Raw genomic sequence first — 60,948 nt, 5'->3', positions numbered from 1 at the left:
CAAAGAAACTCCAAGGGATCATTTCTGACTGATGGAGCTCCAGGAAAGTAGTGTGACTCCACAGCTCTGTGAGAAACAAAGGAGTTTAAATAAGTGATGTTACTAAAGAAGCATTTAAAACTTAAAGTAAAACTAACTACATGTATTATAGGAAAACAACCTGAAAAGGAAGAGAAAGCTCTGTGTATATAATCCAACCTGCTGTCAACAGCACTGTTGGCACTGTTGCTGTTATTAGAGGTTATTACCAGTGACAATTCCTTTGGAATTTAACTCAAGAAGAAATCAACTGCAAGAGGAGCAAAATACTCACCCCCAGACCTCATTCCATTGTTCCTTTTGAATGGCCCCTTCTAATGTGTTCACAGCTCTGTTAAAGATATGAAGGGCTCTGGTTATAATCTTGTTTTAATGTAGGCTTGTACTTTCAGATACACATTAATTAAACATTAGCCCTTAGGATAACAAATGCATGATGCAATTACATATTACATATTTCACACTTGTAGATTATCAGCAATGAAAAAAGAGATATTCTGTCAAAATAGTGGATTCTGAACTTTCAATCAAAATAAGAACTTTTTTTGATTTTGTGTGTAGGTTAAATTTGATTTGATTGTCCTGTTTTATAGTGGTGCTTAACATTCTCACTTTGACCAGTGCCACAGCCTCTGCACAGATGAGAGATATTGGTTATGAACTTAAAATAGTGAGAATTTTTTTCTGTTAATTTGCTTTTAAACAGTCCACTTTTATTAATAAACTATGTTGCCACTTCACTGCAAAGTTAACTTATTGGCTTTTGTAGCTGAAAGTCTCTGTTCCTGTTCGGTAAACCAGAGATCCTGGGTGTAGTTGGTGGTGTAGTGGGTAACAACTCTGTCCTCCATGCTGCAGACTGGAGTTCTATCCCCTGCTTGGGCGAGAACCTTACTCTATACTGTCCATGTGCAAGATATCTAACTTTGACTACTTCTGCTTAAAAATAGTTCAGTTAAATTTCGGTCCACTGAAAAACCTCTAGATTGCTGATTAATGCCAAGTCATTATCTCAATTTACTATTTTAATATTTACTATGGCTAATAAAGCACAGGAAATCATCATTTTTTCATCATTTCAAATACATTTTAGAATAGATTTGTGAATGTATATTTCTTTGCTCTCTTTGCATACCTGTGTTAGGAACACTCAAAAGCATTTAGAGAACCAAGTTTAAAGTTAATTTCCTTACAAACTTCACAAGACCTACTCCTGTATTTACCACATATTGTTAGGAGCAACAAACTGATGAAGATGTTCACAGATGTGAGGCTCTGTCTGAACCAGTTTTGCCAGTTAGCTAAAGAATTGTTTCTTATGAATGTGTAGCTAAGAATGTGTTTCTGTGAGTCCACAGTTGCAGCTACTGTTGCTCTCACTGAATGTCTGCAATGACATTTGGAAACTGCGTTGACCTCATGGAAATTCTGGAAATGGAAAAAAAAAAACTTATACACATTATAAAACCACGATTAAATATTTCAATCATTTGACAGCCCTAATATAAACTGATATGTAGTTGAAGTAAAACAAAGTTTCAGATTTCAGAGTAACTGAACAATGAGGAAGAGATCTTACAGTAGATACTGTTGAACACCCTTCTCTGTTGCTAGAGAACGGATCATCTTTTGTAGGTCATCTTTGTAGAACAGAAGTAGTCTTCGGATGGTGCTGTGAAATAGAAACATCCATCATGAAGCATAAAGCTCAGATTTACACTATGCTGCGCTGTACCACTGTTGGAATAACCATTTTTACAGGATAAATACTTTCTTAACTTTCAATATAAGTTACTGGAATGATTTTATTCCAAGTCTTTTTGGACCATTTCAGTTGATCCATTTATCATGAAATTTTTCACACAGTACAAAGGACAGCTGATGTTTTCAAATTAATTTAAAAAATGTAAATCGACAAAAATTGAGATACAAAATTTATTCAGACAGTGGTAATATACTAGTACAATTCTATTCTACTAGAACTAAATTTAGAATAGAATTATGGATGCATTCAAATTCCACTTTTCAAAACTAAATGCACCAGTTGCATTTTAAATTGCATTAATTTTTCAATTCCAGTCAGTAGTTAATGTTTAATGTTTAAGTGGCTAACTGGAGTACGCTTAGCAAAAATTAGCATGTGAAGCTGTCATGACATCGATCAATATCTATCATGATAATAACCTGTATTAGTAACATGACACTGTTATATTACTGAACAAAATCTGTTATCTGATATCCTTCATGCCATTTTTAAGGAATGGTTATGTCAAGGCTATATCGCAGGGTTCAAGTAAAACATCACCATGGTTTCTTTGGGAGAGTTTGTGAAATGTTTAGCATAAACTCATGTTATAAGTAACGTGCTATGTCTCTTTTCACATTTTGTGAATGGAACTGGGAGGTTGGGGGAGGTGAAGGCAGAACATTTAAACAGAGCTAAACTGTCTACAGCTGTAACGAGCTAGTATCCCTGGAAGCGTTGTTGACGGCTATTGAGACCAGTCAGAAGGGAGCGACAAGCATGGCAGAGCTCATGTTCAGTACTTTGAGCTACACTGAAAAAGTGAAAAACTATACTATAAAACAATTTTATCATTTTCTTAGTATTAATTGCAATGAATTATCTATCATCAATTGGTCTTTAAGTTTGGGTTGTAACACAGTTATTTTTTAAAATGTTCCTCTTCATCTAAATTCAGCAGGTTGGACTTACCGTGCTGCTACAATCATATCATCCTGCACTCTACTCCCTCACTTTACCTTGTTCCTCTACACTGATTCTGTTTGCTGTCTCTTTGAAAGAATTCCAGTGACCTTGGATTGCAATTCTGTAAAAAAAAATAAATAAATAAAAATCAATGGAACGATTAATCATTAATATTCTGCTTTAATTCAAGCAGTTTAACAAAATTGGGTCAACTATTTAGTTTTTACCTGGTTGTTCTCAGCTGGTTTTCTCTCACCATTCTTTCAGTTACATCTCTGACTTTGTCCAACCAGTTCAAAAACACTTGGGCCCCAAATTCCAACATTTTTTCAACATTTTCATAATCTTTCTCTGACATCTTAAAACTCTCCCCTCCTTCAAAAAACAGCATAAATCATGCATCTTTAACTTATATAATGTAATAACACATTTAATTAAGAAATGTAAGAAACAGTAAACAGTCTTTCTCGCCATGAATAATGTCATGTTGCCCAGTCCTTCTGATATCATTCTATCACCTTCTTGCAATGCACATTAATAGGTGTGAGAGAGAGAAAGAGAGAGGAAGAGAGAGAGACAGAGAGAGAGGGGAAGAGAGAAAGGAAGAGAGAGAGAGGAAGAGAAAGAGAGAGAGGAAGAGGAAGAGGAAGAGAGATGGGGTGGGCAGAGAGAGGAAGAGAGAGACAGAGAAAGAGAGAGAGAGACAGAGAGAGGGGAAGAGAGAAAGGTAGAGAGAAAGAGGAAGAGAGAGAGAGACAGAGAGAGAGAGGAAGAGGAAGAGAGATGGGTGGGCAGAGAGAGGAAGAGAGAGACAGAAGAAGAGAGAGAAAGAGAGAGAGAGAGCGAGAGAGAGACAGAGAGACAGAGGAAGAGAGAGACAGAGAGAGAGGGGAAGAGAGAAAGGTAGAGAGAGGAAGATAAAGAGAGAGGAAGAGTGAGAGAGAGAGGGAGAGAGAGGGGGCGGGGGGAGAGAGAGAGAGAGGGCGGGAGGTGGGGAGGGATCAGATCAGGCCTGTCAGCTTAAACAACGACAGCGCGACATAATCACTGCTCAGAGTTGAAGATCCTGTATTAGACTAGATTTCTTGTATCACAGCCGTAAATGACCGTTTATCTCCAAACAGCAGCTAAACTAGGGTGTATAAACAGTAAGCTGTGGGCTGTGGGCGACCCCTGTTAACTAAAGTAGCCGAAAGGCACTTAATAAATAAACACAACAGATTTCAAGTCTAATAAACAGAAGCATTATAAAAAAAGATAACCGTAAACACGCTACCTGTTTAGCTCAGATCAGCTAGCTCAGCTAACGCTGCCTCAGGCTGAAGTCGAGTTGTGAGAGCAGATCTCAGCAGTTTTGTGTTTGGTCGCTGATAATAATGCTGTTTTCTTCAGTTCATGTGAAAATTAATACAGATGACTCTTTGGACAAGGTCTGTTCCTCGTGTGAGCTGGTTAAGTCCTCCTCTGTCTTTCTCCACAAAACTGGGCATCTCTGTAGTGTTTTTCCTGGCAGAGCTGCTGTTTTTTGATTGGTGAATCTTTTAAATTTAACCGCGCTTCGTTCATATTGGTTTCTGAGCAGATACACTTATAATTTATTTTTACTCTGTAACGTTATACAGTAATGAAGCAAAAGTATTTCATTAAAAATTTACTCAAGTAAAAGTACTATAATTTAATTCTACTCAAAAAAGTACCGTTACAGGAAAAACTGTACTCAATTACAGTAATGAGAGTAAATCTAATTTGTTACTTGCACCTCTGGTCCTGACCACTGAAGAACAGGGTAAAAGGTAACAAAGCATTCAGAGAAACAGATGGACCTCAGTCTGTAATTGTAGAACTACATCTGCATCTATATAGTAAGTGGAACTGATAAAATAGACAATGAGTGTAGAAACAAGTAGGTGGTCATAATGTTATGCCTGATCGGTGTATATATAATGCAGCTCTGGTCTGCCTCAGGGTAGGGCTGTATAAAATTGAGTTGGTCCTTCAAAGCCTGTAACTGTAACTCTGCCCAAGATTCTTCTGAAAAACTTTACAATATGCCTCAGTATGTTTATAAATCTGAAAACGTGTCCAATTTCCCAAGAGACTGGTGGAAAGAGTGAATTCTTACTCATTTCTCAAACCTAAGACACTCAGGAGATATGGAAGATCTCAGTTAATGGAGAAGAAGGACATTACCAAACTAGGAAATAGCACTTTCAAAAAAAGAACTGATAACTAAACATTTTGTTGCCTAAGAAGTTGGCATCAGTGCTGCTATGGTGGCTGAATTAGCACCCACCCAACGCTGGAGTAGCCAGCCATTTTGGGACACCTTGAATACCAGGGAGAGTTTTGCACACTGCTTAAGTGTCAATTTACGTTACCCAGGTGGCACTTTCTGTAAACATACCTCATTTTATGCCTCTTTAAAAATGTATATTTTTCTTTGGTGTATTCATCAAAGTGCTTAACCTTCAAAAATTTTTATTTTCCCACCTCAGGCTGTCAAAAGAGATACTATATGAGAAGGCAAAGTTAAGCATGTCCATTAATCATGTTAATCATGTCCATTTCATATATATATACACACACATACATACCCACACACATATGATGCAAGTGAAATTAAAATTTTTAACACATAGGTACCAGGAATAATGGGTAAAAATCTCTCCCAAACAGTGTGAAAAGCTGGTAAAACCTACACCTACAGAATTAAAGCTGTTGAGCGGATCCACCAAGTAATGGTCTAAATGTGTTCACTACTTTTACAAGCAGCATTTTACAGTTTATCCAGTTTTTTTAAGATATACTGAGAAATAATGAATTTTAACTTTGAAAATGTACTTCAAGGACATACTGGTTTCCAATAAAAATCCTGGCTGAAACAAACTGTATTAGTGTCATTTGTAATCCAGATGAATCTACTATACACACATTGTTGATATTTCTATATACAAATACATACACATAAGTATATGCCTGAGACTAATAACAATTTATCTGAAGTAGGATGTACATAAAATTAGCTTCTCTATATATCTTCTTGTACAAATTGACTGCCAGAGAAAATAAATGAATAGTGCTATACAAATTTGTGATTTTCTTTCGATTAGAACAAAGAAATTAGGTGAAACAAAGGCAATTGGTTGTCATATGTAGCTGATTTGCGTACTACAATGCCACATAACAATCAGATATCAGTGTGACTAACTAGAGACGCATTTGACTACCAAGTGTAAATGCATGTAATTAACACCTTAAAATCCCAGGCATATTATTCAGTAACCACAGGGACTTCAATGCAAACTGGCTGAGCTACATTCTGAGCAGTAATACACGGCAGTTCATAATGAAAGCTGTGAAACTTTGGTCTTAAACCTTGGTCTTAAATCTTAAAAATACTGCCTTTAAAGCATCATCGCTGCCCAAACCTATTCCTGTTTCCCCAACTAGAGCTTTGTACTCTAACACGTAAGTCTCAAACTAAAATCTTTTGTCATTTACACACTTACTGTAGCATGCTCAGCCTATATCTTCTTTCTCATGGAAAATTATAAGAATAATTCTAGATTATTATTGAACACAAGTTCTAAATTAACTAAGAACCAAACAGTTACTGAATCCCAGATGCCATCAGCCTATAGCAGCAATGATTTCACGAATTTCTTTAGTGCTAAAAAAAAAAAAAAAATTTGGCAGAAAATTCTGAACGCACAGTTAAACTCTACAAACTTACTGCCTTATAATGCCAATCTAGATCTTGAGAATATTGTTACTACTACAGAGAGGCGAGAATCGTTTACCTTATTTCAACAAAATGAAGTAGTTAAATTTATTTCCTCCGCAAAACCTTCTACTTGTATATTAGATCAGATTCCTACAGGTTTACTCAAATAAATTTTGCCAGAAATAACCTAAAAATAAGCATATGCTGTCAATAGTAAACTCCTGTCTTAGGCTTGGCTATATCCCAAAAGCTCTTAATCTAGCAGTAATTAGACCTCTGATTAAGAAAGCTAACCTTGATCCCTTTGAACTATCAAATTATAGATCTATCTTGAATCTTCCCTTTATATCAAAGATCTTGGAAAACGTTGTGGCAAAACAATTAAGTTCCTATTAACAATTAAGTTCCTATCAATATACAGAGACAGCACTAGTGAAAATTGTAAATTATCTTTCATTATTCCCTGACCAAGGAAATGTATCTTTGCTAGTCCTCGTTGATCTTAGTGCAGCATTTCACACGATAGACCACTCTATCTTACTAGATAGAATAGAAAACCTTGTAGGGGTAACAAGAATAGCTGGCTCAAATCATTCCTGACTGATCGCTGTCAGTTTGTAAATGTAAATGGTGAATCATCTGTTCTTGCAAAAGTAAAGTATGGTGTTCCACAAGGCTCTGTTTTAGGACCTACATTGTTCACATTATATATGCTAAAACTGGGTACCATTATCAGTAAACACAGCATGAATTTCTACTGCTATGCCGATGACACACAGTTATACAGTATATATCAAGCTAACCAGATGACAACCTTCAACTTAGCAAGATGGAGGACTGTATAAAAGACATAAAAGACTGGATATTAAGTAACTTTCACCTACTTAACTCAGATAAAACAGAGGTTCTGCTTTGAACCTCCAATCAGAAGTTCTCTAGTCAGAAGGACGAGTGTCATTACTGCCATAAAACTGGTCATTTTGCAAGAGATTGTCGTAAGAAACAGGCAGATATTCACAAAAGGAGTACAAAGATGAGGGACAGCATTGTAGTCAGTTCTTCTGAGGGGTTTTCACAGGAGAATACAACAGGGAAGTCTGTCCAGGGTATTTCACCAGACCAGTTGTCTATGCTTATCAAGGCAGTGCAAGGATTTACAGAGGTGTCAACAGCTCCGCCTGCCCCAGCTTTGAACTAATTTGCCCAGCCGCTTCTGCCCACCTGTGTGCTATCAGTAAGGTTTTTGAAAACCATCTTTTTTGTTGATGTTCAAATCAGGAAACAGGATTTTTCATTTCTTGTAGACACAGGGGCTCAGGTTACCACTCTTTCTGAAACAGTCTGTATATCTTTAGGAGTACCTTTGACAGATAGACACATCACAGCTGAGGGACTAGGTAATGCTGGTATTTTCTTGACTCTATCTGCACCCATAGATGTTAGTCTAGGACCGAAAAATTGAACTGTTCTTTATCTATTAATGCTGATTCTTGTATTTGGAACATTGCCTCTTTAATGCAGTCTGATTTGGCTGATCAGCCCATTTGGTCTAATGATAAGGATGATTGTGGTCTTCTAGATATGGAACCAGTTGTACTTACAGGTTGTCAGCCTCCTTGTACTAAGCAATATCCCATTAATAAAGAAGTTTTGCAGGGTGTTAGGCCTATAATAGATCAGCTTGAGAAAAGAGGTATCTTGGTCAAAACATAGTGTATCCAACAGTCCTGTGTGGCCAGTTCCTAAAGCTAATGGAACTTGCCAGCAAATGGTAGACTACAGTGTAGCCAATCAGCATATTGACAAGCTGACTCCATTGGTTGCTGACCCATCCACCATCTTTGATGGCATTCCCACAGCACAGTGTTTTTTCTGTTGTTGATATGGCCAAAGGTTTTTGGTCAATTCCATTAGCATCACAAAGCCAGCCATGGCTTGCTTTCACTGTGCGGGATGTTCAGTGCAGTGGACTCGTTTGCTGCAAGGGTTTCACAATAGCCCCAGTATTTACTATCAGGCTCTCGGAAATCATCTCTCCCAGGCAGAACACATTTTGCAGTCCCCTGTTATTATTCAGTATGTTGATGATGTATTGTTGAGTAGTAAGAATGAGGAAACACATGACAAAGACGTGAAGGCACTTCTTGATTTTTTGGCTGGCAAGGGACACAAGGCCAGTCGAGACAAAGCTCAGTTGTGTTGTTCTGGTGTGCAATATTTGGGACAATGGGTCAGACAGGGTTCTTGAGGAATTTTGCCTGCCAGAAGCTCTGCAATTAATGTAATGTCATTGCCAACCACAGTGCACAAATTGCAAGCTTTCTTAAGTGTATGCATCTACTGTAGACCTTGGATGGATTCTTATGCTGCGATTTCACAACCACTATAAGATCTGCTCAAAGATAACCCTGGGCAACATGACCCTGTTGCACACACAGATGATACAACTGCTGCTTTGTTGAAATCAGCCTTGATATCTACACCGGCTCTTGGCCTTTGTGATCCAAACAAGCCCTTCACTGTCTTTGTACATGAAGATTGTGGTTTTATGACGTCCTGTCTGACTCAGGAACATGGTGGTTTCCTGCGTCCAGTAGCTTATCATTCAGCTAAATTAGATGCTGTGGCATGTGGAATGGGTCCATGCTTAAGGGCAGTACAGGCTACCTATCTGGCACTGTTAGCATTTGCGCCATGAACGCTAAAACAAATAGTCACAGTCAAATGTCCTCATTCTGTGTTAGCACTACTCAATAATGGCCACGTGTTGACAGTAACAGCCTCCAAATGGGGCAACTTGCTTGCACTTTTGTCAGCTCCTAATGTTGGAATTCAGAATGCACCCATGAACAACCCTTCCTCTTTTATGATGTCCTCTCTGACTGATGCTAATGAGGAGGGGGACGATCATGATTGCATTGAATTATCCAACTCTCATCCTGTTTTTAAGGATGCCCCTCTTGATAATCCTGATTGGATTCTTTTTAGCTTTCAAACTTCAGCTGGTTTACTACTACTATTGACCTGATTCTGAGCTGCCTGTACTGCTTGTGTTAGTGTTTGACAGTAGTTAAGAAAAGTGCATCTGACAATAAATGCACATCTGCTTTATAGAGATCAATCACACCTGGAACCAGCATTGGTCTACCTGCCACAACTTAATAAGGACTAAGCCCAACGGTTTTGTTGCTAGTTGCCCTTATGCTACAAAGCACCACAGGCAAAGCTGCAGTCCATTTTACTCCCTGACAATGGAGTCAGCCGTTCTTTGATGACATGGTTTGCACGCTCTACCTGTCCTGAAGCTTGTGGTCTGTATGGACAGTGAAGTTTCCAGTTCACGTTCAGAAGTTTACAGACTGCCTGCACTACCTGTCCAGTAAAGTCAGTACCTTCATCAGACTCAATTTGCTCAGGAAGTCCCCATCTAGGAATAAAATCCTGCACCAGCATTTTAGCAATGTGTGCCCTTGGAAGTTGGGTAACCTTCAATCCAGTGAGAAAATGTATACACTATGATCAAAACATCTTGTTTTCCTTTGAATTTGGCAGTGTGATGTTGTCTACCTGTAAATGGCAAAATGGACCTGGAGGTGACACTGTGTTGAAAGCAGGAGTTTGCATCTGATGTGCAACATTGACTTGATTACAAGCATTTCTGCAGAAGTAAAGACTCAGAAGCAGTAGAACCTAGCTCACTAATGGCGAGTTTTTGGTAGAAGTGAAACAACGAACATACGTTCAATTTTTCATACAATGGAATGGGACTATTTTTCATCAAGACAAAATATGAAAATGAAGTCTTATGCAGATGTAGATGCGGTGATCATGTTCAGTATCACCAACTTTATGCAGATATTGCATGGAGAACAAGCCAAGGGGGAAGTCATGTACCAAGCATTTCCTCAGATAACCCAAGAGATAATGTTTTTTTCCCATCTCTTTTCACTTACTAGAATGCAGCTTTTTTGGAACTAGTCTATGTGTTTCCCTCAACCTGTGAGTGTAACTGGAGGAATCTCAGGGGCAGCACATCTGATCTCCAATTGTGACACATGCTCTGTCTTACAAGCTCATACCAGTAAACCGGTCAATATTTCCCTCTTGTCATAATGTTACTGTTCCAATGATCAGTAGCTGTTGTGTTCCTGATGAGAAGATATGTGACACCACTTCACTTCCGATAACAAACATTTCTGAACTTACTACCCGCAATAGCCTTCCTGCATCTTTGCAATATTGCTAAATTAAGAAATACACTGTCTCTACAGGATGCAGAAAAGCTAGTTCATGCATTTATTACCTCAAGTCTAGATTACTGTAATGTCCTGCTGTCTGGATATTCCAGCAAAAGCCTTATCAAGCTTCAGTTAGTCCAGAACGCTGCAGCCAGTGTCCTCACAAGAACCAGAAAGTTTGACCATATCAGCTCAGTTTTATCAAACCTACACTGGTTGCCTATTTAATTTCGTATTGATTACAAAATTCTTTTACTGACATATAAAGCTGTAAACAAACTTGCCCCACAGTACTTGAGTGAACTTCTCTCATACATGAATGAAGGGTAAAATAATTTTTGAAAAACATACGTTACCAAACGGTCGAATTGTCTCTTTAGGGTAAAAGTGTCTATGCTAAGCTAATGTAACTAGAACTGACTTCTTGCTTTGAAATAAAAATCTCTGATCATTCATTTTTGTTAATGTGATACATTTATTGTTATTCCATTGAATATATTTAATCAGAATCAAATTTATTGGCCAAGTATTTTAACACACACAAGGGATTTGGTTCTGGCTGTTGGTGTCTCTCTAACAAACTGATGTGTGGTATACTAACATATTACTAGACATATTACGTATAACTAATAACAGTACACGGTTTGTAACTTTTTTGTGTTTACAAATAATAGATGGACACTAAAATATTTTGTGTTGCAAGACCACGGACTGTCCTAGCCCTCATACCAGAAAATCCTCAAGAGTCTGATGTTGCTCTGAGTGATGATGATGACCAAATAGAGGATCCTGATTATTTGCCCACACAAGCAGAAGAGTCTGTAGAAACATCTTTTGAATCCATGGATGACAAGGACATTGCCTCAATAAGTTCATCTTCTAAACCACCACCCCATAAGAAGAAGACAAAAGGGAAAAACTCCCTAAAAACAGTTTCCTTAGAGGGGCCACAGGACACCAGTGACCCTTTACCCCCAGGCCTAAACAAATCTGGAAACATGAACACATTGAAACATTCCAGGTTCCTGATTCAAGATTTGAGCCCCCTGATGCTGTAAAGTCACCCTTCCAGTACTTCGAAACACTCTTCACTGACAAGATGATTGAACATATTGCTCAACAGACCAATCTATACTCTGCCCAAGAGTTGGGGGATCCAATCAGGACTAGTCCACAAGAGATTGAAGATTTCTTGGCAATACTACTCTTCATGGGTGTTTTCAGCTTCCCATCTATTGAAGACTACTGGCACCATGAGTCACGATTCAGTGTGATATCATGCTGATATCATGCTGAGGAAAAGATTCAGGCTGTTACGTCGGTTCATTCATTTCAATGATAATCAATAGTGGAATGACAGTCCAGACCGATTTTTTAAAAATCCGCCCCCTGTTTGAGATGCTTCGTGAGCAGTGCCTCCTCATCCCATCTACTTACAAGCACAGTATTGATGAGGTCATAGTGGCATATAAAGGCACAAGGGCTGGCACTCTTTGCCAGTATATTGCCAACAAACCAGACAAGTAGGGCTTTAAATTGTTCTGCCGGGCCAGTTCATCTGGAATCATCCATGACCTACTGCTCTATCACGGGGCATCCACATTTTTCAATATTGCCCTAAGTGAGCAGGAGCAAGAGCTGACTCTAGGGGCCAAACTGGTGACAGTGTTGTGCAAAACCATGACGCAACCACAGCTGTCAGTTGTCTTCTGTGACAACTACTTCACTAGCTTCAAGTTGATCCAGAACCCCTGCATGCAAACTTGGGTGTCAAATGCATCGGCACTGTCCAATCAAGCTGCAACAGTGGTATACCCTTGATTACAGACCAACAGCTGAGGAAGAAAGGACGTGGAGCTTTCGATTACAGGTCTTCTGATGGGGTGATTGCAGTGAAATGGTTTGACAACAAATGCGTCAACCTTCTGAGCAAAGCTTATGGGATCACACCTCTTTCCACTGTCAAACGGTGGAGCAAAGTTGACAATACAAAGATTGCTGTCCTTTGCCCATCACTTATTCATACCTACAATGAGCATATGGGAGGCATTGATCTTTCTGACATGCTGGTGCACATGTGCAAGACCCCTGCCAAGTCAAGGCTTTCCACTGTTTGGATACATCCTTGACCTGTGTGTCTCAAACTCCTGGCTGGTCTACAAGAGAGATTGTGACCTACTGAAGGAGAAACCAATGCCTCTCAAAAGGTTCCGCCTGGCAGTTGCCCACACTTTGAAGCAAGTCAACAAAACAGCATCCAAGGTTGGCCAACCAGCATCCTCCTCTCCACCACCGATGTCTCAGAAGAAACACTACATCCCACAACCCACACAACCACAACCAGATGTGCGTTATGACAACTGTGGACACATGCCACTTCATAATGTCAAGCGGGGGCGGTGCAACTTCTGTCCAAAGGGTGTGTCAAGATGGAAGTGTGAGAAATGCAACATTTTCTTGTGTCTGATTGCAAACCAGCAATGCTTCATAGCATACCACAAAAAATAAACTGGATCCAATGCTGAAAAACCATTAGTGCTGTTGCACCACCACGCAGATGAGTAAATATGTCTAAAAAGTCACAAAAGTTAACAAAGTTAGCATGTAATTGCAATTTATTATTATTATTATTATTATTATTATTATTATTATTATTATGTTCTGATTGTACTACAAAGATGTCTCAGAAGAAACACTACATACCATGACCCTCACAACCACAACCAGATGTGCTTTATGACAACCATGGACACATGCCACTTCACAGTGTTTTCTTGATGTGTAAATCTGTTTAAAAAGTCACAAAAGTTAACAAAGCTAACAAAGTTAGCATGTTATTGCACTTTAATGTATTTCTGGTTCATGTTCTGATTTTGCCACAGAGTGCCATCTCAACCATTTGGTAGAGGTGTATATTTTAAAAACTGTGGGGTCTTAAAAAAAAACAAAAACACCAGTTGTTTTTATTATTGCCCCAAACAAATAAAAAATACAAAAACAAAAAAAATTCCTTTGCTTTTTTCTTGGTGAGGACATTAAAGGGTTAAATCACAAGGTGCTGGCTTAGTACCTAGAATTAATAAAGTTACATCGGGGGGAGAGCCTTCTCATATAATAACAATCTTCCTGTCATTGTTCGGGACTCAGACACAGCCTCAGTCTTTAAGTCTAGGCTAAAAACTTAGTTTTCCCTGTTAGATAAAAGGTGCAGATCTGGGGGTTCATGGACATAGAATACCCACCATGGAGCTTCACGCTGTATAACGCTGTGCAAACCTCACCTGCATGAACTGACCCTCCTGATAATGATGATGCTGCTGCATAAACTCACATTATTTAATTTACCACTGCTCCACTTCCACCTGGATGCTATATATATATATATATATATTTTTATATATGTGTGCGTGTGTGTGTGTACGTGTGTGTGTATGTGTGTATGTGTGTGTGTATGTGTGTGTGTATATACTATAACTAATGTTCACTATCATGTTAGTAAAATACTCTTTACAGTAGAGCAAATGTGTGTTTGAAGATGCAGGATAGATTTTCATCAGAGGTGAATCCAGTGCTGAGTTCCTGCTAATGCTACAGTAGGTTATTGTGTTACCCAGCTAAATATTATTCTCTCATAATGTTACCTTACACTTTATCCTAGCAGTTTGCAACCCCAATGAAGTCACACCCCATTGAAAACCTACTGGCTAGGCCTCTGCAAGGCTGTGGTCCATACAAATGTGCATCACAATGGTGGCACAGCAGCTCTTGCTTGTAGCAGAGCACAAAAGTTCATACAACAATCAACACACTGACTACAAAAATGCCGAGGCTGAAGAAAGTATCTGATGAATCATTTTTTTTATTATTTATTCAATACATTTCAAAAGTGTGCAGTTGAGATCAACTATCAACTGCTGTCCAAAAGCACTCTGGCCTTTCAGAGTGAGATTTCACACAGATATGAAGTTCCAGGTGTCAAGCAGAGGAGCATATATCAAATTAAGGAACACCAGAGAAGCTTTATACAAGGTCCTATAAGAAACAAAAATGTGTAATGAATATGACATTATCCATTTTATTATAATTAATATCACATTATCATCTTTTTCACATATTAAATGCAGAAAAATGGCATCACTCTTTTTAAAAAACATTCTCACCTACACCTCTCCACTGTGCAGTTTGTGTTTGTTGCAAAAGATATGAGAAGCAGATCTGTCACATGACTCTAAATAAATGTGTACCTATGTTATTTTTCCTGAAAGACTGTTTTCGCAGTATTTCAGGTTTCACTAAACACTTTTTCTGCTAAAAAATTGTCAACATCCATAAAACATTACTGATACTTTCAGTTTACATAATGTACATGGATAAACTCTTAGAAGCATTAAAATGTTTTTTGGATGGAAATGGCTATGGAAACTCAAATGCACAGTGCTTGTGCTAATGATGCAGCTAGAGGCAGTTTAGAACTCTGTAGAAAGTGAGGTGACAGAGAACTTCAGCACTCGGTGACCTCGCTCTCTTACACTCCCCGAAAAAAAGGTATGAAACTGTCACTCTAGCAGTACTCCTCTTTTCTCTGGGGTGGGACTATGAAGGGTACATCTCAGTACCTTTAGTCAGGGAACATAATTGAACCATAATCTATTGAAATTGACTTTTTAAGTTGTATTGACTCCACACACCATGTCTCATCTCATCAGGCTTTTTATTTTAGTCTTCTGTTTTAAAACATTAGGTTATAAAAAGGTACAAATATGTTCTTTTCACCAGTGAAAAACGTATTTAAGGTACACAACTGGACCTTAAAACCACTGTTTTACCTTTAAGGTACATTTACATCGTTTGTGCCTTGGTGAACAAAAATGTACCTGCACAGAACCTTTATTTCTAACAGTGTAGGTGCTTCCATTTCATAATAATAGCATTTACAGTTGACTAGGGCAACTCACACGCGATCACTCAGGTTTGTGGACGGCGGAGCGGAGGAATGCCAGATTGTCTCAGGGTGCTCCCGTGTCTGTGTGCCCTTTTGGTTCTCTCCTTTTAGTTAAGCTGTTATAGTCAGATCTGCCGGAGTCGTTAGCCACACTCTGGAAATGTTTTACATACTACTATACATACACCCATACAGAAATAAACTAACTCCATTTCCCTACCTTTCTTCCGAGAAAACGACTGCTCACCTGTCCGGCCGGACACTGCTGGATGATTGTTTGTAGAGCTCTCCGGCTACCCGCTTCAGACCAGTTACCCACAACCCAGTCACCGCCACCTGCCTTGGACTGGCTGCCCACTCTACGCTGAAGTCTCCTAACTATTACTACTATTACTATTAATATTAGTAGAATAATAATTTTGTACGTAGTTTGACCAGAGGAGGATGGGTCCCCCCATGTGAGCCTTGGTTCCTCCCAAGGTTTCTTCCTCAACTGAGGGAGTTTTTCCTTGCCACTGTCGCCCCTGGCTTGCTCACCTGGAGGATTTACATTTCATGTTGAAACTTTGTTCTAAACGGATTTCTGTGAAGCTGCTTTGTGACAACATCAGTTGTAAAAAGCGCTATACAAATAAATTTGATTTGATTTGATTTGATCTAGCTGGGCAGAATTTCACAAACTAACTTGTGGCAAATGTGGTATCATATGACAGTGCCATGTTTAAAGTCACTGAGCTCTTCAGTACTTTAGATGACCCTTTCTACTGCCAGTGTTTTTCTATGGATATTGCATGGCTATAATAACTAGGAGGGCTGTCCACAAACTAAAGCCATATAGTGCAGTTTAACTGAATAAAAAAGCTGCAGTTTTTTATACAGGCTGTGTGCTTTTTCCTGTAGTGCTTTAAATGCCTAAAAAAAATGCTCAAAAAAAAAAATGCTCAAAATGTATGTATATATATGTGTATATATATATATATATATATATATATATGTGTGTGTATATATGTATATATCAGCCAATACTGACATATACAAGGTCTCTTCATCAGTACGAGAAAAGAAAAACTGATATAGTGCCACCCCTAAACAATGAAACAAACAAATATATAAAGTGTTTCGACCTACCATAATGAGTCACGCATCTCTTGTTCATCCATGAAATTCAAAAACCCAAAAAATGCTTCTACAAACACTCTATAGGTTGGAACAGAAAAGAATAAAGGTTAAATGAAGAGGTACTTTGTCACTGAAGAGAAATCATGACATTTTAACACATTTCTGATCTGTATCACCTTTAATAGACTTTGCACATTAAGACACATCACAAATCTTAGGCTATAGCTTCATGGCAGAAAAGGCTGACTAGGATAATATATTTGGAGCATGTTGTGATGTAACACAGTAAATAAACCCAGGCCAGAGGAAATGAGTATTTAATCAGCTGGTTCAGAACACCTGTTCCTCATTCCCGTAAAGAATTTGTTTTTTTTTCACCATCTACAGTCCATAATACTATTAAAACATTCAGAGAATCTGGAGAAATCTCTCCACATAAAGGGCAAGACCAAAAACCAATATTAAATGCAAGTGATTTTAAATCCCTCAGATGGCACTGCACCAACTAACCTGCTTCTGTAAGGGGTATAACTACGAGTGTTCTGGAATACTTTCGAAAACCCTTGTCAGTAAACACAGTTCATCGCTGCATCTACAAATGCAAGTTAAGACTCTTCCATGCAAAGTCGAAGCCATCTATCAACAAGTAGACTGAATCGCGTAGACTGATGCAAAGTGGAAAAAGCCAGGGTCTATCATAGTATGGGAGTGTGTTAGTGCCAATGCCATGGTTAACTTGTAGATCTGTGAAGGCACCATGATTGCTGAGGGGTACATACATATTTTGGAACAATACCATATGCTGCCATCCAGATAATTTTTTTCAGAGACATTTCTGCTTGTTTCAGCAAGACAATGCCAAGCCACATTCTGCACGTGTTACAACAGTGTGGGTTCATAGTAAGTCCAGGTGGTAAACTGGCATGCCTGCAGTCCTGACTGTTCTCTCATTGCAAACATGAGGCACATTATGAAGCACAATATACGACAACAGAGATTCTGGACTGCTGAGCAGCTGAAGTGTTATATTAAGCAAAAATAGGAAAAAAATCCACTTTTACAAGTACAACAGCTGGTGTCCTCACTTACCAAATTATTACTAAACCTTGTTAAAAGAAAATGAAATGTAACACCATTGTAAACATGTCCCTGTCCCAACTTTTTAGAACATGTTGCAGGCATCAAATTTAGATTAGGTGTATATTTACAAAAAACAATATTTATTTGAGGTAAATTAGCCAAAATATTACATAGCTTGTCCTTGTACTGTTTTCAATTGAATAGAACAGTTCTATTATTTAGAACTATTACTCAATAATTCTCTCTTTCTTTCCATACCTTTCAGATTCTTTCAGTTCCTCCTGAGTAATCAGTCCACTGGCCAGCAGTTTTTCAGTGCACATCTTTCTCATTCGTTCCAAGTTCCTGTGAAATATACAGAGCAAAGACAGAGAGATGTTTGTCATTGACACTCAAAAGAAATTTGCATTATTTACATTTTTTGATCAGTACAGATTACAAATTACAGATTACAAAACTGACTTTTTTGTGGTTTTATTAAATTTGCTTGACCTGGGATTGTTGCAAAAAGAAATTATTAAACGGTTTTTAAAGTTGTGTGTTTGTGTTGAAAGCTTACTTATGTGCAGCGTTCTATGCGCTATATTGTTTTAAATGATTTTAAATTAATAGTCATGATTTCTTCTATTACTATTAAGCTTTTTCACCTGTCTGTAAAGCATTTTGGGCTTCCACCAGCATGAAAAGTGTTATATAAATAAAGATTATTTTTATTACTATTATTATTATTCAGTATGACTTAGAAAATATTGCAGATATATGCAGACATATGCAAGTGAGGGTGCCACAAATCCTCTAAGGGGATATATATATATATATATATATATATATATGTATGTATATATATATATATATATATATATGGCTTCATTTCATAATTTAATGTAAAATTTACTCCAATTTACACAGAGGAGAAGGCCTAATTTTTCTGGGAACGAAAAAAAAAAAAGGATTACTGTACTACTGTGGTTTCATTGCTTAGTTTAGGATGGAAACAAAAGGGTTCAATTCTTGAAGCATCTGTAAGAAAATTGGCCAATGAGGAACTGTTTTTCTCAGCAGTATTCAGGTAGTTTTAGCTAAGTAAGTTCTGCTATTAGACTCCACGACAGTGAGAGCTATTATCCACAAACAGAGAAAGCGTGGAACAGTGGTAAACCTTCTCAGGAGTGGCTGGCCTACCACAATTTCACCAAGATCGCATTGATGACTCATCCACTAGGTCACAAAAGAACCCAGACAAACATCTAAAGAACTCCAGGCCTCACTTGCCTCAGTTTAGGTGAATGTACATGATTCCACAATAAGATAGACACTGAGCAAAAATACCATTGGTAGGAGAGTTGCAAGGCACAAATCTCTACTGACCAAAGGCTCGTCTCGCATTTGCCAAAAAAACATCTAGATGACCTTCAAGACTTTTGGGACAATATTCTGTGGACTGAAGAGTCAAAGGTTGAACTTTTTGGAAGATGTGGGTCCTGTTACATCTGGCGTAAAACTAACACTGCATTCCACCATAAGAGCATTATACCTACAGTCAAACATGGCGGTGGTAGTGTGATGGTCTGGGGCTGATTTGCTTCTGCAGGATTTGGACGACTTGTCAATAGATGGAACCATGAATTCTGCTCTCTATCAGAAAATCCTAAAGGAAAATGTCTGCCTATCAGCTCCTGACCTAAAGCTCAAGCACATTTAGATTATGCAGCAGAACTAAGATCTAAAGCACACAGATAAGTCCACCTCTGAACGGCTCAAAAGAAACAAAATTACAGTTTTGGAGTGGCTGAGTCAAAGTCCTGACTTGAATCCCATCTCAGAACCGTTAACAGTCAGTTCATGCTTGAAAAACCCTCCAATGTAGCCAAATTAAAACAGTTCTGCAAGAAAGAGTGGGGCAGAATTCCTCCACAATGATGTAAAAGACTCATTGCAAGTTATCGCAATCATTTGACTGCAGTTGTTACAGCCAAGGGTGGCACAACCAGTTATTAGGTTTAGGGGGGCAATTTTTTTTCACCTGGGTGATATAGGTTTTGAATAAATCTTTATCTTCAATAAATGGAATAATCAGTTAAAAGCTGCATTTTGTGTTTACTTGCATTGTTAATCTTATAATAAAATTTGTTGAATATCTGAAACATTTAGAGAGAGAGAGAGAGAGAGAGAGAGAGAGAGAGAGAGAGAGATTTTTTTCCCCACACTATCATTTTCACCCTGTAGCTTTTTATTCTGTTTTCTGGTACTGAAGAAATTGTTATTTGGTATTGATAACAATATGTAACAAAAATGAAATAAAATGTAAAGTTTGTTATTTCTTACACTGTATTGTGTAAATTTTGTCCAAGATGTTTATTACAGTACTTACTTAGCAAGTTCTTCTCTGTCACTGTCATCAACAATTTCATTGATTAGTTGTTTTGAGTAGTTTGAAAACAATCGTGCACAAGCCCTTTAAAAAAAAACAAAACAGTTTAGTCCATGTTAAAGTTGATTAATCCATGGTAATGAAAAAATACAGTAATCATGCTACATTTGTACCTCACTTGTGGAAGCAGGAACACTGTTGTATTTGCTCTCTCTTCCTGTATGACTCTATAAGCCTCTTCTCTGAAAGGTTTCCAGCGTTCCATGACTTCACCTCTGTGAGACAATCAAAAAGACCAGGAATTTGTGTTTGAAGCACCATGAGATAAATAAACTAAAACTAACTTAACATTGCGAACAACCAAAGACACTGAAAAAGACTGGCAACAGATTAGTGGATTTCTGCACAATTTTCTCTTATGCTAAGCTTGCCACTATTTTGTGGCCAGTAGTTTGAAACAAATGTTTTGTTTTTTTGTTTTTTTTTGCTTGAGAGTGCATGTGTTGGTTTTTACCCTCTTCACTCCCAGATTAGAGATGCATTTGTGCAATAAATTTGTCTATAACAAAAGGTTGTAACAAAATATAAAAAATACCTTTCAAATAACTGTAAACATACTTTTTAAAAATTCTGTTGCTTTTAACTTCTGTGCTTTTAAAATGCTTTCATAAATACAGCATGGAATGTGTTGTATATATTAAACCATTATTAGGACAGAATTACTGGTTATTTTTTTCTAACCAAATGTTTGTAATTATAGAGAATATTCTAGATAAAGAAGCAGAAGAAAACATAATGAACTTTCAGTATAACTCGATTAGGGCTGAAATACTAGTAGGAAGAGTTTCATTTAAATGTTTTTAAACCAGAAAATTAGCCTAAATATAACATTGTACATTGTACATAATCAAATGAAGGTGCAGCTCCATGTGAAAATCACCTAATGTAAGATATCTCATTCATTCATTTAGGTCATGCAGTGAAAATCAATTCTTGTTGCACTTACTTGAAAGTCTCAAACTCTTCCTCTCCTATAAGAGCAAAGCATATATTCGAAGCTCTGTAGTACAGGGTTTCAATCACAGGAAACACATCCATTTCATCCAGCTTTACACAAATGGGAGCAAACACAAGAATACCTACATTGTTTAAGGCCCTGAAAGTATTAGGAGATGGAAATATATGGTTAGTGTATGCAGTGCATGCTACAACATGCCTTAATAATATAAAAATCCACAAAAACTTTCTCCTACAGTTGTTCAATCAACACTTAAGATTCAGGGGCTATATTACAGAAACGTCTTAAGTCTGAAATATTATCTGCTTAGTCACCATGACAACCTTAGTTAGGACTGAATTTAGGACAGAAGCTATTACAGAACAACAGTTCATAAGTTCATAATCTTATCGATTAACTCCAGATAAGAAACCACTATTACAGAAACATCCTAACTAGACAAAATTTCCTAAATACTGTCCTGACTTAAAGACAACCCCAGAGGTGTCTTAACGTCTGTTTTAATCGTCTGTTTCTATTGTTTTATTCAGTGACAGGCAGCATAGTTCACTATAAATAGCATAATGATGCTACATTTATCTACATTGAAATCTGTGCTTTGACTTGTGTTTGTTTTTTCTAACAGCGTTTTAAAAACCCCCAGACACTGCAGACACAATCTCCACCATCCCGTTATTACCTTTGTGTGTTAATCTTGATGAAAACGTATCAAAATATTACAGATGGTGGTGAATAATGAGGAGACAGAGCTGAATGTATGTCTGTTTATTAGGAGGAATAATGTTAGTGCACTCAGCTGAAGTGACTGGCAAATGAAACTGAAACTGTGGAGCGGCGACGCTCTGATAAACAGCAAAAAGCGCTGTGACAATATTCTTAACTTTCCGTTTATTGTGCTTTAGTTTTGTTTGACCTTTTATTTTTTACCTCATACAATTTTCATGCAACTTTTGTTGCTTGAATCTGACATGAAATTAAATTGCATTTGAGATGCAAAATGTAAGGCGTCCTGCAACTTACTTAAAACTCTGCTGCAACAGTTGCAAGCAGCTTATCTTTGTGGAACATGAAACAGCCAATCAAAACACTGATAATGCGTGATGCGATGCAACCGAACAGCACATTTTCAAACCATTTATTTCAGCAAAGGACCAATGGCCAAGGAAAGATGGAAGATGAGGGATTTTCATTTTGTCAGTTTAAGAAAAACTAGCCAGCTGATACTAACAACTGTTTAAACAGCTGCTTGACAGCAGCTAATATGTGTTATCTACATAGCTAGATTTATTTTCTCCTCTCTAGATGCCTCCTAATTTTACACAGAGACCAGATTCATTGGTATGCAAAGGATGAAAATTATTACACAAGTAGAGACTGCGATGTGGTACTCAATGATCTTAACAAATAAAAATTGAATTAAATGAAATAACATTAAGTTAAGCCATGATGGAAATTATCAATTAGATCCTCAACTAGCAGTGAACAGATTTTAGTTAAACATGTAGAGAAATTACTGTTTTATTCCTTGTAAAGGTTTTGTTGATACTAATGGTTTCAGGTTCCAGTCACCTCAGACGGAGGCATCACACTTGACTGGTCTTAAAATTTCACCTTACCCCGAGACCCGGGTCCAAATTATGTCAAGACCGAGACAAGACTCAGCCCAGTAATTTACACATTCAAGACCAAGACTAGTTAAGACCGTGTTCACCATCAGTGTTCACCAGCCGTACTCCGAAGATCTGCCTTCCTGCAGATTTTAACTCCAACCATAATCAACCCCACCTGGTTTATCTAATAAACACGGTAATCAGAAACTGAATACACTCTCCTAAATGTATTTAGTAATGTATTCCATTATGATACAGGCAGGTAACGCAGATTAGGGAATGTATTAAGAACACATTTAGAAGACATATTGAGTCACATGGGAAAAAATAAACTTTTCATGAAAATTTGGCTTAAATGGAGTTCCAAAATTCTCTCACAATCCCACAAGCAGGAGTCCAGATACTTCATTCCTGTATTGTGAATATGTATCCCATGACTTGTATTATGTCATATCCAAACTCTGCTAATAACTGACTATAAAAGTGCTTGATTAGATGAGTGAAGTAGGTTACATCTGAGTTGGAGGTGAAACTTGCAGGAGGGTATCTCTAGGAAAAGGTTGGTGACCACTGATTTACATTGATAGAATGTGTACTAACACCCCACCAACCTTGGAAAATCCACACATAGGATTGCCTCCTAGAAACAGTGCAATGATTAAAGAAATGACTTTAAACTCAAAATCAAGAAGAACAAAAACCCCAAAAATCTACCTTTAGCTGATGATCCTGTGTTAGCAAATAAGCTATCTTAATGTGTGATCTGATCATGTGTTAATGATAATATTTCAATAATCGTACCACTCTCTCTAGAAAGTCTAGATTAAATCTCAACAAATCTGCTCTTACCTTTCAGTTTTCTGTCCCCTCTCATGACCAATATACCGACCCGCTCGAAAGGCTATTTCCAAGGCAGCTATATAGATGTCTGTAAAATACTCCAAATGTAACCTGAAAAGTAAACACTACATTATGGAAGAGCATTTAAATAGTTTTAAAACATATAATTTTCAAACAGAAATACTGAGTTTTAATGAGTAATTATTTGAGCCTAATTACCCATAGCATATTTCTATCAGAACTTCTTGAACTGCTCACTCTGAACTAGGGCGTCATTGTGTCATTTATACAGCTAGCTATTGTAAGCATACAGGAGGTATTTACTAAGGTGCAGTGGCATCTCTACATTAGGGGCCAGATGTATGCATGTATATATGTCGTTTTTTATGGTATGGGCGTTGCTACACAGCTAGCCATTGTTCCTCATTAGTTGTGGTAGCCACTCATTATAGCAAGACAATATAATGAGTCAAGTCGTAAATGTAATAAAGGTTAAGTTTGGTACTCTGCCATTAGAGCAGAAATTAGAGATTAAACATTAGGGACCACCAGCCAGAGGATTTCAACATCATTCTTCAATCCAGAATGGTTTAAGAGATGGCTAACTGCGAGTGTAGCTAAAAACACCCTTCTGCTTTCCTTGCCTTACCCATGCTATGGTATAACTTGAATTCATTCACGGATTGGTGGACTTTGAGAGAAAGGTTTTTGACAAGTTTGACCTGATGAAAGATCGTCGTGCCTCTTTTCTTTTCACACAGTGAACGTCACTGGTGAGTCATTCTGCATTATTACAAGGCGTGTCATTCCTAATGCCCAGAAAGCAGTGTGTTTCTCTGCTCTGATATGTTGCTTTGGATGCGTAGTTGCAGACCACAATGATCATGTCCTGCTAGATAACTTTGGATTTGTAATGCAATGCTGTATAACACGGTTTTGTGAGATTTAAAGTCGTTATCATATCACTCATAATCCACTTCTACTAACTCTTGCACCATGTTACGTTAATTTGTGAGTTTGTAATTTCATTGATGGAGTGCGTTTGTATATGGATTAGGTTTGTGTGTAGTTTTGTTGAGGAGTTGGCTGCTGCCCCTACAGTTTATTGTGCACCACCAGGCTTTCTCTGCCAGAGATGCCACTGTTAAGTTGTGTTAGTTAACATCTGTGTCTCAAAACAAAACCATCCATTTAAAATGAACCATGAAACACTCTGGTGATCTTTAGGCCTACATAGATGGCCAGGCCATAATAGAGTTGTTCTTTTTTTAGGCCAGACCTGTACATATGACTGCAAAAAACAACTGAATTCTGTATTAAAGTTATTCAAATTAATTAAGTTATTAAAACTCACTGTGCTCAAAACTCAATGTGATCATGCACATTTTTTTGCATTTGCCTTTGTGATATTTAATTTTTAGGTTTTTTTATATTTATTTGGTTAGTGATATATAATTATTATTGTTTTTAGCACCAAGACTCCATAACATAATTTTTGGAAATTTTCAGTGGGTCCTCAAGCAAAACATTTTATCATTAAAAAACAGGGAACTAGAGGCCCCCAAGTGGTGCAACCGTCTAAGCGTTGGCCCTATCATCACGAGATCACGAGTTCGATCCTTGGTGATGCTACAGCCATCCGCAGTCCGGGAGTCCAAGAGAGCACAATTGGCCTCGCTCTCTCTGGGTGGGTAAGATGGCCCCCCATCACCCAATGTGATGCTAGTCAGTGCAGGCGTCTGTTAGGTGACGTAACAGAACTGGCGGTTGGCGCTTTCCTCCGATCTGCTGTCCAATGATGTTGCGTGAGCGGCAGTTCGAAAAGATGCAGTGGCAGGTCTAGGGCTGGTAGTATCGTATGATTGGGGTCCTAACTAGCGGGTGGAATTGGAAACGACTAAATTGGGGAGAAAATTGGGTAAAAATCCAAAAAAATTATATATTAAAAAAAGGGAACAAAAAAATCAAGTAAATAAAGTGGACACTATATTAGGCTTTAAAAAGTTTGCTAGCAAGATAAGTAACAATGGAGGTGAGGAGGCTGGATGCATGTGCAAATTCCATTTTTTTTTTTACAAAGAAAAATAAACAGGAGTAAAACATAGACTTAAACACAAAGGAAGACAAAAGAAAAAACAAAAATGAGACAAACTATAAGTACAGATACAGATCACAAAAAACGGTCACATTAACAATGTAAGCCAAAAGAACTGAACAAACCCAGGAGTATAAATATACTGAGAACAAACAAGAAACACGTGGGTGTAATAACGAGAGATTGCAAGACTACAAGTGAGACAGATAACAAGGAGGCAGGACAGGGGAGGAGTCAGGAACAAAAACAACAACAAAAGCACATGGCTAGGGACAGGTGACAAAGTGCCCTAGGGCAGGAACACAAAAGGTCATAGACAGACCAGGAAATCTATGACAATAAGTCAGTGAAAGATATCGTAACATCTTCAAGACATGTTAATGCTAAGTTTAGAGTGTTAGTTCTAGAGCATGTGTTCATGGAATTTATTCTATAAGTAATTGTCTAGTCCTCCATACCATGCGTTTATGCCTGTACAAGAGGAAGAACTGAGGGAGTCGGGGCTGCGGACACGAGGAGGGTCTAACTGCAGAACCGCAGTATTGCATTTTCAGACCCATACTGTCAGCGCCAGATATGATGTTACACAGTGGTCATGAGGCTTATTACCTACTGTACGTTGCAAACAAGGAGGGCACAGAAGGCAGTACGTAACTTTTGTAGTTGTATTTATTTAGTCGTATCCATTCCACCCACTAGCTAGGACTCCCACAATTACACAATACCACCAGCATTAGGAGAATGAAGGCTAACACAATCTAGCATCACACTGAGTGATGGGGGAGAGTGAGGGCTCTCCTACCCACCCACAGTGGGACAGCGAGGCCAATTGTGCTGTCTTAGACTCCTGGCCATGGATGGCTGTAAAATCAATGGGGTTCAAACTTGCAACCTTCTAAAAATAGGGCCAAAGCTTTGACTGTTGCACCACTTGAGAGCCACATAATGTTTCTAGAAATCCATGAAAACTACGGCTGAGTCCCAAATGGCTCATTTATCCCTATATAATGCACTATGTGAGTTATGAAGTTTTGGCTTCTGCACAAAAATAAAGCATGACATGTCCTGTAGGGAACTGTGCACATGTGGCTGAATCTCAAAAGAGAAGTGAAAAAAGAGTCTGAGAGGGAAGGGAGGGCCTCGGCTTGAGCTAACGGGCATCCTCAGTCAACTTGTTTAGCTGTCGCAAGGCTGAGAGGCAGAGACAAAAACAGACAGCATGCTAGCTAAATGGTTTGCTGTTTCTTATTAGTTAAGAACAGCAATAAATCTGTGAGAATACAATACAGAACATTGAAATATTGAAATAATGACAGATGCATAATCCTGAGCAAGAATTATGTTCACCTATCAAAGTTATTTTACTGTTGATTGAGCCACTTTGTTAACAATAGAATATAAATTTGGCTTTCCATTTAGTAAATGTCTCTGTATCATCACTGCTACCTAAGGTAAGCTGAAATCCAGTCAGACCCATCTCTCTGTACCCTTATCTGACATACCATTGCAGTTGATTATCTATATCATGGCATCTTTGGGACATCAATACTCATTAAATAAAGAGTTCTGGGACTAATGAAGACCCTAGACTACAGCCCGATTACCAGGGCCTAGGCACACCCCTGACTTGTACACTAAACAAGTTGATGGCCATATTGATTTAGCTGCTCCGTTGAAATTGAATATTGGTTTAACACTGCTGGCATAAAAAAGCAAAGGATACTCGCTAGCATATAAAACTAGGTTGAGAACTTGTTTGATAGCACTAAGACTGACTACGTTTATTATTAACAACTTTGTAGGGTTATCATTCCATGCAAGGATTTTGTTTCAAAATGTTCCACTGCCATATATGGAAACTAAGCTGCAAAAACAGCCCATTTTGAATTTCTGTGATCTCATGAGAACCAGCTCATTTACATCTGTTCATCTATTCAATCTACAGCAGTTTAGTCCCACCCATTCATGCTGAAGTTATAAAGAGTGCTCTTTGAATCAGGCATAATACAATCAGAACAGAGTTAATTGATATATTTCAGTCTTAAGGGCACAGTCCAGCAAAAACAGCCTGTTTGATTCTAAGGGCTAAAGAGAGGTTGGAAAATGGGCGTGTAAAATTTATTTATTTTTGGTACAAAAAACACCACAAGTAAGTGGACTTGAAATGAAATGAAATAGGACAAATAGGACAAAATGCAGGAAACTTTAATATGTTAAATTGAATTCTTAATGGGAAATAGCTTACTTTTAAAATGCTTATGGTGAAGATAGAAATGCAGAGATCATCTGATTAGATAATCTTTTCATAAGTCTTATTTGCTAACTGTTAACGTTTATCTGAAAGCATTATGCTAACATGTTCATCTGAATAGTTTTCACATAAAACAGTGTTCCTTAATCCCAACACAATTCAACTCATGAAGGGTCTGATAATCAGTTGATATAAAATGTAAAGCTGCCTACAACACGATCTTGCTACAGCAATTAAGCAGTTTAAGAATGACAAAACCCTTAATAGGAAATAGATTGTTGGCTCATTCACTGTTCAATGGATTAATTACCACCCATTTGAAAAGTAACTTGACTTAACTGACACCTGATTTTTTTTTTCCAAATATTGTGTTTATCAGTGAGAAAACCCAAATTATACACAACATATGTGAGAAATCCTTACCAAGTAGCCTCTCTGATCAAATCTGCTTCAACTACTGGTCGGATGAGTTCTAGCATTTCATCCATTGTTTTCCACACCCTGCTATTATTTAATTCACTGTGGGGAAAAAAATATATATATTGTTAGTTTTTTCCCCAAATGTTAAATTATATGCAGATTAATTTTTGCATAAGCACACTGTCTCTTATTATTTGACATTAGTGCATCAAAATCATTATATTAATCAACATTAGATATATTATTAGATATACAACCCCACTTCCAAAAAAGTTGGGATGTTCTGTAAAATGTAAATAAAAGTAAATGCAAACAGAAGGCACTGATTTGCAAACCTCATAGACCCATATTTTATTAACAAATGAAACATAGAACACATATCAGATGTTGAAAGTGAGACATTTTACCATTTCATGAAAAACATTAACTTATTTAGAACTTGATGAGTGCAACGCATCCCAAAAAAGTTGGTACAGGGGCAACAAAAGGCTAGAAAAGTAAGTGGTACTAATAAAAAAACAGCTGGAGGAGCAATTTGCAACTAATGCACGTGACTGGGTATAAAAAGAAAGTTTTAGCAAGGCAGCGTTTCTCAGAAGCAAAGAAGGGCTTTGCTGTGTCTAAAAATTGTGGAACAATTTCAGAAAAATGTTCCTCAACGTAAAACTGTGAAGACTTTGGATATCCCACCATCTACAGTACACAAAGATCTGGAGAAATCCTTATACACAAGGGACAAGGCCGATGGTCAATATTAGATGCTCGTGATCTTCAGGTCCTCAGGCGGTACTGCATTAAAACAGGCATGATTCTGTACTGGAAATCACTGCATGAACACAGGAACATTTCCAGAAATCATTGTCTGTGAACACAGTTCGTCGTGCCATCCACAAATGCAAGTTAAAGCTGTATCATGCAAAGAAAAAGCCATGTGTCAACACGATACAGAAACACCGCCATCCTCTCTGGGCCAAAGCTCATTTAAAATGGACTGAGGCAAAATGGAACACTGTTCTGTGGTCAGATGAATCAAAATTTTAAATTATTTTATGGAAACCACAGACCGTGTCCTGCGGACTCAAGAGGAGAGGGACCATCCACCTTGTTATCAGTGCACAGTTCAAAAGCCTGCATCTCTGATTGTATGGGGTTGCATTAGTGCCTATGGCGTGGGCAGCTTACACATCTGGAAAGGCATTATCAATGCTGAACAGTATATAGAGGTTTTAGAACAACATATGCTCCCATCCAGACGCCGTCTCTTTCAGGGAAGGCCTTGCATATTTCAGCAAGACAATGCTAAACCACATACTGCATCCATCACAACAGCATGGCTTCGCGGAAGAAGAGTCTGGGTGCTGAACTGGCCTGTCTGCGGTCCAGACCTTTCACCAAAAGAAAACATTTGGCGCATCATGAAATGAAAGATCCGGCAAATGAGACCCAGGACTGTTGAGCAGCTAGAATCCTACAACAGACAAGAATGGGATAACTTTCTTCTCCCAAAACTCCAGCAGTTGGTTTCCTCGCTTCCCAGACATTTACAGACTGTGGTTAAAAGAAGAGGGGATGGTAGACATGGCCCTGTCCCAACTTTTATGAGATACGCTGCTGCCATCAAGTTCTAAAAAAGTTAATATTTTTCATGAAATGGTAAAATGTCTCACTTTCAGCATCTGATATGTGTTCTATGTTCCATTGTGAATACAATATGACCCATATATGAGGTTTGCAAATCATCACATTCTGTTTTTATTTACATTTTACAAAGCATCCCAACTTTTTTGGAATTGGCGTTGTATATCTACCCACAGATATTTAATGTTGAGAAATCAAGGGACTGTGAAGCTTCAGCTGACATTTCTTTAAGTAGTTAATGGTGGATTTTAAGGTCTGGTTTGGATCACTGTTTCTTGACTGACTGTCATATTTTCTTCCAGACTTTTCTGATATTTAGTCTGTTCTTCCATCTACCTCTGCAATGTTTTCTTGTGCTACAGCTCTTATTGACAAAGATATATGACTGTCAGCAAATGACTATTCCAGATTAATAAATTCTCTGAACTCTTCAAATATTGTGCACACTCAACAAACACAACAAACATGGGCTCTTCTAAGCCAGTGGATCCCAACCCTGGTCCTGAAGTACCCCATGCCCTGCATATTTTAGTTTCCCCTGCTCCCAACCCACCTGATCCAACTAAGTTAATTAGCCAGCCATTCTTGTGCTGAAGTGGGTGTTTTAGCACAGGGTAAAAAATGTGCAAGGCAGGTGGTACTTCAGGATCAGGGTTGGGAACCCAGGGTTGGGTAGCTGGCTGAGGATCAGAAAATTAATATACAATAATAGATTTACGCTTATTACCCATTGGCTTTGTCTCAGAGGAAATGAACTATAGTACAGTTATACTTACTCTTCTGCCTGTTCGACTTTCTGGGAAAATTCAGGAGATTCAGTGTATTCAAGAAATCTATCCCAGTAATAAGCACACACTCTAGCAGCAACACTATGAAGAAAGAAAGAAATGTTAGAGTTTGGTCTCTGTGTCTAAAGCATATTAATACACCAGACTACAGTGTTTGATGGGTTTCATTTATCAGCATTCCATATGTGATTATACAAAAACAGCACACTCTGAACATAAGATCTTAATAACTCAGCAGTCTACAATACAAGTGTTTTAACAATATGGACAACATCCCTTTATTATCATGAAAACTAAAAAATCATGTATCAACATTGTCTGTCTTCTCGACTGTTAGTCTTCCTAACTGATCAGTCAATAGCATGTTTGATCCTCATAGCTTAGATGATTAATGATTCATTGATCTGGTCACTGTCAAATATCTTATTCTAATTAGTCAAATTTCATCTCAAAAATGTGGGAAGAGATTTTTGCATTTTTGGTAAGTATCCAAATAATTTTTACACAGGTCTTTATTTGAAAAAAGAGGATTATTAATGAAATATCAGTACTGACAGAATCCCTATTATATGGCCAACATTAAAAGGGAAAGACCAAGTATTTGCATGTTATTTCCATTTTTGTTGACAGTCCACTGCTGAAATCAATTACTTAATCGGTCTTTTACAAGCCCTTAACAGTATAAATGTATGAACCTCAAACACAATAATTATGCTAAAATTCAGCTACCCTGCCCACCACAGTAAGTAAGAAATTGCTGAATTGAAAATAGGTGGGAAATCATTAGTGATATTTTGCTGATACATCGACAAACATCAAAACTGTCATTTTAAATGATTAATTCATCAAATACATTCAGCAAGTGAGCATGATCCTGAAAAATGCTGCTCACCTTACTGATACAAGTAATTCGTCTTTCTCTTTCTGTCTCTCCACAGGCTCGAATTCAGCGGCTTTCTCTCTGACTGCATCCACAACAGACTTTAGGCTTGGAAACATAAAGAATATTTGTTGTCATATTACAGCATGTGAGAGACCTTCCCTACTAAACACTAGAGAACTTCAAAAGACAAACTGGATATGCAACCATTCAGCCTACTCACACTGTTATTTTTCGACCCCGTCCTAAATGTCTCATTTGGTGCTCAGAGCAAAAACATACTGAACCTGCACCCTGGAGTTGTTCACATTCCCCCCTCTACTTCTCAGATCATCATTTTCTTTGTTTCACAATTTTCCTCTCTGGGTACTGTGTCCACATCACCCCAACCTCTACTTCACCCATCCTTCTCCCTCATCAGAACTATCCCACCACAACTTCCCCTAATGTTTTCTCTTTCTCTGGAAATTGCTTTTAGACAGTTGAGAGGGGGAGAATGACTCCATGTGTTTTTCTCCTCTTTCCCCTGGTGACATTCTACAACTACTGCCATTAAGCAGTCCCACCACCTGACTGCTGTCCCCCATCCACAGTGCTCCAGACTTCTAGATCCTGCTGCCCTTCATCACATTCATCATTAACCTCTCCTTTGTACTCTCCTCTTCTATTAACCTTCTCTGCTGTCTTTCCTTTAGAAAAGCAAGATCTTCTCCACCTGCTGCTCTGTTGTCATATGTCCTGACCGGCATCTGGAGAGAACTAAGAATGACTGAGAGGAGCAGAGGTAGAAGAAATTATTACTAGATTCAGATATCTCTCTTTCTTTTTAGATTTCAACTCTAAAAAAGAACTACCACAAGGTCATCTTTAGGTAGAACTAGATATATCAGCATCTGATCCATACAAGCCACCACTTTCTCTTCCCTTCTTAACCTGCTCTTCTTACTTTCTCTGAGGATGAGGATAACAGGATCTGTCAAATCTGTTTCCCTGATTCCATTCCCCCTCAATCAGTTCTTAGTCTTGCCTTCTCAGTTCACTTTCCCAAATGATGTATTTCCACTACGGACAACAAGCAATCCCACTTCTTGCTTGCTGGACCTCATCCTATTAATAGTTCTCCAGCACCTACTCCCCTTCATGACATCATCTATCATAAATAGCTCCAAACAAACTATCACTGCTTTCTGTATCATAACTAAGCTGATGACACCCAACTCATCTTCTGTATTCCACTCAGTTTCTACTCCCATCACAACATCTCATCATGAATGGCAACCCATCACCAGAAGCTGAATCCCATCCAGACTGGGCTGCTATACATCCCATTGTATATCTTTGTATTTTGGTACCGGCTGATTCCTGGCACTGTCTTACTTCATTGGTTTCTTTGAACTGTAGCTTATTCACAGAAATACAAGTAGATAAAAACATGCTTTGCTTTCAGCCAGTACACTCATATGTAGTTAGGGTTTATCTGGAGTATCCCATCCTGCGCTTTTTATCATTTTCCTGTTCTCAAACACCCACTTCAACTCAGCAAAGAGGTAATTTGTTGGATCAGGTGTGCTGGGAGCAGAAAAAACATCAAATGTGCAGAGCATGGGAGGCTCCAGTACCATGGTTGAACCACTGAATTATGAGAACTGAAGCTATTAGTTTGATAGCAAAACAATGTTTAAAAAAGTTATGATCTTCACAAGTTGAATACTAGTCTTACCTTTCTTGTAGTTTTTGAAAATCAATATGTCTAATTTGTGAAATCACTTCTGCTCCAGTTTTAAGAAGGTTCACTATGAATGTTTCCACAGTGCTGTTGGATACAAAGAAAGATAAATGTTAATATATCAAGTTAGATCAATCATTTTTTAACATCTTAAGTACTCACACTTGCAGAGGAATTCAACATATTTATTATTTTATTAAAAAAAACTAAATTTCTCCAAGAAATTTGAACGGTGCAAAGATATTACCATTTATTTACTGTGAATAATGCCAATGTGCCAACTGAAACAAGACTAGCTGTCCAAATGTATGATAACTTTTGGGCATTTCACACCAGCCCACCATTCTGAGGCAGGGCACCACCAATCACAAATCTTAAATAAACTGCATTAGAATATAGAACTAAGTCTAGAAATGGTACATTTTCAGTCACTGTTTCAGGCAGCCAGCAATAATACTGTATATTCTAATAAACTGCTGTATATTCAATATAAGTCTCTAATCCTGAGTCATTATCAAATGATTTCATAACTTGTTCTGATTTTGTTCTCTACACTCGTGTTTTGATTTCCTCCTTCTTTTGTGAAATCTCTCATTCATGCAAGAGAAAATATAGTAAAACTGACAGTATCTGCTCCCATCAAGATACTGTAAGTTATTTGCTATTGATAACCAGCAACAGGTGATAGATGTACTATCCTGATCAAATCTGGTATCACAGATTACAATCATTCTGTGGGAAATACTTCCCAGAGATGTAAGGTAGAAAAAAATGAGGTAGGATATGTATTCTTACCTGGTGGACAGAAGGTAACAGAGAAACTCCAAGGGATCATTTCTGACTGATGGAGCTCCAGGAAAGTAGTGTGACTCCACAGCTCTGTGAGAAACAAAGGAGTTTAAATAAGTGATGTTACTAAAGAAGCATTTAAAACTTAAAGTAAAACTAACTACATGTTACGTCACGTACATCTGTGTGTATATAATCCAACTTGCTGATAACAGTACTGTCATCACTGTTGCTATTAGCAGAAGTTACTGCTAGTGACACTAACTTATAAGGATATGACATTTGCAGTACAATTCAAACAAGGTGAAAAGTGTTCCTATGGAATTTAACTCAAGAAGAAATCAACTGTAAGAGGAGCAAAATACTCACCCCCAGACCTCATTCCATTGTTCTTTTTGAATGACCCCTTCTAACATGTTCACAGCTCTGTTTAAGATATGATGGGCTGTGGTTATAATCCTGTTTCGATGTAGGCTTGTACTTTCAGATACACGTTAATTTAAAAAAAACATCATCACCAGCAATAACAAATGCATGGTGCAATTACATATTTCACATTTCACACTTGTAGATTATCGGGAATAAAAAAAGAGACATTCTGTCAAAATAGTGGATTCTATACTTTCAATCAACATCAGAACTTGAATTTGTCTGTAGGTTCATTTTGATTTGATTGTTCTGTTTCATAGTGCTTAACGTTTCCACTTAACAACCAGCACCACGGCATCTGCACAGATGAGACACATTGGTTATGTACTTAAAATAGTGAGAAAAGTTATCTGTTCATGTGCTTTTAAACAGAAGTTGAATTTTCTTTTAAATAATAATAATAAATAATAATATTAAAATGTATTCACCCCATGGAAATTTTGGAAATGAAAAAAAAAAAAACTTTGAGCAAATTACAAAACCGTGATTAATTATTTTAGTCGTTTGACAGCCCAAATACGTAACTGAAGTAAAATAATGTTTCAGATTTCAGAGTAACTGAGCAATGAGAAAGAGATCTTACGGTAGATACTGTTGAACACCCTTCTCTGTTGCTAGAGAATGGATCATCTTTTGTAGGTCATCTTTGTAGAACAGAAGTAGTCTTCGGATGGTGCTGTGAATTAGAAACATCCATCATGAAGCATAAAGCTCAGATTTACACTATGCTGCGCTGTACCACTGTTGGAATAACCATTTTTACAGGATAAATAAAAAAAACACTTTCTTGACTTTCAATATAAGTTAATGGAATGATTTTATTCCAAGTCTTTTTGGACCATTTCATTTGGTCCATTCATCATGAAATGTTTGACCCCACGCAAAGGGCAGCTGATGTTTTCAAATTATTTTATTCCGACAGTGGCAATATACTAGTACAATTCTATTCTACTAGAACTAAATTTAGAATAGAATTATGGATGCATTCAAATTCCACTTTTCAAAACTAAATGCACCAGTTGCATTTTAAATTGCACTACTTTTTTCAATTCCAGTCAGTAGTTAATGTTTAATGTTTAAGTGGCTAACTGGAGTACGCTTAGCAAAAATTAGCATGTGAAGCTGTCATGGCATCGATCATTATCTATCATGATTATTACCTGTATTGGTAACATGATGCTGTTATATTGCTAAACAAAATCTGTCATGATAACTCACGTCATGATGATAGCATACATTATCTTCCATGACATGTTTAAGGCAGTGTTATGTCAAAGTTATATAGCAGGGTTCAAGTAAAACATCACCTTGGTTTCTTGTGAAATGTATAGCATAACCCCGCCCCCCCGGCATAAATAACATGCTACGTCTCTTTTCACATTTTGTGAATGGAACTGGGAGGTTGGGGGAGGTGAAGGCAGTCTGACAGAACATTTAACAGAACTAAACTGTCTACAGATGTAACAAGTGAGTATCTCTGGGAGCGTTGTTGACAGCCATTGAGACCTGCCAGAAGGGAGCGACAAGCATGGCAGAGCTCATGTTCAGTACTTTGAGCTACACTGAAAAAATGAAAAACTATACTATAAAACAATTTTATTATTTTCTCAGTATTAATTGCAATGAATTGTCTATCATCAATTGGTCTTTAAGTTTAGGTTGTAACACATTAGTCATTTTTTAAAATGTTCCTCTTCATCTAAATTCAGCAGGTTGGACTTACCGTGCTGCTACAATCATATCATCCTGCATTCCTTTACCTCGTTCCTCTACACTGATTCTGTTCGCTGTCTCTTTGAAAGAATTCCAGTGACCTTGGATTGCAATTCTGTAAAAAAAAAAATCAATAAAAAAAAATCAATGGAACGGTTAATCATTAATATTCTGCTTTAATTCAAGCAGTATAACAAAATTGGGTCAACTATTTAGTTTTTACCTGGTTGTTCTCAGCTGGTTTTCTCTCACCATTCTTTCAGTTACATCTCTGACTTTGTCCAACCAGTTCAAAAACACTTGGGCCCCGAATTCCAACATTTTTTCAACATTTTCATAATCTTTCTCTGACATCTTAAAACTCTCCCCTCCTTCAAAAAACAGTGTAAAACATGTATCATTCATTTACATTATATAATAACACATTTAATTGAGAAATTTAGCGTGCTTAATAATGCCTTGTGAGTAAAATAAGTCAATTACAAAGAATGTCTGTAGGGGTTTCTATGGTTAAAGTTCAGGGAAATCCTATCACTGATCCACATTTCACTCCTCATATGGTTCTAGTTTACATACATTGTTAGACTAAAAGTTTAATCCATATTAATAATGACAAATACAAGTAGCAGTGCATTTGCAGTTGATCTTGTGTATCTCATACAATTTTAAAGAATAGCAGCTTAACAATTATAATCCACAAAATAGACAACAAATAACTTCTCAAGGGGAACAACAAGAATTTGAATGTCCACTTGCATGTTTCACAAAACATATTTCACTAGCTAGTTTCTCATCCACACTCTTCTAAAATGCATCAAAATATTTTTATTTTTAATATTTTATATTAATATTTTTTATTATGTTAAAACCATCTATTGTGAAAAGATTATATTGTGAACATAGCCTCTGAGATGTGCTATTGTAACACCTCTCTGGAATGAATTCTAGCAGTTCTGATGTGCAACATCATAGTAAAATCATTATAACTCACCACACGAGAGAAGTAGAGCAAGACTCACAACAGCCACAAGTTTACCCATCCTGAAATAACTGCATAGAAAAAATAAACATAAAGCAAAACAATTTATAAAAAGCTAAACTTTAGACATTATAATTACGTTAAATAGCCAAAGTGTACCAGATCTGAATGAGCTTTAGGTTACTTACAACATGTACGTGACCAGAGTGGACTATACTGTCAGTCAGTGACCCCTCGAAAAAAGCAGTAAGTAAACAGATTTCTGATAGGAAGGATGGTGCATAGACAAGACAGATTACTTGCAGGAAAAAATGCAGTGAAAGCAGAAATAAATCAATATTAGATGTACTTCAAATCTTAATGTGCATTGCAAGAAGGTGATAGAATGATTTTAATTAATTACATATTATCCATATTTCTAGGGCTGGGAAACATGACAATATTTATGGCAAGAAGGCAAAAAGGATGATAACCAAGATATAACTACAGAGAAATAAGACTCACACTTAAAAGTACAAACCACAAAAAAATCGCAAAGAGCTATTGTTCAGCTTTCCTTATAAAGCCAATTAAATACACTACTGAAATACAGGTGTGCAAAAGGCCTCTCAGAATTGTGGTGACAGAGACCTCTTGAGGCGAAGAGAAGAATCTCCGGGGGTTTATGTGACAGAACCCCCCCACCTGATGGGCGGCACCCGACATGGACATCTCCTCCTCCTCGTCTACTGCAGTGACATCTGAAGGTTCATAGGCACAAAGGCACGTAGGAGGCTGGAAGCCAAAACCACACTGAAAGGGTGTCATACCTGTGGAGGTGCTTCTCAAAGAGTGCTGGGCATATTCAGCCAATGGTAGAAGACGTGTCCAGTCTCCCTGTAATCGGCCACAAAAAGAACATGATAAGCGCCCAATTTCTGTGATTCAAGTGTTTAAATACTCCATTAGATTGAGAACAAGCGAGACTGGGATTGATGTTAAGCATGTTACAACAATCCCTCCATACCTGTGATGTGAATTGAGTCGCCTTATCTGAAATAATGTTTTCTGGTAAGCTATACAGGTGAAATAACTGGCAAGAATCTTCTTCAACTTTAGCATCTTTCCCTTCAAAAGTATCCAGAAAGTGCTATCAAGTTGGGGTATATTTGAAGTTGATGTTAAAGTTGAAGTTAAATTCTGATGTCACAATGGGATTTGAAGGGGGAGGAGCTGTGAATGACCTCAATTCATTGAAAGGTTTCTGAACATTTAAAATGGGAACAACTCAGAAAATGTCTTTCAGAGTGATTCTCTCTGGCCGATTAACTTCTATGACAACAGCCAATGAGGTATGTAGATCAGAATAACTTCATTTTTAATATTTCTATGAAACTTTTTAAAAAATAGCTGGAATTCATGTCACCATTGATACCCTAACAGTGGCTCTGACCTTTCATTACTATTTGGTAAGTGCTATTTGTTGGGGTAGTTTTAAGTGACTAGTGCAACTAAAGGAATTTGACTAAAAGGTCTCCTCTGTTCTTGGACTATGTCAATTTTAGTTCTGAATGTGACCCTAGCTCTAGCTCTCTTACCTAAATTGCATTGTAAGTGCTAACAAGTTGGGGCAACATTTGGAGACTTTTACCATCAAGAATATGGCCTATAATACTGAATAACACTGGAGAATGTATGACAAGAGAATTTGAAGTAACTGGCAGGAATCTGCTTCAACTTTAGCATCTTTCTCTTCAAAAGTATCAAGAAAGTGCTATCAAGTTGGGGTATATTTTTGACCAGAGTACTCATGCAAAAAAAGATACTTATTTATCTCAGCTAAGAAGTGTTTTGAGACCACCACAAAGTGGAGCATTGATTGTTTAATACACAGAATAAGTGCTTCTCTTTGGGGTAGTTTCATGGGCATCCTGGTCCACTCTCTGCTCAATTTAGTTCATACCCTGTAAAGCCTGTAGAGGATGCTGCTGTGCAATGAAACCTACAGTGCCACAAGTTTTTCATATGAGAAACTGTTTACAATGTAATTTTAAAACTCTGCCTTAGACTACAGTCAGCTATTTGCATAGGAATGATCTGTCTAGGTGAAAATGTCTGAAACATTAAGATGGAATATTTGCAACATGTATCAGTTCTGATGTCACAATGGGATTTGAAGGGGGAGGAGCTGTGAATGACCTCAATTCATTGAAAGGTTTCTGAACATTTAAAATGGGAACAACTCCGAAAATGTCTTTCAGAGTGACTATCTCTGGCACGATTAACTTCTATGACAATAGCCAATGAGGTATGAAAATCAGAATAACTTTAATATTTCTATGAAACTTTTTCAAAATATGTGAGCACAGCAGTTACTGAGGTAGTAAAACAGTGTAAAAACAGAATTAGCAGCAGTGTTCCAAAAGACGTGTGTATGAGTGTGTAGGGGGGGGATTTAGTTCAGTCCTTGTGAATTTAAAAACCTGATTGCTTGAGGAACAAAGCTGTTGCAGAGTCTGGCAGTGATGGCACGGATGCTCTGGTACTTTCTGCCAGACGGCAGCAGTGAAAAAAGTCCGTGTGAGGGATGGATGGGGTCGTCCACAATGCTGGTGGCTTTCCGGATACAATGTGTGGTATAGATGTCCATGATGGAGGGGAGAGAGACCCCGATGATCCTCTCAGCTGTCCTCACTATACGGTGTAGGGTCTTGTGGTCAGAGGTGGTGCAATTCCCAAACCAGGCGATGATGCAGCTGCTCAGGATGCTCTCCACGGCCCCCTTGTAGAACATGGTAGGGATGGGAGGGGGGAGATGAGCCTTCTTCAGTCTCCGTAGGAAGTAGAGGTGCTGCTGGGCTCTCTTGGCTATGGAGTTGGTGTTGAGGGACCAGGTGAGGTTCTCTGTGATGTGGACACCGAGGAACTTGGTGCTCCTGACAATTTCCACAGCAGAGCCAGTGATGTTAAGTGGGCGGTGGTCACCTCACACTCTTGGGAAGTCAACAAACATCTCCTTAGTTTTGTCTACATTCAGAGACGGGTTGTCGGTTCCGCACCAGTCTGTTAGCCGCTGCACCTCCTCTCTGTACACTGACTCATCATGCTTGCTGATCAGACCCACCACAGTCATGTCATCAGCAAACTTGATGATGTGGTTTGAGCTGTACTTTGCAGTACAGTCACCAGGGTAAAAACAGTGGACTAAGCACACAGCCCTGAGGGGCACCGGTGATCAGTGTGGTTGTGCTGGAGATGTTATTACCTATCCTGACTAACTGAGGTCTCTCAGTCAGGAAATCCAGGACCCAGTTACAGAGGGAGGTGTTCAGGCCCAGCAGGCTCGGTTTTCCAATCAGCTGCTTGGGGATGATGGTGTTGAATGCTGAACTGAAGTCTATGAACAGCATTCTGACAAAGGTCAGAGGAGGGAGGAGCTGTAAATGACCTCAATTCATTGAAAGGTTTCTGAACATTTAAAATGGGAACAACTCAGGAAATGTCAGTAAATGTCTTTCAGAGTGATTATCTCTGGCACGATTAACTTCTAGGACAACAGCCATCGAGGTATGGTGATCAGAATAACTTCATTTTTAATATTTCTATGAAACTTTTTAAAAAATAGCTGGAATTCATGTCACCATTGATACCCTAACAGTGGCTCTGACCTTTCATTACTATTTGGTAAGTGCTATTTGTTGGGGTAGTTTTAAGTGACTAGTGCAACTAAAGGAATTTGACTAAAAGGTCTCCTCTGTTCTTGGACTATGTCAATTTTAGTTCTGAATGTGACCCTAGCTCTAGCTCTCTTACCTAAATTGCATTGTAAGTGCTAACAAGTTGGTGCAACATTTGGAGACTTTTACCATCAAGAATATGGCCTATAATACTGAATAACACTGGAGAATGTATGACAAGAGAATTTGAAGTAACTGGCAGGAATCTGCTTCAACTTTAGCATCTTTCTCTTCAAAAGTATCAAGAAAGTGCTATCAAGTTGGGGTATATTTTTGATCAGAGTACTCATGCAAAAAAAGATACTTATTTATCTCAGCTAAGAAGTGTTTTGAGACCACCACAAAGTGGAGCATTGATTGTTTAATACACAGAATAAGTGCTTCTCTTTGGGGTAGTTTCATGGGCATCCTGGTCCACTCTCTGCTCAATTTAGTTCATACCCTGTAAAGCCTGTAGAGGATGCTGCTGTGCAATGAAACCTACAGTGCCACAAGTTTTCCATATGAGAAACTGTTTACAATGTAATTTTAAAACTCTGCCTTAGACTACAGTCAGCTATTTGCATAGGAATGATCTGTCTAGGTGAAAATGTCTGAAACATTAAGATGGAATATTTGCAACATGTATCAGTTCTGATGTCACAATGGGATTTGAAGGGGGAGGAGCTGTGAATGACCTCAATTCATTGAAAGGTTTCTGAACATTTAAAATGGGAACAACTCAGAAAATGTCTTTCAGAGTGATTCTCTCTGGCCGATTAACTTCTATGACAACAGCCAATGAGGTATGTAGATCAGAATAACTTCATTTTTAATATTTCTATGAAACTTTTTAAAAAATAGCTGGAATTCATGTCACCATTGATACCCTAACAGTGGCTCTGACCTTTCATTACTATTTGGTAAGTGCTATTTGTTGGGGTAGTTTTAAGTGACTAGTGCAACTAAAGGAATTTGACTAAAAGGTCTCCTCTGTTCTTGGACTATGTCAATTTTAGTTCTGAATGTGACCCTAGCTCTAGCTCTCTTACCTAAATTGCATTGTAAGTGCTAACAAGTTGGGGCAACATTTGGAGACTTTTACCATCAAGAATATGGCCTATAATACTGAATAACACTGGAGAATGTATGACAAGAGAATTTGAAGTAACTGGCAGGAATCTGCTTCAACTTTAGCATCTTTCTCTTCAAAAGTATCAAGAAAGTGCTATCAAGTTGGGGTATATTTGTTTGATCAGAGTACTCATGCAAAAAAAGATACTTATTTATCTCAGCTAAGAAGTGTTTTGAGACCACCACAAAGTGGAGCATTGATTGTTTAATACACAGAATAAGTGCTTCTCTTTGGGGTAGTTTCATGGGCATCCTGGTCCACTCTCTGCTCAATTTAGTTCATACCCTGTAAAGCCTGTAGAGGATGCTGCTGTGCAATGAAACCTACAGTGCCACAAGTTTTTCATATGAGAAACTGTTTACAATGTAATTTTAAAACTCTGCCTTAGACTACAGTCAGCTATTTGCATAGGAATGATCTGTCTAGGTGAAAATGTCTGAAACATTAAGATGGAATATTTGCAACATGTATCAGTTCTGATGTCACAATGGGATTTGAAGGGGGAGGAGCTGTGAATGACCTCAATTCATTGAAAGGTTTCTGAACATTTAAAATGGGAACAACTCAGAAAATGTCTTTCAGAGTGATTATCTCTGGCCGATTAACTTCTATGACAACAGCCAATGAGGTATGTAGATCAGAATAACTTCATTTTTAATATTTCTATGAAACTTTTTAAAAAAATAGCTGGAATTCATGTCACCATTGATACCCTAACAGTGGCTCTGACCTTTCATTACTATTTGGTAAGTGCTATTTGTTGGGGTAGTTTTAAGTGACTAGTGCAACTAAAGGAATTTGACTAAAAGGTCTCCTCTGTTCTTGGACTATGTCAATTTTAGTTCTGAATGTGACCCTAGCTCTAGCTCTCTTACCTAAATTGCATTGTAAGTGCTAACAAGTTGGGGCAACATTTGGAGACTTTTACCATCAAGAATATGGCCTATAATACTGAATAACACTGGAGAATGTATGACAAGAGAATTTGAAGTAACTGGCAGGAATCTGCTTCAACTTTAGCATCTTTCTCTTCAAAAGTATCAAGAAAGTGCTATCAAGTTGGGGTATATTTTTGATCAGAGTACTCGTGCAAAAAAAAGATACTTATTTATCTCAGCTAAGAAGTGTTTTGAGACCACCACAAAGTGGAGCATTGATTGTTTAATACACAGAATAAGTGCTTCTCTTTGGGGTAGTTTCATGGGCATCCTGGTCCACTCTCTGCTCAATTTAGTTCATACCCTGTAAAGCCTGTAGAGGATGCTGCTGTGCAATGAAACCTACAGTGCCACAAGTTTTTCATATGAGAAACTGTTTACAATGTAATTTTAAAACTCTGCCTTAGACTACAGTCAGCTATTTGCATAGGAATGATCTGTCTAGGTGAAAATGTCTGAAACATTAAGATGGAATATTTGCAACATGTATCAGTTCTGATGTCACAATGGGATTTGAAGGGGGAGGAGCTGTGAATGACCTCAATTCATTGAAAGGTTTCTGAACATTTAAAATGGGAACAACTCAGAAAATGTCTTTCAGAGTGATTATCTCTGGCCGATTAACTTCTATGACAACAGCCAATGAGGTATGTAGATCAGAATAACTTCATTTTTAATATTTCTATGAAACTTTTTAAAAAATAGCTGGAATTCATGTCACCATTGATACCCTAACAGTGGCTCTGACCTTTCATTACTATTTGGTAAGTGCTATTTGTTGGGGTAGTTTTAAGTGACTAGTGCAACTAAAGGAATTTGACTAAAAGGTCTCCTCTGTTCTTGGACTATGTCAATTTTAGTTCTGAATGTGACCCTAGCTCTAGCTCTCTTACCTAAATTGCATTGTAAGTGCTAACAAGTTGGGGCAACATTTGGAGACTTTTACCATCAAGAATATGGCCTATAATACTGAATAACACTGGAGAATGTATGACAAGAGAATTTGAAGTAACTGGCAGGAATCTGCTTCAACTTTAGCATCTTTCTCTTCAAAAGTATCAAGAAAGTGCTATCAAGTTGGGGTATATTGTTTGACCAGAGTACTCATGCAAAAAAAGATACTTATTTATCTCAGCTAAGAAGTGTTTTGAGACCACCACAAAGTGGAGCATTGATTGTTTAATACACAGAATAAGTGCTTCTCTTTGGGGTAGTTTCATGGGCATCCTGGTCCACTCTCTGCTCAATTTAGTTCATACCCTGTAAAGCCTGTAGAGGATGCTGCTGTGCAATGAAACCTACAGTGCCACAAGTTTTCCATATGAGAAACTGTTTACAATGTAATTTTAAAACTCTGCCTTAGACTACAGTCAGCTATTTGCATAGGAATGATCTGTCTAGGTGAAAATGTCTGAAACATTAAGATGGAATATTTGCAACATGTATCAGTTCTGATGTCACAATGGGATTTGAAGGGGGAGGAGCTGTGAATGACCTCAATTCATTGAAAGGTTTCTGAACATTTAAAATGGGAACAACTCAGAAAATGTCTTTCAGAGTGATTATCTCTGGCCGATTAACTTCTATGACAACAGCCAATGAGGTATGTAGATCAGAATAACTTCATTTTTAATATTTCTATGAAACTTTTTAAAAAATAGCTGGAATTCATGTCACCATTGATACCCTAACAGTGGCTCTGACCTTTCATTACTATTTGGTAAGTGCTATTTGTTGGGGTAGTTTTAAGTGACTAGTGCAACTAAAGGAATTTGACTAAAAGGTCTCCTCTGTTCTTGGACTATGTCAATTTTAGTTCTGAATGTGACCCTAGCTCTAGCTCTCTTACCTAAATTGCATTGTAAGTGCTAACAAGTTGGGGCAACATTTGGAGACTTTTACCATCAAGAATATGGCCTATAATACTGAATAACACTGGAGAATGTATGACAAGAGAATTTGAAGTAACTGGCAGGAATCTGCTTCAACTTTAGCATCTTTCTCTTCAAAAGTATCAAGAAAGTGCTATCAAGTTGGGGTATATTTTTGACCAGAGTACTCATGCAAAAAAAGATACTTATTTATCTCAGCTAAGAAGTGTTTTGAGACCACCACAAAGTGGAGCATTGATTGTTTAATACACAGAATAAGTGCTTCTCTTTGGGGTAGTTTCATGGGCATCCTGGTCCACTCTCTGCTCAATTTAGTTCATACCCTGTAAAGCCTGTAGAGGATGCTGCTGTGCAATGAAACCTACAGTGCCACAAGTTTTTCATATGAGAAACTGTTTACAATGTAATTTTAAAACTCTGCCTTAGACTACAGTCAGCTATTTGCATAGGAATGATCTGTCTAGGTGAAAATGTCTGAAACATTAAGATGGAATATTTGCAACATGTATCAGTTCTGATGTCACAATGGGATTTGAAGGGGGAGGAGCTGTGAATGACCTCAATTCATTGAAAGGTTTCTGAACATTTAAAATGGGAACAACTCAGAAAATGTCTTTCAGAGTGATTATCTCTGGCCGATTAACTTCTATGACAACAGCCAATGAGGTATGTAGATCAGAATAACTTCATTTTTAATATTTCTATGAAACTTTTTTAAAAAAATAGCTGGAATTCATGTCACCATTGATACCCTAACAGTGGCTCTGACCTTTCATTACTATTTGGTAAGTGCTATTTGTTGGGGTAGTTTTAAGTGACTAGTGCAACTAAAGGAATTTGACTAAAAGGTCTCCTCTGTTCTTGGACTATGTCAATTTTAGTTCTGAATGTGACCCTAGCTCTAGCTCTCTTACCTAAATTGCATTGTAAGTGCTAACAAGTTGGGGCAACATTTGGAGACTTTTACCATCAAGAATATGGCCTATAATACTGAATAACACTGGAGAATGTATGACAAGAGAATTTGAAGTAACTGGCAGGGAATCTGCTTCAACTTTAGCATCTTTCTCTTCAAAAGTATCAAGAAAGTGCTATCAAGTTGGGGTATATTTTTGATCAGAGTACTCATGCAAAAAAAGATACTTATTTATCTCAGCTAAGAAGTGTTTTGAGACCACCACAAAGTGGAGCATTGATTGTTTAATACACAGAATAAGTGCTTCTCTTTGGGGTAGTTTCATGGGCATCCTGGTCCACTCTCTGCTCAATTTAGTTCATACCCTGTAAAGCCTGTAGAGGATGCTGCTGTGCAATGAAACCTACAGTGCCACAAGTTTTTCATATGAGAAACTGTTTACAATGTAATTTTAAAACTCTGCCTTAGACTACAGTCAGCTATTTGCATAGGAATGATCTGTCTAGGTGAAAATGTCTGAAACATTAAGATGGAATATTTGCAACATGTATCAGTTCTGATGTCACAATGGGATTTGAAGGGGGAGGAGCTGTGAATGACCTCAATTCATTGAAAGGTTTCTGAACATTTAAAATGGGAACAACTCAGAAAATGTCTTTCAGAGTGATTATCTCTGGCCGATTAACTTCTATGACAACAGCCAATGAGGTATGTAGATCAGAATAACTTCATTTTTAATATTTCTATGAAACTTTTTAAAAAATAGCTGGAATTCATGTCACCATTGATACCCTAACAGTGGCTCTGACCTTTCATTACTATTTGGTAAGTGCTATTTGTTGGGGTAGTTTTAAGTGACTAGTGCAACTAAAGGAATTTGACTAAAAGGTCTCCTCTGTTCTTGGACTATGTCAATTTTAGTTCTGAATGTGACCCTAGCTCTAGCTCTCTTACCTAAATTGCATTGTAAGTGCTAACAAGTTGGGGCAACATTTGGAGACTTTTACCATCAAGAATATGGCCTATAATACTGAATAACACTGGAGAATGTATGACAAGAGAATTTGAAGTAACTGGCAGGAATCTGCTTCAACTTTAGCATCTTTCTCTTCAAAAGTATCAAGAAAGTGCTATCAAGTTGGGGTATATTTTTGACCAGAGTACTCATGCAAAAAAAGATACTTATTTATCTCAGCTAAGAAGTGTTTTGAGACCACCACAAAGTGGAGCATTGATTGTTTAATACACAGAATAAGTGCTTCTCTTTGGGGTAGTTTCATGGGCATCCTGGTCCACTCTCTGCTCAATTTAGTTCATACCCTGTAAAGCCTGTAGAGGATGCTGCTGTGCAATGAAACCTACAGTGCCACAAGTTTTTCATATGAGAAACTGTTTACAATGTAATTTTAAAACTCTGCCTTAGACTACAGTCAGCTATTTGCATAGGAATGATCTGTCTAGGTGAAAATGTCTGAAACATTAAGATGGAATATTTGCAACATGTATCAGTTCTGATGTCACAATGGGATTTGAAGGGGGAGGAGCTGTGAATGACCTCAATTCATTGAAAGGTTTCTGAACATTTAAAATGGGAACAACTCAGAAAATGTCTTTCAGAGTGATTCTCTCTGGCCGATTAACTTCTATGACAACAGCCAATGAGGTATGTAGATCAGAATAACTTCATTTTTAATATTTCTATGAAACTTTTTTAAAAAAATAGCTGGAATTCATGTCACCATTGATACCCTAACAGTGGCTCTGACCTTTCATTACTATTTGGTAAGTGCTATTTGTTGGGGTAGTTTTAAGTGACTAGTGCAACTAAAGGAATTTGACTAAAAGGTCTCCTCTGTTCTTGGACTATGTCAATTTTAGTTCTGAATGTGACCCTAGCTCTAGCTCTCTTACCTAAATTGCATTGTAAGTGCTAACAAGTTGGGGCAACATTTGGAGACTTTTACCATCAAGAATATGGCCTATAATACTGAATAACACTGGAGAATGTATGACAAGAGAATTTGAAGTAACTGGCAGGAATCTGCTTCAACTTTAGCATCTTTCTCTTCAAAAGTATCAAGAAAGTGCTATCAAGTTGGGGTATATTGTTGACCAGAGTACTCATGCAAAAAAAAGATACTTATTTATCTCAGCTAAGAAGTGTTTTGAGACCACCACAAAGTGGAGCATTGATTGTTTAATACACAGAATAAGTGCTTCTCTTTGGGGTAGTTTCATGGGCATCCTGGTCCACTCTCTGCTCAATTTAGTTCATACCCTGTAAAGCCTGTAGAGGATGCTGCTGTGCAATGAAACCTACAGTGCCACAAGTTTTTCATATGAGAAACTGTTTACAATGTAATTTTAAAACTCTGCCTTAGACTACAGTCAGCTATTTGCATAGGAATGATCTGTCTAGGTGAAAATGTCTGAAACATTAAGATGGAATATTTGCAACATGTATCAGTTCTGATGTCACAATGGGATTTGAAGGGGGAGGAGCTGTGAATGACCTCAATTCATTGAAAGGTTTCTGAACATTTAAAATGGGAACAACTCAGAAAATGTCTTTCAGAGTGATTCTCTCTGGCCGATTAACTTCTATGACAACAGCCAATGAGGTATGTAGATCAGAATAACTTCATTTTTAATATTTCTATGAAACTTTTTAAAAAATAGCTGGAATTCATGTCACCATTGATACCCTAACAGTGGCTCTGACCTTTCATTACTATTTGGTAAGTGCTATTTGTTGGGGTAGTTTTAAGTGACTAGTGCAACTAAAGGAATTTCACTAAAAGGTCTCCTCTGTTCTTGGACTATGTCAATTTTAGTTCTGAATGTGACCCTAGCTCTAGCTCTCTTACCTAAATTGCATTGTAAGTGCTAACAAGTTGGGGCAACATTTGGAGACTTTTACCATCAAGAATATGGCCTATAATACTGAATAACACTGGAGAATGTATGACAAGAGAATTTGAAGTAACTGGCAGGAATCTGCTTCAACTTTAGCATCTTTCTCTTCAAAAGTATCAAGAAAGTGCTATCAAGTTGGGGTATATTGTTGACCAGAGTACTCATGCAAAAAAAAGATACTTATTTATCTCAGCTAAGAAGTGTTTTGAGACCACCACAAAGTGGAGCATTGATTGTTTAATACACAGAATAAGTGCTTCTCTTTGGGGTAGTTTCATGGGCATCCTGGTCCACTCTCTGCTCAATTTAGTTCATACCCTGTAAAGCCTGTAGAGGATGCTGCTGTGCAATGAAACCTACAGTGCCACAAGTTTTTCATATGAGAAACTGTTTACAATGTAATTTTAAAACTCTGCCTTAGACTACAGTCAGCTATTTGCATAGGAATGATCTGTCTAGGTGAAAATGTCTGAAACATTAAGATGGAATATTTGCAACATGTATCAGTTCTGATGTCACAATGGGATTTGAAGGGGGAGGAGCTGTGAATGACCTCAATTCATTGAAAGGTTTCTGAACATTTAAAATGGGAACAACTCAGAAAATGTCTTTCAGAGTGATTCTCTCTGGCCGATTAACTTCTATGACAACAGCCAATGAGGTATGTAGATCAGAATAACTTCATTTTTAATATTTCTATGAAACTTTTTAAAAAATAGCTGGAATTCATGTCACCATTGATACCCTAACAGTGGCTCTGACCTTTCATTACTATTTGGTAAGTGCTATTTGTTGGGGTAGTTTTAAGTGACTAGTGCAACTAAAGGAATTTGACTAAAAGGTCTCCTCTGTTCTTGGACTATGTCAATTTTAGTTCTGAATGTGACCCTAGCTCTAGCTCTCTTACCTAAATTGCATTGTAAGTGCTAACAAGTTGGGGCAACATTTGGAGACTTTTACCATCAAGAATATGGCCTATAATACTGAATAACACTGGAGAATGTATGACAAGAGAATTTGAAGTAACTGGCAGGAATCTGCTTCAACTTTAGCATCTTTCTCTTCAAAAGTATCAAGAAAGTGCTATCAAGTTGGGGTATATTGTTGACCAGAGTACTCATGCAAAAAAAGATACTTATTTATCTCAGCTAAGAAGTGTTTTGAGACCACCACAAAGTGGAGCATTGATTGTTTAATACACAGAATAAGTGCTTCTCTTTGGGGTAGTTTCATGGGCATCCTGGTCCACTCTCTGCTCAATTTAGTTCATACCCTGTAAAGCCTGTAGAGGATGCTGCTGTGCAATGAAACCTACAGTGCCACAAGTTTTTCATATGAGAAACTGTTTACAATGTAATTTTAAAACTCTGCCTTAGACTACAGTCAGCTATTTGCATAGGAATGATCTGTCTAGGTGAAAATGTCTGAAACATTAAGATGGAATATTTGCAACATGTATCAGTTCTGATGTCACAATGGGATTTGAAGGGGGAGGAGCTGTGAATGACCTCAATTCATTGAAAGGTTTCTGAACATTTAAAATGGGAACAACTCAGAAAATGTCTTTCAGAGTGATTCTCTCTGGCCGATTAACTTCTATGACAACAGCCAATGAGGTATGTAGATCAGAATAACTTCATTTTTAATATTTCTATGAAACTTTTTAAAAAATAGCTGGAATTCATGTCACCATTGATACCCTAACAGTGGCTCTGACCTTTCATTACTATTTGGTAAGTGCTATTTGTTGGGGTAGTTTTAAGTGACTAGTGCAACTAAAGGAATTTGACTAAAAGGTCTCCTCTGTTCTTGGACTATGTCAATTTTAGTTCTGAATGTGACCCTAGCTCTAGCTCTCTTACCTAAATTGCATTGTAAGTGCTAACAAGTTGGGGCAACATTTGGAGACTTTTACCATCAAGAATATGGCCTATAATACTGAATAACACTGGAGAATGTATGACAAGAGAATTTGAAGTAACTGGCAGGAATCTGCTTCAACTTTAGCATCTTTCTCTTCAAAAGTATCAAGAAAGTGCTATCAAGTTGGGGTATATTGTTGACCAGAGTACTCATGCAAAAAAAGATACTTATTTATCTCAGCTAAGAAGTGTTTTGAGACCACCACAAAGTGGAGCATTGATTGTTTAATACACAGAATAAGTGCTTCTCTTTGGGGTAGTTTCATGGGCATCCTGGTCCACTCTCTGCTCAATTTAGTTCATACCCTGTAAAGCCTGTAGAGGATGCTGCTGTGCAATGAAACCTACAGTGCCACAAGTTTTTCATATGAGAAACTGTTTACAATGTAATTTTAAAACTCTGCCTTAGACTACAGTCAGCTATTTGCATAGGAATGATCTGTCTAGGTGAAAATGTCTGAAACATTAAGATGGAATATTTGCAACATGTATCAGTTCTGATGTCACAATGGGATTTGAAGGGGGAGGAGCTGTGAATGACCTCAATTCATTGAAAGGTTTCTGAACATTTAAAATGGGAACAACTCAGAAAATGTCTTTCAGAGTGATTCTCTCTGGCCGATTAACTTCTATGACAACAGCCAATGAGGTATGTAGATCAGAATAACTTCATTTTTAATATTTCTATGAAACTTTTTAAAAAATAGCTGGAATTCATGTCACCATTGATACCCTAACAGTGGCTCTGACCTTTCATTACTATTTGGTAAGTGCTATTTGTTGGGGTAGTTTTAAGTGACTAGTGCAACTAAAGGAATTTGACTAAAAGGTCTCCTCTGTTCTTGGACTATGTCAATTTTAGTTCTGAATGTGACCCTAGCTCTAGCTCTCTTACCTAAATTGCATTGTAAGTGCTAACAAGTTGGGGCAACATTTGGAGACTTTTACCATCAAGAATATGGCCTATAATACTGAATAACACTGGAGAATGTATGACAAGAGAATTTGAAGTAACTGGCAGGAATCTGCTTCAACTTTAGCATCTTTCTCTTCAAAAGTATCAAGAAAGTGCTATCAAGTTGGGGTATATTGTTGACCAGAGTACTCATGCAAAAAAAGATACTTATTTATCTCAGCTAAGAAGTGTTTTGAGACCACCACAAAGTGGAGCATTGATTGTTTAATACACAGAATAAGTGCTTCTCTTTGGGGTAGTTTCATGGGCATCCTGGTCCACTCTCTGCTCAATTTAGTTCATACCCTGTAAAGCCTGTAGAGGATGCTGCTGTGCAATGAAACCTACAGTGCCACAAGTTTTTCATATGAGAAACTGTTTACAATGTAATTTTAAAACTCTGCCTTAGACTACAGTCAGCTATTTGCATAGGAATGATCTGTCTAGGTGAAAATGTCTGAAACATTAAGATGGAATATTTGCAACATGTATCAGTTCTGATGTCACAATGGGATTTGAAGGGGGAGGAGCTGTGAATGACCTCAATTCATTGAAAGGTTTCTGAACATTTAAAATGGGAACAACTCAGAAAATGTCTTTCAGAGTGATTCTCTCTGGCCGATTAACTTCTATGACAACAGCCAATGAGGTATGTAGATCAGAATAACTTCATTTTTAATATTTCTATGAAACTTTTTAAAAAAATAGCTGGAATTCATGTCACCATTGATACCCTAACAGTGGCTCTGACCTTTCATTACTATTTGGTAAGTGCTATTTGTTGGGGTAGTTTTAAGTGACTAGTGCAACTAAAGGAATTTGACTAAAAGGTCTCCTCTGTTCTTGGACTATGTCAATTTTAGTTCTGAATGTGACCCTAGCTCTAGCTCTCTTACCTAAATTGCATTGTAAGTGCTAACAAGTTGGGGCAACATTTGGAGACTTTTACCATCAAGAATATGGCCTATAATACTGAATAACACTGGAGAATGTATGACAAGAGAATTTGAAGTAACTGGCAGGAATCTGCTTCAACTTTAGCATCTTTCTCTTCAAAAGTATCAAGAAAGTGCTATCAAGTTGGGGTATATTGTTGACCAGAGTACTCATGCAAAAAAAGATACTTATTTATCTCAGCTAAGAAGTGTTTTGAGACCACCACAAAGTGGAGCATTGATTGTTTAATACACAGAATAAGTGCTTCTCTTTGGGGTAGTTTCATGGGCATCCTGGTCCACTCTCTGCTCAATTTAGTTCATACCCTGTAAAGCCTGTAGAGGATGCTGCTGTGCAATGAAACCTACAGTGCCACAAGTTTTTCATATGAGAAACTGTTTACAATGTAATTTTAAAACTCTGCCTTAGACTACAGTCAGCTATTTGCATAGGAATGATCTGTCTAGGTGAAAATGTCTGAAACATTAAGATGGAATATTTGCAACATGTATCAGTTCTGATGTCACAATGGGATTTGAAGGGGGAGGAGCTGTGAATGACCTCAATTCATTGAAAGGTTTCTGAACATTTAAAATGGGAACAACTCAGAAAATGTCTTTCAGAGTGATTCTCTCTGGCCGATTAACTTCTATGACAACAGCCAATGAGGTATGTAGATCAGAATAACTTCATTTTTAATATTTCTATGAAACTTTTTAAAAAATAGCTGGAATTCATGTCACCATTGATACCCTAACAGTGGCTCTGACCTTTCATTACTATTTGGTAAGTGCTATTTGTTGGGGTAGTTTTAAGTGACTAGTGCAACTAAAGGAATTTGACTAAAAGGTCTCCTCTGTTCTTGGACTATGTCAATTTTAGTTCTGAATGTGACCCTAGCTCTAGCTCTCTTACCTAAATTGCATTGTAAGTGCTAACAAGTTGGGGCAACATTTGGAGACTTTTACCATCAAGAATATGGCCTATAATACTGAATAACACTGGAGAATGTATGACAAGAGAATTTGAAGTAACTGGCAGGAATCTGCTTCAACTTTAGCATCTTTCTCTTCAAAAGTATCAAGAAAGTGCTATCAAGTTGGGGTATATTGTTGACCAGAGTACTCATGCAAAAAAAAGATACTTATTTATCTCAGCTAAGAAGTGTTTTGAGACCACCACAAAGTGGAGCATTGATTGTTTAATACACAGAATAAGTGCTTCTCTTTGGGGTAGTTTCATGGGCATCCTGGTCCACTCTCTGCTCAATTTAGTTCATACCCTGTAAAGCCTGTAGAGGATGCTGCTGTGCAATGAAACCTACAGTGCCACAAGTTTTTCATATGAGAAACTGTTTACAATGTAATTTTAAAACTCTGCCTTAGACTACAGTCAGCTATTTGCATAGGAATGATCTGTCTAGGTGAAAATGTCTGAAACATTAAGATGGAATATTTGCAACATGTATCAGTTCTGATGTCACAATGGGATTTGAAGGGGGAGGAGCTGTGAATGACCTCAATTCATTGAAAGGTTTCTGAACATTTAAAATGGGAACAACTCAGAAAATGTCTTTCAGAGTGATTCTCTCTGGCCGATTAACTTCTATGACAACAGCCAATGAGGTATGTAGATCAGAATAACTTCATTTTTAATATTTCTATGAAACTTTTTAAAAAATAGCTGGAATTCATGTCACCATTGATACCCTAACAGTGGCTCTGACCTTTCATTACTATTTGGTAAGTGCTATTTGTTGGGGTAGTTTTAAGTGACTAGTGCAACTAAAGGAATTTGACTAAAAGGTCTCCTCTGTTCTTGGACTATGTCAATTTTAGTTCTGAATGTGACCCTAGCTCTAGCTCTCTTACCTAAATTGCATTGTAAGTGCTAACAAGTTGGGGCAACATTTGGAGACTTTTACCATCAAGAATATGGCCTATAATACTGAATAACACTGGAGAATGTATGACAAGAGAATTTGAAGTAACTGGCAGGAATCTGCTTCAACTTTAGCATCTTTCTCTTCAAAAGTATCAAGAAAGTGCTATCAAGTTGGGGTATATTGTTGACCAGAGTACTCATGCAAAAAAAGATACTTATTTATCTCAGCTAAGAAGTGTTTTGAGACCACCACAAAGTGGAGCATTGATTGTTTAATACACAGAATAAGTGCTTCTCTTTGGGGTAGTTTCATGGGCATCCTGGTCCACTCTCTGCTCAATTTAGTTCATACCCTGTAAAGCCTGTAGAGGATGCTGCTGTGCAATGAAACCTACAGTGCCACAAGTTTTTCATATGAGAAACTGTTTACAATGTAATTTTAAAACTCTGCCTTAGACTACAGTCAGCTATTTGCATAGGAATGATCTGTCTAGGTGAAAATGTCTGAAACATTAAGATGGAATATTTGCAACATGTATCAGTTCTGATGTCACAATGGGATTTGAAGGGGGAGGAGCTGTGAATGACCTCAATTCATTGAAAGGTTTCTGAACATTTAAAATGGGAACAACTCAGAAAATGTCTTTCAGAGTGATTCTCTCTGGCCGATTAACTTCTATGACAACAGCCAATGAGGTATGTAGATCAGAATAACTTCATTTTTAATATTTCTATGAAACTTTTTAAAAAATAGCTGGAATTCATGTCACCATTGATACCCTAACAGTGGCTCTGACCTTTCATTACTATTTGGTAAGTGCTATTTGTTGGGGTAGTTTTAAGTGACTAGTGCAACTAAAGGAATTTCACTAAAAGGTCTCCTCTGTTCTTGGACTATGTCAATTTTAGTTCTGAATGTGACCCTAGCTCTAGCTCTCTTACCTAAATTGCATTGTAAGTGCTAACAAGTTGGGGCAACATTTGGAGACTTTTACCATCAAGAATATGGCCTATAATACTGAATAACACTGGAGAATGTATGACAAGAGAATTTGAAGTAACTGGCAGGAATCTGCTTCAACTTTAGCATCTTTCTCTTCAAAAGTATCAAGAAAGTGCTATCAAGTTGGGGTATATTGTTGACCAGAGTACTCATGCAAAAAAAAGATACTTATTTATCTCAGCTAAGAAGTGTTTTGAGACCACCACAAAGTGGAGCATTGATTGTTTAATACACAGAATAAGTGCTTCTCTTTGGGGTAGTTTCATGGGCATCCTGGTCCACTCTCTGCTCAATTTAGTTCATACCCTGTAAAGCCTGTAGAGGATGCTGCTGTGCAATGAAACCTACAGTGCCACAAGTTTTTCATATGAGAAACTGTTTACAATGTAATTTTAAAACTCTGCCTTAGACTACAGTCAGCTATTTGCATAGGAATGATCTGTCTAGGTGAAAATGTCTGAAACATTAAGATGGAATATTTGCAACATGTATCAGTTCTGATGTCACAATGGGATTTGAAGGGGGAGGAGCTGTGAATGACCTCAATTCATTGAAAGGTTTCTGAACATTTAAAATGGGAACAACTCAGAAAATGTCTTTCAGAGTGATTCTCTCTGGCCGATTAACTTCTATGACAACAGCCAATGAGGTATGTAGATCAGAATAACTTCATTTTTAATATTTCTATGAAACTTTTTAAAAAATAGCTGGAATTCATGTCACCATTGATACCCTAACAGTGGCTCTGACCTTTCATTACTATTTGGTAAGTGCTATTTGTTGGGGTAGTTTTAAGTGACTAGTGCAACTAAAGGAATTTGACTAAAAGGTCTCCTCTGTTCTTGGACTATGTCAATTTTAGTTCTGAATGTGACCCTAGCTCTAGCTCTCTTACCTAAATTGCATTGTAAGTGCTAACAAGTTGGGGCAACATTTGGAGACTTTTACCATCAAGAATATGGCCTATAATACTGAATAACACTGGAGAATGTATGACAAGAGAATTTGAAGTAACTGGCAGGAATCTGCTTCAACTTTAGCATCTTTCTCTTCAAAAGTATCAAGAAAGTGCTATCAAGTTGGGGTATATTGTTGACCAGAGTACTCATGCAAAAAAAGATACTTATTTATCTCAGCTAAGAAGTGTTTTGAGACCACCACAAAGTGGAGCATTGATTGTTTAATACACAGAATAAGTGCTTCTCTTTGGGGTAGTTTCATGGGCATCCTGGTCCACTCTCTGCTCAATTTAGTTCATACCCTGTAAAGCCTGTAGAGGATGCTGCTGTGCAATGAAACCTACAGTGCCACAAGTTTTTCATATGAGAAACTGTTTACAATGTAATTTTAAAACTCTGCCTTAGACTACAGTCAGCTATTTGCATAGGAATGATCTGTCTAGGTGAAAATGTCTGAAACATTAAGATGGAATATTTGCAACATGTATCAGTTCTGATGTCACAATGGGATTTGAAGGGGGAGGAGCTGTGAATGACCTCAATTCATTGAAAGGTTTCTGAACATTTAAAATGGGAACAACTCAGAAAATGTCTTTCAGAGTGATTCTCTCTGGCCGATTAACTTCTATGACAACAGCCAATGAGGTATGTAGATCAGAATAACTTCATTTTTAATATTTCTATGAAACTTTTTAAAAAATAGCTGGAATTCATGTCACCATTGATACCCTAACAGTGGCTCTGACCTTTCATTACTATTTGGTAAGTGCTATTTGTTGGGGTAGTTTTAAGTGACTAGTGCAACTAAAGGAATTTGACTAAAAGGTCTCCTCTGTTCTTGGACTATGTCAATTTTAGTTCTGAATGTGACCCTAGCTCTAGCTCTCTTACCTAAATTGCATTGTAAGTGCTAACAAGTTGGGGCAACATTTGGAGACTTTTACCATCAAGAATATGGCCTATAATACTGAATAACACTGGAGAATGTATGACAAGAGAATTTGAAGTAACTGGCAGGAATCTGCTTCAACTTTAGCATCTTTCTCTTCAAAAGTATCAAGAAAGTGCTATCAAGTTGGGGTATATTGTTGACCAGAGTACTCATGCAAAAAAAGATACTTATTTATCTCAGCTAAGAAGTGTTTTGAGACCACCACAAAGTGGAGCATTGATTGTTTAATACACAGAATAAGTGCTTCTCTTTGGGGTAGTTTCATGGGCATCCTGGTCCACTCTCTGCTCAATTTAGTTCATACCCTGTAAAGCCTGTAGAGGATGCTGCTGTGCAATGAAACCTACAGTGCCACAAGTTTTTCATATGAGAAACTGTTTACAATGTAATTTTAAAACTCTGCCTTAGACTACAGTCAGCTATTTGCATAGGAATGATCTGTCTAGGTGAAAATGTCTGAAACATTAAGATGGAATATTTGCAACATGTATCAGTTCTGATGTCACAATGGGATTTGAAGGGGGAGGAGCTGTGAATGACCTCAATTCATTGAAAGGTTTCTGAACATTTAAAATGGGAACAACTCAGAAAATGTCTTTCAGAGTGATTCTCTCTGGCCGATTAACTTCTATGACAACAGCCAATGAGGTATGTAGATCAGAATAACTTCATTTTTAATATTTCTATGAAACTTTTTAAAAAATAGCTGGAATTCATGTCACCATTGATACCCTAACAGTGGCTCTGACCTTTCATTACTATTTGGTAAGTGCTATTTGTTGGGGTAGTTTTAAGTGACTAGTGCAACTAAAGGAATTTGACTAAAAGGTCTCCTCTGTTCTTGGACTATGTCAATTTTAGTTCTGAATGTGACCCTAGCTCTAGCTCTCTTACCTAAATTGCATTGTAAGTGCTAACAAGTTGGGGCAACATTTGGAGACTTTTACCATCAAGAATATGGCCTATAATACTGAATAACACTGGAGAATGTATGACAAGAGAATTTGAAGTAACTGGCAGGAATCTGCTTCAACTTTAGCATCTTTCTCTTCAAAAGTATCAAGAAAGTGCTATCAAGTTGGGGTATATTGTTGACCAGAGTACTCATGCAAAAAAAGATACTTATTTATCTCAGCTAAGAAGTGTTTTGAGACCACCACAAAGTGGAGCATTGATTGTTTAATACACAGAATAAGTGCTTCTCTTTGGGGTAGTTTCATGGGCATCCTGGTCCACTCTCTGCTCAATTTAGTTCATACCCTGTAAAGCCTGTAGAGGATGCTGCTGTGCAATGAAACCTACAGTGCCACAAGTTTTTCATATGAGAAACTGTTTACAATGTAATTTTAAAACTCTGCCTTAGACTACAGTCAGCTATTTGCATAGGAATGATCTGTCTAGGTGAAAATGTCTGAAACATTAAGATGGAATATTTGCAACATGTATCAGTTCTGATGTCACAATGGGATTTGAAGGGGGAGGAGCTGTGAATGACCTCAATTCATTGAAAGGTTTCTGAACATTTAAAATGGGAACAACTCAGAAAATGTCTTTCAGAGTGATTCTCTCTGGCCGATTAACTTCTATGACAACAGCCAATGAGGTATGTAGATCAGAATAACTTCATTTTTAATATTTCTATGAAACTTTTTAAAAAAATAGCTGGAATTCATGTCACCATTGATACCCTAACAGTGGCTCTGACCTTTCATTACTATTTGGTAAGTGCTATTTGTTGGGGTAGTTTTAAGTGACTAGTGCAACTAAAGGAATTTGACTAAAAGGTCTCCTCTGTTCTTGGACTATGTCAATTTTAGTTCTGAATGTGACCCTAGCTCTAGCTCTCTTACCTAAATTGCATTGTAAGTGCTAACAAGTTGGGGCAACATTTGGAGACTTTTACCATCAAGAATATGGCCTATAATACTGAATAACACTGGAGAATGTATGACAAGAGAATTTGAAGTAACTGGCAGGAATCTGCTTCAACTTTAGCATCTTTCTCTTCAAAAGTATCAAGAAAGTGCTATCAAGTTGGGGTATATTGTTGACCAGAGTACTCATGCAAAAAAAGATACTTATTTATCTCAGCTAAGAAGTGTTTTGAGACCACCACAAAGTGGAGCATTGATTGTTTAATACACAGAATAAGTGCTTCTCTTTGGGGTAGTTTCATGGGCATCCTGGTCCACTCTCTGCTCAATTTAGTTCATACCCTGTAAAGCCTGTAGAGGATGCTGCTGTGCAATGAAACCTACAGTGCCACAAGTTTTTCATATGAGAAACTGTTTACAATGTAATTTTAAAACTCTGCCTTAGACTACAGTCAGCTATTTGCATAGGAATGATCTGTCTAGGTGAAAATGTCTGAAACATTAAGATGGAATATTTGCAACATGTATCAGTTCTGATGTCACAATGGGATTTGAAGGGGGAGGAGCTGTGAATGACCTCAATTCATTGAAAGGTTTCTGAACATTTAAAATGGGAACAACTCAGAAAATGTCTTTCAGAGTGATTCTCTCTGGCCGATTAACTTCTATGACAACAGCCAATGAGGTATGTAGATCAGAATAACTTCATTTTTAATATTTCTATGAAACTTTTTAAAAAATAGCTGGAATTCATGTCACCATTGATACCCTAACAGTGGCTCTGACCTTTCATTACTATTTGGTAAGTGCTATTTGTTGGGGTAGTTTTAAGTGACTAGTGCAACTAAAGGAATTTGACTAAAAGGTCTCCTCTGTTCTTGGACTATGTCAATTTTAGTTCTGAATGTGACCCTAGCTCTAGCTCTCTTACCTAAATTGCATTGTAAGTGCTAACAAGTTGGGGCAACATTTGGAGACTTTTACCATCAAGAATATGGCCTATAATACTGAATAACACTGGAGAATGTATGACAAGAGAATTTGAAGTAACTGGCAGGAATCTGCTTCAACTTTAGCATCTTTCTCTTCAAAAGTATCAAGAAAGTGCTATCAAGTTGGGGTATATTGTTGACCAGAGTACTCATGCAAAAAAAGATACTTATTTATCTCAGCTAAGAAGTGTTTTGAGACCACCACAAAGTGGAGCATTGATTGTTTAATACACAGAATAAGTGCTTCTCTTTGGGGTAGTTTCATGGGCATCCTGGTCCACTCTCTGCTCAATTTAGTTCATACCCTGTAAAGCCTGTAGAGGATGCTGCTGTGCAATGAAACCTACAGTGCCACAAGTTTTTCATATGAGAAACTGTTTACAATGTAATTTTAAAACTCTGCCTTAGACTACAGTCAGCTATTTGCATAGGAATGATCTGTCTAGGTGAAAATGTCTGAAACATTAAGATGGAATATTTGCAACATGTATCAGTTCTGATGTCACAATGGGATTTGAAGGGGGAGGAGCTGTGAATGACCTCAATTCATTGAAAGGTTTCTGAACATTTAAAATGGGAA

General features: G+C 37.6%; 1 protein-coding gene and 1 long non-coding RNA gene across 2 annotated transcripts; both read right to left on the bottom strand.

Annotated features, from left to right (window-relative positions):
• Window positions 1–2,834: 2,834 nt before the first annotated feature.
• LOC118805985 lies at window positions 2,835–3,139 on the bottom strand. Its single transcript, XR_005007073.1, has 2 exons — window positions 2,977–3,139; window positions 2,835–2,870 (listed from the first exon to the last, which is right to left on the bottom strand). It is a non-coding gene; the product is annotated as an uncharacterized LOC118805985 (long non-coding RNA).
• An 11,429-nt stretch (window positions 3,140–14,568) lies between these two features.
• LOC118805984 lies at window positions 14,569–37,584 on the bottom strand. Its single transcript, XM_036567212.1, has 18 exons — window positions 37,559–37,584; window positions 37,412–37,470; window positions 36,644–36,791; window positions 36,431–36,535; window positions 35,291–35,383; window positions 34,648–34,704; window positions 34,285–34,368; window positions 33,484–33,576; window positions 31,776–31,871; window positions 30,872–30,964; window positions 28,461–28,556; window positions 23,701–23,802; window positions 21,230–21,379; window positions 20,397–20,498; window positions 20,224–20,307; window positions 18,111–18,197; window positions 16,782–16,850; window positions 14,569–14,743 (listed from the first exon to the last, which is right to left on the bottom strand). Exons 2-18 carry the CDS (start codon window positions 37,458–37,460, stop codon window positions 14,662–14,664), a joined length of 1,590 nt encoding a protein of 529 aa, XP_036423105.1. The 5' UTR covers window positions 37,461–37,470; window positions 37,559–37,584; the 3' UTR covers window positions 14,569–14,661.
• Between the last annotated feature and the right edge of the window lie 23,364 nt (window positions 37,585–60,948).

Source organism: Colossoma macropomum, unplaced genomic scaffold (assembly GCF_904425465.1).
Source record: "Colossoma macropomum unplaced genomic scaffold, Colossoma_macropomum, whole genome shotgun sequence".
Classification (NCBI taxonomy): Eukaryota; Metazoa; Chordata; class Actinopteri; order Characiformes; family Serrasalmidae; genus Colossoma; species Colossoma macropomum.
This window is presented reverse-complemented; position numbering and strand designations above follow the sequence as displayed.

What these genes read in the sequence shown, in the direction of transcription:
- LOC118805984 (XM_036567212.1), bottom strand. Translation starts at nt 37,460, where the DNA reads ATGGGTAAACTTGTGGCTGTTGTGAGTCTTGCTCTACTTCTCTCGTGT. An exon ending in TGCTCTACTTCTCTCGTGTG is followed by an intron (nt 36,792 to 37,411) that starts GTGAGTTATAAT and finishes TGTTTTTTGAAG; the next exon opens with GAGGGGAGAGTTTTAAGATG. An exon ending in GAACTGAAAGAATCTGAAAG is followed by an intron (nt 16,851 to 18,110) that starts GTATGGAAAGAA and finishes TCCAACCTATAG; the next exon opens with AGTGTTTGTAGAAGCATTTT.